At 39.1% G+C, this 72,089-nt stretch overlaps 2 protein-coding genes across 3 annotated transcripts; one reads left to right on the top strand and one right to left on the bottom strand.

Moving 5' to 3' along the window:
* Window positions 1–12,321: 12,321 nt before the first annotated feature.
* LOC131942055 (uncharacterized) lies at window positions 12,322–65,043 on the top strand. Of its 2 annotated transcripts, none has more exons than XM_059301742.1 (12): window positions 12,322–12,504; window positions 14,857–17,017; window positions 53,440–53,596; window positions 58,670–58,765; window positions 58,971–59,218; window positions 59,819–60,023; window positions 60,611–60,666; window positions 60,810–60,960; window positions 61,306–61,457; window positions 61,772–61,954; window positions 62,076–62,173; window positions 62,299–65,043. In XM_059301742.1, the coding sequence occupies exons 2-12, from the start codon at window positions 15,020–15,022 to the stop codon at window positions 63,104–63,106; spliced, it is 4,152 nt and encodes a 1,383-aa protein (XP_059157725.1). In that variant the 5' UTR covers window positions 12,322–12,504; window positions 14,857–15,019; the 3' UTR covers window positions 63,107–65,043. The 2 variants fall into 2 exon arrangements, with proteins under 2 accessions (XP_059157725.1, XP_059157726.1); XM_059301743.1 differs by having other exon boundaries at window positions 12,322–12,630.
* Window positions 65,044–65,234: 191 nt separating this feature from the next.
* On the bottom strand, window positions 65,235–68,258 carry LOC131942056 (ER membrane protein complex subunit 6). Its single transcript, XM_059301744.1, has 5 exons — window positions 68,182–68,258; window positions 66,984–67,147; window positions 66,636–66,728; window positions 66,324–66,343; window positions 65,235–66,036 (listed from the first exon to the last, which is right to left on the bottom strand). The coding sequence occupies exons 1-5, from the start codon at window positions 68,219–68,221 to the stop codon at window positions 66,006–66,008; spliced, it is 348 nt and encodes a 115-aa protein (XP_059157727.1). The 5' UTR covers window positions 68,222–68,258; the 3' UTR covers window positions 65,235–66,005.
* Between the last annotated feature and the right edge of the window lie 3,831 nt (window positions 68,259–72,089).

The following is a 72,089-nucleotide window of genomic DNA, read 5'->3' as shown; positions in this document are numbered from 1 at the left end:
GTATGTGATGTAAAGATCAGTCCCTCTATTCGACATCAGACATTTTTCTCAGTGGAGGGCGGACGGCTCCCCCCCCCCCCACCCTACCCCCACCCCCATACCCCTCCATAACCCCCCCCCCATACCCCCCCCCCCCCCTTGGCTTTTGTATGCTGTTAAAGGATGGATATTTAGTAATTTCTTATTTAAATAGTAAAGGGCAATACATTTCGGTACCGGAACTAGTTAGTTTAAGATTTTTGTTTTGTTTTGATATGCCAGCGATGTTTGCAGCCACTGACTTCCTGAGATGTAAAAAATTCTGGAACCTTCCAACTCAACGAGCGGTCACGTGATTTACCCGACGGCCATCTTGTTTACCTGCTTACAGTCGGGTTATTTGTCACATAAACCACGCTCTCCACCGACATCCGGTGCCTTCTGCGCATGTTTATTAGTGCGAGCTTGGTAGCAAGTTTGTAAACACTCCCGTGGAAGTGAGGAGCTCGGCGTGAATTAAGTCGAATTCCTCTTTGATGATACTAAAGTTAGTTATAGATGGCTTGGCACTTCGCCCTAGTACTTGTCTAGGTCAATTAGTAGCGGAGAGGGGGGGGGGCTGTTGAATAATGTTATTTTTATAAGAATTTTTATACGAAAATACAATTTATACGATAATACTATTTATACGATAATACAATTTGCATAACTGCGACATAATGTTTTTGTTTTTCTTATTCGGATATTAATATTGTTTTCTTGATTAAGTCCTACATAACAGAAAAATGCAAAGACTGGTTATTTATAACAAAGATTTGTTTTATATTTTTACAATATTCTTCTAAAGGGGTCGGCGTGGTCTGGCAGGTAAAGCCCGAGTTGGAACCCCTGACAGATGAGGTTTGATATCAGAGGACAGCCCATCTAGGAGAGACAACTCCAAAATCAAACAACTGCTGCCTTGCAGTTGTTTCTTGGGTGAATAAATCCAGAAAGAAAACAAGCTAAAATCGCATAACATGTTGACGCTGAATACTTAATTGATTTGCAACAAATTGCGCCCAACACTGCCATTAAGAATGAAGGCGAAGAATGGTCTATTCCGTACGGAACGGAGTTCTTGCTCCGTGCTAATACCCGCGTCAGTCCGATGTCAAACATTGCAATCTCTTGGGTAGTTCTTCTTATTCTTCTTCGTTCTTAATTGAGAATATGGTGGAGGATTTAGACAGCAAGTCCAACTTCGTGAATAAACCGGACCGTGGTCTCCACAGTTAAGTTTGCCTGATTCTGTGACCTCTGTATATACAAGGTTAGTGTGGTCAGCGCTATGTCCAGCCGCCTTACTCCCTAACATGTGCCAGGTACCAATCATACCTCTGTGGCAGCCGGCGTTCATATTCTCTTCAACTTTTTGCACTCACACGAGGAAAGCGAGTGGTCTAATTTTATTTAACGAGTACAAATAAAGCACCTTTTCAGACCAGGAAGCAGAAGAAGTAGAGCTTCCTTGTATCTGTTACCTCAGCCTATAAAGCGATAGTGAAATAACTTCTCCCAATCGTAACGCTTCAGATTTTGGTCAGGTACTCATCATAGCTGAGTGAACTCAGGGATGTCATTTTGTTCAACCGACTAGTTTCACCTGCTTCCCTCTTGTCTATCCTTGCCAAATGTGAAAAAACAAAATGTTTATGTCCTGGTTAACTGACTAAAATTTTTTTTTAAAACAAAAATGTACCCTGTGCCCTGCGTTGGGATACACCCGCTGTTTGTAAACAAACGCTAATCTCATTCAGGTAATTCGGCTGTGTATACATGAGTAAGCTGGTGATGATACAATAAAAGACGTAAGCTTATGAATCATATAACCACTTGCTTCTCAGACTACTTCCCATCTGTATTACTTTGCTAAAACATGATTGTAAGATTTTAATTCTATTTAATGTCTGGATTGACGTTGAATCCACGTTAAGTGTACTAAGGTAGTGTTGTAAGGGTCAAGTTAGGGCAAGTCTCGTGGACTAGTGCCAGATGTCTTGAGACGGGATCAAATATTTTCTTGTTTACATGTCATACTTAGCCCCCCCCCCCCACCTACCCCACCTTCACCCTGCTCTATATCCACCAAAAGATGGTTGAGTTAAGGCAACAACAAATTCAGTTTATGTCGGTCAAGTGGTCTTCAACAGTCGAGTTTCTGTTGGGGAATTTTCGATCACTTAAAATGTCGCGGGTTTTTTCAACCCTCAAAATGTATGGTATTTATTAACCCTATTATGCTTCCCATTTTCTTATTATCTTTACTAGTTTCGTACGCCCTTAATCATCTATCTACATATCTCTTACTCAATTTCCCAGAATATATAGTTGAATTTGCTGGAGACTCATGATCCTCAATGTTTTAGATAATCTCTTAATCCCCAATCTCTTAATTGATCACTAAATCCCCTATCAGCTATAAACATCAATAATACCTGATACATTTCTTAACCTCACCCCCCAAATGTGTCACCGTACTTTCATCAACATTTCTACGACTGTTTTCCTCTACTTGTATCAACATTTCTACGAATGTGTAATTATAACTTTACCAACATTTCTAGGAATGTGTTTCTGTACTTTTATCGACATTTCTACGAACGTGTTAATGTACTTTTATCAACATTTTAAGCAGCAGTTCCTATGACGCAAAGTTCGGATTTTGTATCAATGACTTGTACATAAAACTAGCAGTAAGAGGCCCTCGGCATTAAAGGGCGATAACAAGCGTTTAATCGGCATGGACTCTGGATGATGAGTTGTCTGCCCTTGAACACAAAAATAACATATGATTGATGCCCATTGTGAGAGAGAATGGAATCTGCACTTTATTACAAAGTTTATATAATAACACTTTTTAAAAAATTACTTCCCTTGGCAATGACAGGGTGACCACTAAACGCTTGGTCTAATTTTATATTTCCGTCACGTGATTTATATCCGCCATTACGGTGTACACATTAAAGCATGGCCCCGTCAGGCCACATCCGCCGAGGACCGTGTCACATGCACGTGTGTACCACATACTGACATCAAACACTCAGGTAAATTACAGGTACCATGGATGACGTTGTTAGGTTTATTTCGGTTCATAGATTATTTATTTTTTACACTCACTGATTACCAAGACATTTATCCTTCGCCGTGGTTCTACAGCACAAGACAGACTTTTGTCTGCTTGATCTATCAAATTTGTCTGCTGTCTGCTTTTTCGTATATTTCTCAGTTCCGACCTGCCCTAGGTGTGTTACCACTTCGTCATGTCATTAAAGCATAGGCATCACACACACCCCTCACACACCTCTCTCACACATCCCTCTCATTCCCCCACACCCTCACACACCTCTCTCACACATCCCTCCCATACACCCCTCCCACACTCCCCTCCCACACTCCAGTCTCCCACACTACTCCCACATATTCCCCACACACCCCTCCACACACACCCTCACACACGCACGTCCATGTCTTGACACGTAGCTAACAGGTGGTGCTTGACCCTTCGCTTTCGTGTCAGAACAGTAATCAATGACATTGCTGTTATTTGTCTTTGTCATTTCTGACATTGCTGTCATAACTGAAATTACTGTCATTGCCTTCATTGCTGCCATTACTGCTGTTATTGCTGCTGTCACTGCTGTCAATGCTTACATGGTTGTTTTTGCTTTCGTTGCAAACATTGCTGTCATTGCTTTCATCGCATTAAATGTTGCTATCTTTGCCGTTGACATTCTTTAAATTGCCGTCATTGCTGTAACGGCTGCTATTGCTGTCATTTTTCTCATTGCTGATAATGTCGGCATTATTAAAGTTGGCAAAGCCATATGCCATATCTGTCATTTTATCACGGCTGTCATAGTGTCATTATTGTTTTATCACTGCCGTTGTGACATTGCTGTCATTCTGACTAGGCCTTTGCTGTCAATATATCATCACTGTCCTTACTGTCATATCATTGTACTTTTAACATGGCGGTCAATATACCATTGCTGATAATGTTGCCTTTACCTGCGTTCTCTGTGATTGCATGAACACGTATTCATAAAAGCATGGGTAACTATAACATTTTTTTTACAGTTACCCCTATCATCATCATCATCTAATATCGTCAACATTGTTATCTGTCTTACCATCTGTCTCCTTTATATAATTTGCTAATAAACGGCCCTGACAGAAATTTCTCACAAGATAAATTAAAACGACAGAATCTGGCGCCGAAGGGAGGTGACCGCGTCTTTGACTTCCTGCTTCTTATTAACCCTATACCTAATTATAGCCCTGCTATTTTTAGCTTTTTGAAACAATTGCACGGTCACGTGATCTGGGTCTAAATCCCTTCAAGCTTGAAAGAAGACAAAAGCCATTCGTCTTTGTCCGTAACCATTCTGCGTCGAGATTACGGAAACGCTGCGAGTTATTTACATATCCGGTTTCCTACATGCCCGGCTCTGATGGTAAATCTGTAATTTTAAATCTAGGGCGGTGTGGTCAGGTGGAAAAATTGCTGAAAGTGAAATTTTGGAATGGTTGAGGGCGTCAGTATGGGGGGGGGGGGGGGGAGCGAGGGGCGAGAGGGGCATGGATCGTGTAGTTTTTTTTTTTTTTTGTAAGTTTAGAGAAAGGAGGAATTTCAGTTTTTGAAGGGTTGCGTCTAATGGATAAACTACGAAACAAAAGAACGTCCATATTGTGCACTCTTAAAAAAAGAGGGTGTCCATTTAATTCACTTTTGGAAACGGGGGGGGGGGGTCGAGCGGACAGGGAGCGTCCAGTTAATTTATTTTTTTAAGTTTATAGAAAGGTGTATCAGTTTTTGATGGGTTGCGTGATATGGATTCACTAGAAAAATAGAGCGTTCATATTGCGCACTTTTAACAAAAGTGGGGTCCATTCAATGCACATTTGGAAACAGTGGGGGGGGGGGGGCGATCCATTTCTTGCACTATATTCAACTCGATAGACTGCGCATATATGTACTAAATGAAATAATCAGAATAAAAATTTTGACTAGAGTTAGCAAGTTTCGGAGAAGTTTGTTACAAATAAGGTATGTACGCAACATGAAGCAGCTCAGGAAAATAGATCGCGGTATTGGAGGTAATACAGACTAAAGGGAGGTACCGACATGGGAGATAACACATCTATTAAAGCGGGGTAACTACACGGAAAAGGAGGGTGGGAAATACAAACCAACTAATTACTAGCGCCGACGCTGGGTGGGAGGTAGAAACATACCTCTGTCATTAATCACTCTTCAGGTTTTGAAGAGTAGAAGTGCCACTTGCTAGTTTTCAGCACAAAGCTAGTGGGGATGGGGGTGTGTAGGTATCAGTTCGTTTATGAACATTCGATGTTATAGCCTCGTTCGTAATCCCCTTAAACACTATTGTACCTTATCATAAACTAAACGTTCACGACAAACAACCTCCAACTTGGTCTGTGAAATCAGTGTTTGAATAAAATGATGAGTGACACTGTCTTTAATAAGAATGACGAATTATTTTTATAGGGGGGAGGCGGGAATAGAGGGCGGGGGGGGGGGGGGGCTTTTGGCTGGAGGGTAATATCTGTGACAGCGCTGACGTCACACCCCTGTTAAAATTAATAATGATTAAAAATATATCTTTCATCTTTACTTACTCTAATTAATGAAAGCAACTGCACTAAAAATGTAAAAGTGCACATTTTTTACCCTACATTTTGGGCTACGGAAGTAAACGAGCGGGGTAGTGGGACAGGGGGGGGGGGAGGGAGAACTATTTTGCTGATGTTTGTAATTTTACAAGAAAATAACTTCAAGCAGAATTTCCTGCACTAAATCTTCTAAGCGTATCCTTGAAACCATGACAAGGGTAGAAATAGAAGGAAAAATGAAACCATAGAGTACAGCCTTTTAAAACTGTAGAGCGCTTTTTTAAGAACTTAAAAAAATACGAATTTTACTATGAGACTTGGGTGAAAGGAAATTGACATCTTATATGAAATCACTACAGCCATACATTTTCTCAGAGCTCTGTAGTTCCTTTAGACTAGTGGTTCTTTACCTCTTTGTAGGTACCGAACCCCACTAGTTTCATATGTGAATTCACCGAATGCCTCTTATAGTTCTATCGGCCGCACTGACAAACTCCGATCGTGATTTATGTGAGTCGGGTGTGTGGCTTTACCTCCGCCTAACCACAGAGACTGACCAACCGAACCCCTGGAGTTTGATCGAACCCAGGTTAAAAATTACTGCTTTAGACAAGTTGTTTAACATTCAAAACTTAAAGATACCGGTGCTGAAATCGGCTCTTTGGGGGAGGTGCATCGTTTACCACGCGACTGTGAAAGGTGAGTGGATGTACCCCGTGATAGAAAGAGGTGTGTGTGTGTGTGTGTGTGTGTGTGTGCGTGCGTGCGTGCGTGTGTGTGTGTGTGTGTGTGTGTGTGTGTGTGTGTGTGCGTGCGTGCCACGTGTGGCAAAGTGACAACGACTGTTGGTATTTCTGTATGGTGGGTTTTGGAAGTTTTTTTTTTTTTTTTATGGTGGCCTTGGGTGTTATAGTTTTTGCTTGTATGAGCTTTGGTAGTATTTTTTCTATGTATTCGTATTTTTGCTTTAACGGAATTGAGTCGTATTTCTTCTTCTTCGTCGTCTTAACTAAATTTATATCGGAGGAATCAAACTATAAGTCCAACTTCGTGGACACACTGGACAGTGGTCTCCAGAATGTAATCTATTCTGGGCCTTTTACAACGACTATTTTATTTTTATATTGCGAAGTTAATAATAATTTTAATAAGTCGAAGATCTCAGAGTAATTAACATAAAATGCCAACAAAGATGGCTGTAGAAATAAATGTAAACAAATATTGTCGAGCTCGGAATCCCAGCACAAGAGTTTAAGTTTAGCACTGGTGGTTCTAAATTTAGGTTTGAAATTAGCCCTAAGTGTCAAGCTCACAATTTCATCTTAGCATTAAGCGCACGTGATCAAAGATTTCATGTTAGCGTGACATAAGTATCGACGTGAAAACATAAAATGCTAGCGTGATCCTCAAGCTATCGGTTATGATTGATCATTGATAGATGACCAGAGATGACCCTTCGGGCATAGCCTTCTCAGTGACCTCAGTTGACCTCTACCTACGTCGGGACGATAGCCCTGACAGCCGGCCACTTAATGACCTTTCGGACAAACTGACCGACGAATGATATAACTCACCTGCCTGTGACGTCACTGATGTGGCTTATCACAGACGACATATTTCACACGCAGTAAACAATGGATAATTATTGAATCTAATCTGTGGCGTCGCTAGGTCGGGTGTCGCCCAATGCCGTAACTGAGGATGTTCCCTGACCCACCTCCAAAAATTTTTCATTTTCAGTTTGGTGTCACCCCACCCTGTTCTACTTTATTATGTTAACTGGATAAAACATTGATACAACAAGTAATTTTACCATTTTACTGTGTCACACCCCCATTCCCCACTCAAATGGTGTCACCCTGTTCAAACCATACCACCCCCTCCCCCGCCTTGTGACGCCACTGAATCTAATTAACATATTTTATTTTTAAAAAGACATAAAATGATGCGGAGAGAAGGGTATTAAATAATGCGGTAATTAGGTTATACAACTTGTTTTTTTTTTGTTTTACTTTTGCATAATTAGGCGTCTAATGACGTCACAGAGTCAGATATAACTAAACACACGCATTGTAATTATGATGTAACTCAGTTTTATTACTCGTTTATTTATTTTTTAATGTTTGTATAATTAAGAATGAAGTAACCGGTCTGGTGACTGGAATACTAAATCTGGGTCGATTTACTTTTATATCTCGTCCGTTTTTACTTGTATTTAGCATACAGTGACGTCAGTGCTGATGTTTGAACTTGAGAAAATACCAATAAACTATGTAGGAGGTCAGAGTTCAGTGTAGTAAAACGTCCGTATATACCTTTGTTGAATGTTTTTTTTTTTCGTGGTCTGGGGGGTGTGGGAGGGAGGGGGTTTATGAGCCGTAATGTGTGGTATTTCAAGGTTACAGCAGTGATGCTGGGGACAGTGGGGGTTGGATTGTGAAGGGGGGGGGGAGCTTGTGGGATAGGAAATATGTAAACAATGTCGGGACATGATCCCTTGCCCAATTAACGGCTCATTAGTTTTATCTTCTGCTTAGTGACGCCATCTATCTGGGAGGCGATAATGGCATAAGGCAGTTGTGGGGTCGCGCCTACTTCGTGATGGGGTGTGGTGGGGTGTCTATTTGGGGGAGTCTACAATGGCATAAGGCAGTTGTGGGGTCGCGCCTACTTCGTGATGGGGTTTGGTAGGGTGTGGTGGGGTGTCTATTTGGGGGAGTCTACACTGGTATAAGGCAGTTGTGGGGTCGCGCCTACTTCGTGATGGGGTGCGGTTGGGTGTCTATTTAGGGAGTCTACAATGGCATAAGGCAGTTGTGGGGTCGCGCCTACTTCGTGATGGGGTTTGGTGGGGTGTGGTGGGGTGTCTATTAGGGGGAGTCTACAATGGCATAAGGCAGTTGTGGGGTCGCGCCTACTTCGTGATGGGGTGTGGTGGGGTGTCTATTTGGGGGAGTCTACCTTGGCATAAGGCAGTTGTGGGGTCGCGCCTACTTCGTGATGGGGTGTGGTGGGGTGTCTTTTTGGGGATCCTACAATTGTATAAGGCAGTTGTGGGGTCGCGCCTACTTCGTGATGGGGTGTGGTGGGGTGTCTATTAGGGGGAGTCTACAATGGCATAAGGCAGATGTGGGGTCGCACCTACTTCGTGATGGGGTGCGGTGGGTTGCCTATTTGGGGAGCCTACAAAGGAAACCAACTCTTGAGGGGTGGGATGCTTCGATGTGAATCACTGACTTACAGAGGAAAAGTCAGCATTGGTTCAATACCTGGGGTGTCAGGATTCAATACTTGTGAATGTTAGCATTATTTCAATACTTGGATGTCAGCATTCAATACAGGATTCATTACCTGATAATGTTAGTATTTAATACCTGGGCATGTCAGCATTGTTTTAATATTTGGATGTCAGCATTCAATACCTGAGAATGTATGGCTTCAATACCTGGGCATGTCAGCATTGTTTCAATATTTGGATGTCAGCAATCAGTAACTGGGCATGTCAGGATTCAATACCTGAGCATGTCAGCATTGTTTCAATATTTGGATGTCAGCATTCAATACCTGGGCATGTCAGGATTGAATACCTGGAAAAGTCAGCCTTATTTCAACATTTGGGAATGTCAGCATTGTTTTAATATTTGGGTGTCAGCATTCAATACCTGAAAGTTGTTCACCAATTATTTCGACGGTTGATGTTGACCCAGTGGCGAAGTCACCTGACTAATGACTTATTTTACCTGACTAATGACTTAATTAGAGCTATTAATTTCGTCTGCACGTTAATTGATCAACGAGAACTTTCTTGCCTTCCGTGAGATCACGTGATCAAACATACCTCGCATTCATTGAAAGTCAGTAATCACAATTTGGTCGCCCGTTTCTTGACCGCCGGTGACCCCGCGAAACCTGGTATAAGTTTACAGGTTATCTTAAAGATTGCAAACTGTTTTAAAAGAGTTGTATTAGCAGGCTAGCTCGAGTATTTAGACACTGCTGTTTATTCGTAGTTCACATATATAAGCAAGCTGGTAAACTTTGCATAGAGAGTAGCGTGCGTTGAGCGAACAAACTGATAATGTTTATAAATCATGGCAATGAAGTAAAATACGTGTTTGCGTTAAACAAACATAGATCTAGGTGTGTTTAATTATGAAAACATTACTAAGAACCTTCCCTTATTCGTTTACCACGGTTTGGTAAAATGCGTGGGCCTTTGTTTATACAAGGTTTTATAAAACTTACACTCCTAAACTCATTCTAAATTTCTTACTAGTTCTGTTTTAACTATATGAATCAGAAAATACATAATTACGAAATTATTGATACGTATGCTTAAACCATATAACAGAATATAAACACTAACATATAAATTAGTTTCAATAATTACCGTGAACGCATTACTAAGTACTTTGATATTTTGTTTCATGGCCCATTTCTAGATATTGTCGAAATCTTCGTGTGAAGATATCTAAGGCAATTAGTTAATTTACGGAACACAATCCCCTATGTGACTCACCTAAACATCACTGAGCAGTTTGTGAGCATCATTTATTGGTGAACCTTTACATTCATACATTCCAATCTTCATCATTTTCCAATCAAATCAATCAACCTTGACTTTACCGACGCAATTAAAACGGAAATCTTCACTGCTAAAACATGAAATGTTTAAGTAGGCGAGGGGAGTTCCGAGGGGGTGGGGTCCGGGAGTCAGGTCACATCGTTCAATCCACGGGGTGTCGACTGGGACTGTCACCTGACAGGTAGCTGCACGTCCCCGGGGGGCAGGCCGTGACGAGTACACACCTGAGGAGCCTCGTTCTGAGAAGTAGGTGACCGACTACGTCGTAGAAAGTGTTGGCGGTGAGCAGGGGGTGGGGGGGGGGGGGAGATGAAACTTTACCGGTTAGAATTTCCGCTAAATCTGACAATGTGAGCAGGCCGGGGGGGGGGAGGTACGTTTGGGGGTCGTGGTTTCGAATCCCAGAAAGAAAAACTATCCTTTCTTATCATACTGGACCTCTGTGTATTTTTAAAAAATAAATCTAGATGCTTGATAAATTGTTATATAGCTTCTTTTTTTTTGCTTATTTAATATCTCCTTAATCCACCGGACTTAAACTTAAAGTAAATACATTATTAGTAATGCTTATAAAAATGTCATCACTATATGTGAACGATAGTGAGTAAATATCACTCCCTTGCTGGAACATTACTACCAAATGTCTGATGGTATGTCGTTTATGGTGAAATTTTAATTAATAATCATCAAAATGAAGTTTTAAGTGCAGTAAGTTGTAAAGGTCGAGTGACCGTTCCCATGATAATAATGATGTAAGCTGATTCTGGTGTTTTTTTCAGTTGTTAGACTGGCTTAAAATTGGTCGGCCGGGTGACTAAATATTGTAGTTTGAGCACTTAATAAAATATAAGAGACTTTATTTTTTCTCGTTCCTTCAAACAGTTTAATTTTATAATTACCTTAGTGAACCGAGTGACTTCCAATACGAAACATTAAAATTGATTATTTCCCTTTAGCCTTCTCTTAGATCTCTGGCTTCTGTACGTCTTTCTATCACGGTCAGGTTGTATGGACGAGAATTTTTTAGAAAAATGTGAAACCTACGTTTTTAAAATGTGTTATTTTCTCCACAAAGATAAGTATAATCTGACAGTAAAAACAATAGAAGTTTGGGATGGGGGAGGGAAGGAGGGTGAGGGAGCAGAAGAAATTGCGATCAGATAGCTAATCAACAAGTGTGCGTCATTTTTCTTTAAGGCCACTGTTATGGTGGGGGGGGGGGGTAGCAGAAGCATGTATGAAATAAAAAAAAAATATTTAAATTATATATAAATTATACATACTTTAACCAAAGTCCCGGAAGCTTCAAGTCCCCTCTCTCCCAGCTCCGGAGAAAAATGTTTGGAAAAAACCCCTAGTGTGAGTAAACCGATGAGGAACATGGTGCCTTATTGGAGATCTATAAGATTGTGTACACATTACTACTGTCTACTTATAGCATAACGTGCTAGTCAAGCTAAATCCCCCAATGAATACATGTTTTAGATGGCTCTGTATGCTGCCTAGGATGTTATCTTTTAAACTGAAAAAAATAATATGATGCTTTTGTGCTAAAATGATCATCAATATTTGTGACACATATTCTTAGATTTTAAATATAAAATATTTCATATACGCCGTTCACAACCCCCACCACAACCACCACTCCAACCCTAAATATCTACATGACAACAGCGCATGAAGTAATTTATGGATGGCCCCTAAAAATGTTTAATATGTTAATTTTATGCATTCACAAAAGAAGGGGGAGAATAAATCGTGCTCTATCTTGTGCTCATAAAGAATAGAGAGGTGTCACCAGCGCTGGGAATGGCCCTAAACGGTGTTGGAATTCATGCTAAATGGCAGTTCAGTGGACACAATAGCTTTACAACAAGAAGGGGAAGTAACACACGCAAAATGTCTGACCAAGGGAAACAACACACGCAAAACGCCTGTGAACTCGACCGGTTTGCCGCCCCAGATCTATAAATAGCCCCGCGTATCCCAATAACCACGTGACCAGCGGGTTGAAATCTTGTCACGTGATATTATTGTAGTAGCGAGGTCCCCCCTCAGTTTTCGGTGTAGTTGACCGACAAACGCGAAGGCAGTTCCCCACACGGAGAGTGTTGGAGGAATTTCTGTGAAGGGATTCGGCCGTCTGGTCGGCTAAAGGACTTTTTCTACCGGGGACATGTGTCGCCTGCTTAGGATAACGTTGTGATGTGGTTTATTTTCACTGGAATATTACACACCGTTTGAAATGCTGTGCTGGTGAAATGGTAATGAAGGTGGTTGGTTGGATAGTGTGTTCACGTGTGGAGTACAGCAACAAGTGTTTGATTGTCTAAGTACTAGATCTAGCTTTCGATCGTGGCCGAAATCCGGGTCTTCATTTCGCTTTCTATGTGACGTATTTACTATTTAGGATTTTAAAATTAAATTATTCTAGTCAATTACCACTCTATTACAGTACATTAAATTGATAATTTGTGTTTGTAATTAATTGAGTTATCGCGAGTTATCTATTGGAGTCGAGCCTATCTTTAATTTAATTTCAAATTTTTTACTATTTTATTAGTAAAATATAATGTAGTAGTATATTAATAGTACAGTACTATGTATGACTATGTAATGTAGGCCTACTTGATCTATACTATACTGTGTAGTAGACTAGTAGTAGGCGAGGGCTTATCAGATAATTAATATTGGCTTCACAGTACGAAACCAAGTATTGTTTATATTCGGTGAAGCTATCACTATCTTTTTGTTATTTTTACTGATTCAATAGCTATAGATAATAGATCTAGATCTAGTAATCGATCTAATAAGAATAGCACAATACCTTTGTTATAGGCACGGCTTCGGTGTTTATAGCAATAGTACTAGCGCTCAAGAAGAGGTGTTTTTTTTTTCATTGGGTTAAAATATTCATTGAGTGGTTATAGATCTAGTAGAGAAATATGAAAGGGTAAGTGGGGAGGGGGGAGGGATGTCATAAAATTGTGTGTCTGGAACTGCTGGTACCTGTTGATGTCTGACGTCACACGGTTAAAAAACTTGATGGAATGATGAAATCTGGCACTTTTATTAGGAGAGGTGAATGTATTGGGGGGGGGGGGTCTAAAGTGTAACATTAACACAGATGGTCCCGAGATGTGTTTTACTTTAGTTGAGTTACACGAGTAAGGACACGGAAATGTTAAGATTAGGGTGTTTACAGTAACTTTAGGGGATTTCTCTCCACTTGTTTCATTTCCTCTTTTATATTTAAACGTGGGAAATTTATTTTTAGTTCTTGGTCTTTGAAACGTGCTTAAACAAAAACGTTATCAAGGATATTATATAGGCCTATTGTTTATTAAAAGCCCCAATTAAAAATGTTTACTGTAGTAAAAGTTTACCAATAGTTTAAAGTAATACTTTCGTTAAATTGTTTGTTATTTAATATTACTATCAAATTTTAGATAGCGCTTACAATCAAACGGTTGAAGTTCAAGCTAGGTTCGTGGTTTGAGTCCAGTTATAGAATAAGGTTTTTTTTTTAACGAAGTGGGTTATTTTTTGGAGGGGGTGGGGGGGGGGGGTAAAGTCACGACTCTCACCATATAATATATATAAAAGGAATGTTTCGAATTTAAAAAAAAAAAAACTTATAGTGAAACTCCTAACTTTCGTATTCCCAATTGTTTCTATTGGATCTAGATATTTCAGCCGTTTATATTGTTCATTTATTCCGACCCTAGAATAAAAAGTATTTCCTTTTTCGTCGTCATAAATCACAGAACGTGAGGATGGCAATGTCACAGATACACATCCCCACTCCTCCCCCCTCCCCAGCTAAAGACATTAGTATTTCCTCTATTGTTCCTGGTATAGGGCATTAGTATTTTCCCTTTGTCCTTAATTTAAACTATTGCGCAACAGTTTAGAAAATATACCTAGGCAACGTTTTTTTTTTGTCCCTTGTGTAAAGCATTTGTATTTCCATTTTCCTTACATCCTATTTTGGTGGCATTAATTTTTTCTTTTCATTTCTCCTCAATATTAGACATTCAGCTATAGGCTATCATTATTTTAAACACTTGAAATATGTTTGTCCCCAGTTCAAAACATGCGGAATTCTACTTTTTATACCGTATTTTAGTCTAGTATTTCCCCTAAGTCCCCATTATAAAGCATTAATATTTTTTTTGTCTCCAAATCTAAGGCATTCCGCAACAGGCCAGCATTATTTCAGACACGGACATTTTCCATTTGTCCGTGTGACCCGCTCACATATCGATCTCGTCCGTCTGATATTTCTTGTTACGATTTCCCAGAGGGTTATTTTTGTGCCGGTTCATTTTCGGGCAGCTAACATTCGTCGCATTGCTTGAGAGAATCGCCTTTCTCTGTCTCTTTTTGTTTTTCCTTCATCGCGAAGTTTAAAAAAATAATTGTGTTTTAGAATGGTTTTTTATACCAGTATAATTTTTTTTCAATCGGAAATTAATTTTTTTGAGGTTTTTCTTTTTGGAGTATTTATCAGTGAATATTAATTTCTTCATTTATTTAAAATTGGTCAAAATCTTCTGCATCAATAATTATTTTCTGATTTTAAATTTTATTGAATTTTCTAATTTGTGAACTAGGTTTCCTGTTAAATGATACAGTCTTTAATCAGTTTTGAACTCGTTACCGTTTTGCAAGAGATGGTTGTAAATTTTACAAATTACCGGGCGGTGTTGTAGATCGTTGCCCGGGTCGAATATTTAGGAACTGACCTGAAAGTCACATGACAGGTGGCATGGTGTCATGGTGCTAGTGACAAGCTTCAGTGCCATGCCGAACTCCAGACCAGGCATCGTTTTGTCGCAGCAGAGGGGCGGGCACCGCAGGGAGTTCCTGACGTACGGCGTCGACGCCCCGGTGCCAGACCGTGGACGGAATCTGCACGTGCCGGCTCTCTCTGGGTACCAGCCAGCCCTCGACAAATCCCGGAACACGCCCCAGGATTTGTTCCAGAACACGCCCCAGGATTTGTTCCAGGACAAATCCCAGGACGCTGTCCGTAAACTGAGCTCCTCCAGTTTAAAGAGCTCCTCGCTCGTGAACTTCTCTCAGCCCTCCAGCAACATGACGTCACCGCTCTCGTCATCTTCTGCGTCATCGCTGCCCCATTCTGGTAACACCAGGGTCATGGTCAACGGGTTTTTGGTCGATGTCAAACCGCCACTGGACGTCAAACCCGCCATCGACCAACGCACCCGACGCGTGGGACAACATCGACTCAACGGTCACATCGACCGTCCAACGACCGAGTGGACTTCGAGTCTTGGCCGTGTTCCCAAATCTGCTTCTTGTACTCAGATTTCCCACGACCTTTCATCGTTAAATGACATGAACGACTTAACCAGCGGCCGCCATAGACCATTTCCTAACGACCGTCCTAAAAATGAATTCAAGAAATCGGGTATTTTAAGAATCAACGCGACGAAAATACCGGAAGTCGTGCCCAAAAACGGACCGTCAAACGGCCTGGTCAAAAGTCCATCGATCGACCAAGCAAGCGGTCAATTATCTTCCTACCCGGACATTGATAAGTGGAGTCCCAGCTATGTGAAGTTAAGCTTCTTAATGGGAAATGGGAACTCGGATTCTAGGCGAGCCGTCAACTCGGGGAGTAAAGAAACAACGGGTCAGTCTAGTTTGGCCACGCATGCGCAGTTGGATATTGGTGACGATTACAAACAGCGGAGTAATATCGGCAGAGAGAGACTGGATCGTGCGTACAAAAGTAGATCCATGCAGTGTCTTAATGAACAAGGGGATAAGATGCCTGGGAATTATGTTAATCCGGGGACGGTCCGTGTGGTGAGCGCGCACCATAGTGACCAATCCTCGACCGGAAGTAGTGATTTGGTTGACTTTCACAAGAGTTATGGGACGTACTCACGCCGCGGCAGTGACCAACAGCTCCGGCGGACGGTGTCGTACGAGCCGCAGGGTTTCGAACCTGCGCCTGTGATCAACCGGACCTCCAGCGACGGTGAGATAGAATCTGAGTATGTCTTGTTGGACCCCCGCTACGTGCCCTCGCTCCCCGCACGCTTAGGTCGAGTGGACGAGTTCCTGGTCAAACCCTCGGACTTCTGCCTCTATCATTTCTCACCAAACTCCTCCATCTCATCCAACGGTAGCTCCAAAGAGAACCATCACGTGACCCATCATGACGCCCCCGCTAACCTTGACCCCTTGCATGCGCCTGTGTTGATTAGGCCTAGCGCCAGCATGTACTGTGTTAAACCTAACCCTAACCATGTAGACCCCAGAATGCCTCACAAGAAACGACTAAACTTAGTCACCCTAGACACCGTGTCAGAGACTAGCAGCGCCCAGTTCTACTCCCCTAGAAGCTCCACCAGTAGTTCTAGAGAAACCGGAAGTCCCAGATCTACCTCTAGCTTAACCCACACCCCGTTAAACTTTAACCCCGCCCCGTCTAGAAGAAGCGGAAGAGCTCCTTCTAAAACCGCAAGTGACCTCCCGCAGCATATGACCAGAAGCAGGTCACTCCCTGACCTCCAGGCGGAAGCGGAAGCCGACAAGGAGATGTCCAGTAACTATAGCGACGACGAAGATGGGGACGACTTTGGATTTTTGAGTTACCCAATATCCTTCTCTTGCTCACCAGCTATGCACAAGGTCAAGCCCTCGTCGCCAGGAGCGCGCATCTTCCCCAAGCGATGGAGGAGTAAGACTAAAGCCATACCCTCGCTCACCCCCACGGCCATGTGGACGCCCGGACCTCCGGTAAGTCAGTTTTGTAATCCGTTTTGTGTTGGTCATGTTGGAACTCCCTCACCCACGACTGTTACTTCCATAGGATTTGGGGGACACTCTATCATCACCTCTATAACATTCTTGTTGATTGTTTGTGATATTAGGACACACCCCCCACCTATTCACCCACCACCCCGAAGTAAGTCCCGTCATTTTTTGTATGTTTACATTGTGTGTGACTTGTGAGGGCCCCATCTCACGGAGAGTCACTAAATTTTTTCATTTGTCTTTTCAATACGCCCGACAATCCCCCCCCCCCCCACCTCCCCACACTATCTAATATTCCAAGTCTAGTAATCAGTCTATTCCTTATTTAGTAATTTCTTGTTTTTTTTACACTATCTAATATTCTAAGTCTAGTAATCAGTCTATTCCTTATTTAGTAATTTCTTGTTCAAACCGAAACCCAGTATCTGAGTGCCATGTTTAGATTGGGTATTTTCGATCCTATGTTTTAAAACAATACGGCACCCCCAAACCTAAACCCAAGCCCTAAAAAAATATTATTGAATGTCGCATCGCTTCGACGCATTGCTTCGACGGATGCTCAGTCTTCAGTTTGATGTGTTTGTTGTTGTTCAGTTGAAACAACCGATTTGAAATATGTCACACAATGTATCCCTGTTGTCATGTGACTTCTATTCCCAAAACAATGACGTTTTCATAGAAATATCATGTCATCTCTATATTTACTACATCCTAGGCTAGGATAGTGTTACTCTCAATATCGAATTACAAGATTTACACATATACCCCCACCCCGGAATTGCAAGTATTCATACATACACATACCCCCACCCCACCCCTGCATTACAAGCGTTCACACATACACCCCCCCCCCTCGATATGTTTCCTACTAAATAGGTTGTTTACATTCAAATATTTCTGTGGTAGACGCCCTCCCGCCGAGTGTTGTCCTGGTATTGTAGAAGATGTGGCTGATAACAATTGTGTTGTTGATGTTGTTGTCTAGCATGTTTTACGGGCTGCTTTGGGTTGGGACAGTGGGGAGGGTGCGGCTGAATGAAATATGGGTCATTTTGTTTTGGGAGTCTTGTTTTCTTTTCTCCAGACTTTGTGATGGTATGTCTTTGACTTCTTTGTTGTTGCGTGTTTTGTATTGGTGTGTTAGTTTTGTGTTGGTGTGTCTTTTGTTGATGTTTCTTTTGTGTGTGTACCCACTTTACTAAACTCGGTACACGTTTGTCAGATCCGGACATTGAATTTAACATATCACAACACACACTTTGCGGACACATAAAAATAATGTCGACTCGTAGTGTCCATACAACATTACACAAATAGATTGACAACACACTAGTGTTTGTGGTGACACATACACGACCTAAACGCTTGTGACACATCGACACATCGACGGCCAACACGCCAGCAACACACCGCTAGACGGCCAACACGCCAGCAACACATCGCTAGACGGCAAACACGCCAGCAACACATCGCTAAACGGCCAACACGCCAGCAACACACCGCTAGACGGCCAACACGCCAGCAACACATCGCTAGACGGCCAACACGCCAGCAACACATCGCTAGACGGCAAACACGCCAGCAACACATCGCTAAACGGCCAACACGCCAGCAACACATCGCTAGACGGCCACCACAAAGCACACTGCGCGCCTCGTCAGTTTTCCAACACCTCCCGGCCACTGTTACTCTCTAACCAAATATTGACAAGAAACAAGTTTGTCTGGGCCTAGAACACCCCCCACCCCCTCCCCCTCCCGTTTCACCAGATTTTGTCAGATCTTTTTATAAAAATGTGCGGAAGAGTCTCAAACAAATTCGTGGAGTACAAATCTCCCCGGGAACTTGGACTAAAAACAACAAGTCCATTTAGACTAGAAGTTCTATAACTTTTTATGCACATCTCCCACCCTTGCCAATAGAGAAAAAAAAATGTGGGTTTTATTTAATTTAAAGTAAAAAAAAATGGGAGGGGGGGGGTCATAATTATCACGTTGATGATAAAACAGGAAACTTTTTCTCTTTGATAAGGGTTTAAATTTTCTGCTTTTGGCTTGTTGTCGTTATCTTTATACCAATTTAAAATTTCTATTTTTATATTTATTTTAGTTCTTTTAATTTCCTTTTAAGTTCTTTGCTGTTTTTTTTAACTCAACGAAAATTCACAGTACAAATGTATTTACTCCTAAATTTACATATCCACGAAGATCTCATCCTGGACCCCTTGAATGGCCAAGGTTAAGAACCCCTGGTATAGAAGACTTAAGGTAGATAGAACCCACGAGTCTAGAGGTTTGATGTGGGGTGTTAAATGTCGACTTTAAACCCGGCAGGTTCGAGTTTGTTTAACGCCGCAGATAGATCAGTTTGACATCTCACACAGACACCAAGTTGTGGATACCCACACGATGTGGTGACACCACACACAGACACTACGATATCGTGGCAATTTCCACGTGAATGTAAACAGAAGACCTCCCCCCCCCCCCACACACACCCCAGCGTCCACCTCTGCATATATCAACATTACATAACATCTTCTAGTACAGAATCTATCAATGTAAATCCCACTATGGGTCGCCACCTCTACTAAAATCTACCTCTCCAAAATCCTGCTTTTTTTTTACAATATACATCAGCTAATCCCACCTCACCAAAATCACGTGGAATACACCTTTTTCAAAACACACCTCTCTAACCCAACTTCTTAAATTTTCCTTACTACAAAAATTACCATAATACCTGCATCTAAAAATCCCCATATCCAAAACCTACATGTCTAAAACTCACTTCTCCATTACCCAACAATACCCCCCGCCCCCGTACTAGAAACATTCTCCAAATTTCTCTAATTTAAAAAAAATAACCGTTAATTCTACACCTGAAAAAAACCAACATATCCTAAACCCACATTTCTAAACCCAAGTTTCTTAAACCCACATCTCCGTATAAACCCAACTAGAACCCACCTCCACATAATCACCCCCCCCCCTCCCTCTCCGATCCACCCATTCAAATCCAACCCTTCATACCAGGCCTACCGGGTGCTTAATCATTCATGCCCTTGAATAATTAGAATACACTTTGTTTTGTTTTCCCCCAACAATCGCTCTGTTTGTTTCCCTTGTTTAAAAAAAAAACGTACCACCTTCCTAAATTTACGAGCCACTAATGTCACGTTTCCAATAGTTAAAATGCGCATTGATTGAGTCCATATCTAATGGTACGCGGTCTAGATATTCTCTCTAACCAAGGAGGTCTATCTCCCAACTTTCTAGTACCAATCCCCGCGTCCTTTGGGAGTGTTTTCAGCCTTCTAATATGGGAATTCCCTTGCGGTTATGATACATTCCATTGCATTTGTTTGTGTACTTCGAATACACCTCGCGGCTTATTGCATGGTTACACATTGAAAAAAAAAAGTTGTTTATCTGTTTCTTTAAATCGGGTAATAAAACTAAGCGTAATTAGTCCAATTTGGTTTGGTTTTAATTAAGGGGGCCGGGGTTGTCCTCAAATGATATCACGTTAAAAAAAACGGTGACGTCGCTTTATTAATTTTTCTTTTAATTACAAGTCATACTGTTTAATATTTGTTTAAAATGTGATTTGGGGGTAAGGGGGGGGGGGTTGTTATGGCGTCGGTAAAGAGCTTGACGTATGTGGACGACCAAGAAGACAACATTTGTACTTCATGTGTTTACAGAATTATATTACCCATGAGATTAAAACTCTTTACCTATTGTGCCACTTCTACACCGACCCCTCCCCACCACCATTTACTACACAAAATTGTTAGTATTGCGCTCTCAGTCCTGGCTTTTATTGGCGTTAAAGACACTTTTGTCTTGAAGTCTTTGAAGAATAGATCATCGATAAGTTTCCCTTTTAGTGTAACCCCCCCCCCCCCGGCTTTTTACCCCACATACCTCCTAAGTCGCCTCTTGTTGACCCACCTAATCGTACCTGCCTCCCAGTAGGACTCGGGCGATTTAGCGGCCGGTCCAGTCCACGTGGGGGTCGACTGCTGCCATTCTGACCCCCCTGACGACATAGGCGGTCAGCTGACTGTGTCGGCAAATATTGGCCGGCTCCTTGATACGATAATCCGGCTTTAACCCCCCCCCCCCCCCCCAATCCCCCCAGCTCCAATCCTCCCCACCCCTCCCCCACCACACACGACCTGGACTAAACACTGGACTGCCATGTCACATAGAGGTCTGTGTACCCGGGTTAAAGTAGCAAACGGAGAGAAATGGGTCAGCGTGAAGCAAAGAAAAGGGGTGGGTTAGGAGGGTAAGAGGGGGGGGGGGGTGAAGTGGCTGATATTTACGTGCAGGAAGTCACGAGACCAAATAAACTTCCGATGGTACTTGTCCGTTAGCCGGACCTCAGTATTCGTAAAATCAATACCGCCAACTAAGATACTTAAGTTATTCTGTTGACAATACTTGTTTGTCACCGTAACATTATTTTTTAAGCATTAAACAAAATTCTGACAACCTGACTTTATAGTACGTGACTGTCACGCTTTATAAAAAAAAATAATGTAGTTACGTAGGTATGGCTACTGGACAATGATTTTTCTGGTAAATTGTAATCAATTTTCACATTACAGTCCTAATTACATCCTGGTCTCTCACGTCCGTTCTTTCTTCCTCCCCACCCTCCTTACTCAGCCCACCCCTCACCTCACTCACTCCCCCCATCCCTCCCACCACGCCTCCATTCCCTCATTTACATATCTCACCCCCTCACTCCCCTCATCCATCCCTCACACCACTCCTGCATTCCCTCCCACCACAACTCTATTCCCTCATTTACATATCTCACTCCCTCACTTCCCTCATCACCCCCCTCACACCACTCCCCCATCCCTCCTTCATCCCCTCATTTACATCTCCCCCTCACTCCCAGCCCTTCCTCTCTCCCTCCCCTCTTCCCCTCCGTCAATCCCAGCCCCCCCCCCCCCCCCAACTCGCCTTCCTCATCCCCCTCCCTCCTCTCTGAAATGATTCACCTCCCAGGCACAAGGTTGACACCTATAACTACGTGCTAGTCGAGCGACTTAAAACCTAAAAAAAAAAAAAAAAAAACTTCACTTAACACAAGAGGAGGGGGGGAGCTTTGTTCTAAAGCCTGACCTGACCTTACCTGCGGGGAAAAAAAAAACTTGTGACTAGCCCCGGGGGGGGGGGGTGGAGGGAGGGGGCGTTCTTACACGCACGGTTTTGTACTACCGATTTACGCTCCCAACCACTACCACTTCACACAACTGATCTAAGACAACAGTTAATCTGAATACAAATAGATCTATTGTGAAGCCTGACCTGGAGTAAGTGGTCCTTGTTTAATATTTACCTAGTACAACGCAGAGGTACCTAGGATAGTAAGTTCGGGGGGGGGGGGGGGGGTGAGGGAGGGAAGTGGCTGTTTGCCTAGCTTGTACGTTAAAGAAAAACAAAGACTAAGGACTAGAAATTGGTCTTAAAACACTTAAGTCGCGGCGTCAGAAGACTGTTGTGCGAGCAAGACTTTATTTGCCTGTCATGTTTAATGTTATTTCAAAACAACCCCCCTCCTCTTTTTCCACCCCCGCCCCCCTGATTTCTTCTATCTTAATGATTGAACAACCACCTGGTTGTGACACATGTCAACATAAATCATACACCGGCCAGCTGGGAACACACCGTGTTTACAGTTTGTCGTGTTTTGATTGGCTTGAAAAACAACAACACAAAAATCACGTGGTTTGATATGTGCGTGTCTTAGTGCTCGGCGAGAATGAACTCCTAATCCCCCATTGAGTCGTTTTGTTTCATTCCATTTCGCTCTCTTATTTTGGTAATGTTCATCTTAAATTAATTAGACTGATAAGAAAATTATATTTTCGTCTGGATTTTAACCCATAACACATAAAGTCGAGCCAGATTGTTGAGAGATAGACTACTAACTTGACTAAGTGTTGAGTTCATGGGCTCGAGGTAGTCTAACGGTATTAACGAGTCAGTATTACTGTCATAGTGGGGGCGGCGTGGCCTAGCGGTAGAGAGCTAGACTGCTAAACAATCCTGTTCAAATCCAACGTTAGGGAAACAAAGGTGGTTATGTGTCTTAATGAGTAGAAAGCTCATTATTGAGCTCATTATTATTATGTTAGCAGGACACTAATAATTCGTCAGTGGGGTCATGATGATACATCTAAGCATAAATCCCGAACCCTACTTCTGACAAAAACTTTATTATTGCTAGCATAAGGTTTTTTTTTAACAAAAAAAAAAGTAAATAAAAACTCTACTTTGGAGGAGAGCTATATAAGTGCCGAATCAATGCCTTGACTGACAAGGTGGTATCGTTGAAGCCTTAAGACTAACTTTAGCTCTCACACGTAGTAATGTACCAGGGCGCAGTTTAAAAACTCAGTTTAGTACTGAGCTGTTGTAGATCATACAAGTACCGAAACGGTCTTCATCTATTAATGTGTCGATGTTCATCTATTGATGTGTCGATGTTCATCTATTGATTTTTCAATGTTCATCTATTGATGTGTCAATGTTCATCTATTGATGTGTCGATGTTGATCTATTGATGTGTCGATGTTCATCTATTAATGAGATGTGTCGATGTTCATCTATTGATGTGTCGATGTTCATCTATTAATGAGATGTGTCGATGTTCATCTATTGATGTGTCAATGTTCATCTATTGATGTGTCGATGTTCATCTATTGATGTGTCTTGTTCATCTATTGATGTGTTAATGTTCATTTATTGATGTGTCAATGTTCATCTATTGATGTGTCTTGTTCATCTATTGATGTGTCAATGTTCATCTATTGATGTGTCGATGTTCACTATTGATGTGTTAATTTTCATCTATTGATGTGTCTATGTTCATGTAGTGTCAATGTTCATCTAGTGTCAATGTTCATCTAGTGTCAACGTTCATCTAGTGTCAATGTTCATCTATTGTCAATGTTCACCTATGTCAGCACCAATAAAGCTGACACGTCAACACAGGTTCATGTCAATCGGCCGGTGTGTAAGTTATGCACGGCCTTGACCTATATGTTTGAGCGCGCGTACAAACTGAAAGATAAAATATTCACATAAAAAAATTGCCTTGAGATAATATTGATCTAAGGACCAGACGCCGACATTTTTTAAAGTTTTTTTTTTTTGGCTGAAGTCTTGAGATTTCGGAACAACGTTGTACGGCTATATAAGTCCCCATATACATTTGGGATAAACTTGATCGGGATAGAGATGATGAGATTATTTATAAAATAGAAAACATAAACAAAACAAAATGTTAAAACAAAACAGTTGAGTAAGTAATCAAACATTAACTTCATAGAATCTAGATAAAAAAATATTATATCCGTGTATTTTTTAAAGAGTTAAGTACCCTTTCAGTCCAGACGGTCCATGGGATGAACTAAAACTCACCAATTTGCGGTCAGGAGTATACCCAGCCATCAACACTTTCCCCAACTTAAGTCAGGTACTTATTAGACCTGAGTCGACTCGGCGACTTTCGGGTTGTTCGTTGTACATTCTACCTAACGACCATACCATAACTTTCAACCATGTCCAGTATGTGGCCATTAAGCAACAGTTCTTTGGTCACTTACTTCACTAAGTCGTTGACCACTAAAGGAGATGGTGCAGACATATTTCGAGGTGCCATCATAACTACAAGACTGTATGTATCGCGCATATACCCCCACATATGAACTAATTAGTACTAGCATCATTACCGTCCACCAACGGGACTGTCAAAATAAGTCATAAATCACCAACACGCCTGAGAAGCGATGGGAAAACGAGATAGCCCGGGGGGTGGATTTCAGTGCACTCAAGTTCAAGGACTCTGAGCCCGACTCGTATTAGAGAAATGTCGAAATGTTTTGTGAAGGCTTATTTGAGTTGGTAAAAATGTTTAGGTTCTACTTCTTGATACATTCAAAATCGTGTTTTAGGACAAATCTAACTTGTTTTTATTAAATAGCCCCCCCCCTCCCCACCCCCACCACCCCCCCCCCCCCTTTACCGTCTGAAATAGACTGAGATAAAAATGACGTGGTTCAGCTAGTTAAAAATTGAGACGGGGGAAACGTTCGAAAAGTTCACTGTATTGTGTAAAAGACTTAACTTTTTTCGGCATGTATAAAGACTCGGTTTAATCCGAATAAAAATTACAACGAAGCGATTAAGTATATAGGTCCTTAATCTTCTTTTATCCCTTAGATAATTTGGTTAATCCTCTAAACAAATGTCAGTTCTAAACTCGGTAGTAAGCGGGGGATTGACGGAGGGGAAGAGGGGAGGGAGAGAGGAAGAGGGGAGGGAGGAAGGAAGGGCTGGGAGTGAGGGAGAGATGTAAATGAGGGGATGGAGGAGGGATGGGGGAGTGGTGTGAGGGGGGGGGGGATGGGGGAGTGGTGTGAGGGGGGGGATGAGGGAAGTGAGGGAGTGAGATATGTAAATGAGGGAATAGAGTTGTGGTGGGAGGGATGGGGGGAGTGAGGGAGGTGAGGGGTGGGCTGAGTAAGGAGGGTGGGGAGGAAGAAAGAACGGACGTGAGAGACCAGGATGTAATTAGGACTGTAATGTGAAAATTGATTACAATTTACCAGAAAAATCATTGTCCAGTAGCCATACCTACGTAACTGAAGTAGACTCTATTTGAAGAAAGGAATTTGGATGACGTAATCCCACCCCACCCCATTTTGTTCATTTCGGTGTGTATATTTTTCCCGAATATGTAAGTACTGTAACCCTAAACTTGCAAGCAGTTAAGCGTGTGGATAAGTAAGAAAGTCAATGTTATCTCTACCCTAACTACGGGAGTAGTTCAACTTGTGATTAGTTTCATAGGTGCCTCACTCTACTATACCTGTATGTATAGATCTAAGTATACCCGCCTCACTCTACTATACGTATAGGTCTAAGTTTACACACCTCACTCTACTATACGTATATATCTAAGTATACCCGCCTCACTCTACTATACGTATAGACCTAAGTATACCCGCTCCTTAGTGTAGCTCTCTAACTGCTGGCGTCGAAGCGTGGGGTAGCGGTTAACTACACACACTAGCTTTCTATCAGGTTAATAGTTGAGGGGGAGAGGGATTTCTATAACCAGTCAACCGTGACGGTTTTTTGCTTATGAAAGGGTTAATACAATTAAGAGATTTAATTTCAGATTTAAAACTTTTTTTTTCCTTTTCTAAGTTTAATCTGCAATATTCTTCACATTAAAAATCTCAGTTTTAAACTTAAAGTAGAAACAAAAATATAATCGACAACCGAAAGTCGTCTGAGTTTCTACCATTTTGTTTGAACATCCGGGGTATTGCTGTCGTCTGTTCAGTTCTCTCCAAGCAGCGAGTGGGACGTCATGCAATCACCCCTCGACACGCTTGACCTAGCCCGAGAAATTCGTGGGGGCCATTGTCAGCCGAAGCGAATCAAAGGAGCGCCGAGACTTGTAGGTCGAGTATCTAGCAGGGGCGGGGTGGTGGTTGGTGTAACGGTGGTACTGTTGCTTGTGGTTCGGCCTACTTGTTTGAATGGTGGTGTAGGCTCATGTCCTGTAGCCAACCCACTCGAGTTGTGATAGTCAGGACAAGAGAAGGTTTGAGCTGAGTCGATTTAAACATAAATAAATGGTGGTCATAAATTTTAATGAATAACCTTGCGTGTAACTACTGAAGCGGTACAGACTTGAAAACGGGTCAGGTATAAGGTTTTAGGAATTGTGTTGAGGCTACGGTTAGGTTAAATATTGATGTGTCGTCATCAAGCAGCATAGTGGTTAGGGTTAAGGCTAGAGTTAGGGCTTAGCATACACATAAAATTGGAACCGATTTGCTCTGTAAAAAGAAATTATTCGGCTCCCTTTAAAACAATTCCCTAAAATCTTAGCTATTTAAATTAAAACTTCATGACTATGATGGGTCGTAATGCCCGAATGTATATTGTTACTGGTTTAATACTGTATGCCTGTTCACATATATTGTTACTGGTTTAATACTGTATGCCTGTTAACATATATTGATACTTATTCAAAATTGAAGATAACCAATACCCGCACACCACTCATGTAATCGTGGGTGTGGGAAGATCTGTATGTGTGTGTTTATGTACATTGTGTGTGATTTTACACATTGTTGTGTGTGTTTATGTACATTGTTGTGTGTGTTTATGTACATCGCTGTGATTTTACATTGTTGTGTGTGTATTTATGCCTATTATTGTGTGTTTATTTACATTGTATATGTATATATATATATACATTGTTGTTTGTGTTTATTCAGTTCACTTTGCTGTATGTGTTTATGCTTATTGTTGTTGTGATAATGCATATAACGGTGTGTGTTCATACACATTCTTATGTGTGTTTATACACATTGCTGTGTACCGGAGAATGTTAGAATGTGTCTGCGTGTGTGTCTCTGTGTGTATTCGTGTATTTAAAAAAAACTTTGAGTTAAACTGAAGTAGACATGGTCTGGCATTGAATGATGTCGTGGAAGCCCTTGTTGTAATGATGGATGCCTGCTTTTGTTGGGGATGAAAGGTGAGGATGACAGTTTGAGAAATTGAATGTCTTGTGGTTAATTGGGTACGTAATTTGGCTGATGAGAGATGTTTGGTTTAGGGATGTTGTTAGTTGGGAGGTGGGATGTTACATCAGGGATGTTGTTACAGGGAGGTGGGATGTTACATTTGGGAGGTGGGGTGCTGTTGCTTGGAGGTGGGGAGTTACATCAGGGAGGTGGGGCGTTACTTCAGGGAGGTGGGGCGTTACATCAGGGAGGTGGGGCGTTACATCAGGGAGGTGGGGCGTTACATCAAGGAGGTGGGGCGTTACATCAGGGAGGTGGGGCGTTACATCAAGGAGGTGGGGCGTTACATCACAAAGGTGGGGCGTTACATCACAAAGGTGGGGCGTTACATCAGGGAGGTGGGATTTACGTTTGGGAGGTGGGATTCTACATCACATTACCCACCCACCCCTCCACATTACCCACCCACCCCTCCACATTACCCACCCACCCCTCCACATTACCCACCCACCCCTGTGGTACCCATACACCGATCAGATTTCCAATAGGTGACGCGACATGTGCGAGTCACAATTACCCAGGCAACAAAATGGCGATCTTATCTGAAGCCTGCCTGGCAAATCAGGGCGGAAATTGGTATCTTGTCAAATCAAGGCGGAAATTGGTATCTTGTCAAATCTGAAAGCGGAAGTCTTGAGTTGCTTGACAATACAAGTGAAATTTCGCCATTAAAACTTTTCTCGGAATTTGTTGGCTGACAAACAATGAAGTGATCTATACGCTGCACAATCTGTCTGTTGCTGTGTTAAAAGTGTGGACACATACACACATACAAATACAAACATACACACACACTCATATGTATATCTATATGCGTATAGTCGGAGACAAAGATAATGCCATTATGTAGTACAATGTGCTCCCCAACATAAGACGTCCACCCATCTTGCCACACGCCACGGGAAGACATTGACCTCGAGAAATCGATTTTTTTTTTCGTGCGTGGAGGTCAGTCTCAAATGGCAGATGTGTGTATCTGTGTGAGCACCAGTATCAGATGCGTGTATCTGTGTGAGCACCAGTATCAGATGAGTGTATGTGTGTGAGCACCAGTATCGGATGCGTGTATCTGTGTGAGCACCAGTATCAGATGCGTGTATCTGTATGGAGCATTCACGCAGATGCGTGTATCTGTATAGAGCATCCACGCAGATGCGTGTATCTGGATGGAGCATCCACGCAGATGCGTGTATCTGGATGGAGCATCCACGCAGATGCGTGTATCCGAAGGACGGCCGTGAAGGAATGATGGCGAGACACCAACCACAGAGGGCTGGAAACTCGAGGAAACCCAAGTTTCTTGTCTCCCTTCTTTATCTGTCTGCTTGGTTAACAGCTGGTTGTAATTACTCGCTTAATTAAGTACGTGGGGTTAATTAGGTCTCCTGAAATGGATTTTCGCAGTGGTGTGTTTGCTTGATTTTTTCCCCCTTCAGACTATGTAACGGTTTCAATAATGGATGGATATAGTCAGATCCTTTCGTTATCGAGTGATGTGATTTTTTTTTTCTTCATTATTGCTTTCGATGTAGTACTAATTTTTTAAACAACTGAAAAATATCTTTGTTAGGACTGGGCTTTAAACGAGACTAGTAGAATGGGTTCTGTGTGTCTTGGGGACAGACCGAAAAAGTTTATCTTAGAAGGATGAGTATACACAACTATTTTGTTAAACTGGACTTGCGAACCCTTCTTTATCTTAATATTCAGGTGTTTTTTTTCTTTTCTGTTTTTAAATTTGACTTCAAACAAAAATACCGTAGATGGTTTCACATTTCTGTTTGTCAGAACTCGTGACTAAACTTCAGGAGAAAAGGGTTCATATCTCGACCTGTTAACCTAACCTTTAACACTTACAACCTGGACTTGGAATGTTCACACCCCTCCCCCACCCACCTGACAAAAGGTGTTGTACCTAAAGTAAGGGACGCGTGTCATGACGAGGTGGGTTGGTCTTACTGCGGTAACCTGTTGTCCATTTCCGTGTTAAGGTCGATCTGTTTTTTTTTTCTTTCATTTATTTGCTCACTCCGTGCGGTTCGTGGTGGCCTTAAAGGGCAGCTCTGTTCAAAGGACGGGGGGTAGGGGTGGAGCAAATTGTAGGCAGGGAGACGGTATTCAAGGTGGGGGTGGTGGGACTCGAAAGCAGGGACATGTTAAAATGTGGTGGGGGGGGGGGGCATTTCGAGAATAGGAAAACAGTTCAAAAGTAATTCCATGCACTGGATCTGTTGATTGTTACGCCCCCTTCCCCCCCCCCCCCCCCCGTCAGGCGCTAATTGTCCACGCTCTACAAAAAGTTTTTAATTGTCAACGGTTGGCTTAAGAAACGTGTTATTGTTTTCACGTTAACCGTGAATTGTCGTAGAAAGATGTACACAATACAATCACACACAAATGTTAATAACGCCGCACATTGTATAGGTCGAGTGTAGCCTCTAAACACGTAAACTATTTGCTTGTCATTTTCTTCTATTGTTGTGGTGTTTTTTCTTTGACATAAAATCCATTGTCCAGACTAAAATGGGGGGAGGGGAGGGGGTTCTTAAAGAAGTCATGCACATTGTTTCGTTATGTATTCTTTTTTTAAAGCCGACATTTTACTTTTAAAACTGTTTTTATTGTTGTCCCACTACAATAGCTCATAATTTTTTTAAAACTTTTTTTTTTCAACAATTTACTTGACTTGGTGTAAAATAAATGCAACTTCTGTACCTTTTTTTTTTAGATTTTGCATAGATTTTTCTCCTTTCTAAACGAAGTTGTTAGTTTTTGTTTGTTTGAGTTTTTGACTGACCTACATAAAAATTCAACAAAATATTTAAAACTTTGAATTGCATCTATAACAAGTTGAAATGGATTAGAATGGATTATTTGAATATCTTTTAGACACCTAAAATATTTTTGATACATAAAATACATCTCAAGATTTACTATGCATGTGTAATATACCGTGCCCTTCGACATAGATCTAGGGTTCAAATCCTTCGATTAGATGCGACGTCGGCATGCGGCTGGATAGGTTTGCGGAAGGTCGTACGCAAGGAGAAGCTAACGATAGCAGGGCACAAAAAACTTCTATGGGCAGGGTGACATTTAGACAGTGGTTCTAAAATTATCAGCACAAACCTTAGATGTCAAGTTAATGTAAAGACAGTGGTTCTAAAATTATCAGCACAAACCTTAGATGTCAAGTTAATGTAAAGACAGTGGTTCTAAAATTATCAACAAAAACCTTAGATGTCAAGTTAATATACAGACAGTGGTTCTAAAATTATCAGCACACACCTTAGAAATCAAGTTTATATAAAAACAGTGCTTCTAAAATTTTCAGCAAAAAATCTTAGATGAAAAATTCATAGAAAGACACTTTTAAGAATTGTAATAATCAAGTCGAGACTTTTGTAAACTGTTTAGTCTGGTGAGGGTAGGGCAATCAAACAAACCCTCAGTTTAACCACGATCATGGGGACACAGATACATGACACAACCACGGGGGAGGGGGGCTGACACGACACAATTACTTGGGGACCCCCACACACGACACAATTAGTTGGGGACCCCCACACACGACACAATTAGTTGGGGACCCACACACACGACACAATTAGTTGGGGACCCACACACGACACAATTACTTGGGGACCCACACACGACACAATTAGTTGGGGACCCACACACACGACACAATTAGTTGGGGACCCACACACGACACAATTACTTGGGGACCCACACACGACACAATTACTTGGGGACCCACACACGACACAATTACTTGGGGACCCACACACACGACACAATTACTTGGGGACCCACACACGACACAATTACTTGGGGACCCCCACACGACATAATTAATTGGGTCCCACACACGACACAATTATTTGGGTCCCACACACGACAAAATTGGTTCGGGACCCACACACGACAAAATTTGTTTGGGTACCCACAATTACTTAGGGATCCACACACGACATGACTGCAAGGGTAGACTGACACACGAAATCAATTGTGATCGTGTCAAATTTCAATGGGATATTTTTTTAATCTCCCCTGATAACAGCAAGATTAGTTTTTTTGTTCCGAGACATTAGCGTTTATTTTATAGGCCAATTGTACTCCACAACCACACACGGCGTGGAGTGTTTCTCTGTGTGTGTGTATGCCTGTTTTTTTATGCAAGGGGGGGGGGGGGGCTATTTTGTGCTGAGAATTTCGCTAGGGGATGGGGTGTACAGAAATATGCAGCTTACTTCCAAAAAGCAATAGTTTTTTTTTGTTTTTTTTTAATACAGAAACTACAGTTTTCATTTTTCTGAATTGTTTTTGTATAGACACGACATGGGGTGAGATACATGTATTGAGGTTTAAAAACAAACGCTGTTCTATAATACAAGGATTCAGATCTGATTCAAATACGTTTTTGTTCCAGCCTTAGAAATCTAACTACACTATTCTGTCTTGTAATTGTGGCCTAAGTGTTGTTTATCTTTATAACAATGTGTAGGTGATAGTTGATCTGTTGAATAATGTATTGTTGATTTTGAGAACTAAGTATAGCTTACATTCAAATTATATTGATATTTGATTTTGTGATCTAAGTATATTTGATAGTTGATATTGTTAACAAAGTATATTTGATGGTTCATCATACACATCCATCTTGACAGTAAAATGTTTACTCAGGCTTGTATAATGGGTTCTGCGTTAAATTCCTGATGGAATTTGTAATTATCGTAATGATCGTTTGACGGATATTGTTGTTTGTTTCTCGCTGTTTGTTTGTCTTTACGCTTGCTCATTTAGTCATTGGCTTTACATCCCGATTGTATGAGTAATTTACACCTATTCGACTTTAGTAACATATCGAACTGGAGGACATAAAAAAAAAAGAAGGTGAAGTAGAGTTTATGAAAACAAAATTCCTGTTAAAGTCACCTTCAGTCGAAAGTCACGGGCAGTATCCTTTGTCCTCACAGAGACCAAACTGAAACGCATTTTGTTGGCGGCATTCTCGGAGCCGCTCTTTACGAAGATTACGACATTCACGGGGCCCGCTCTTTAGGGAAGATTACGACTAGTCCCTCGCTAGAGTCGAACTTTGCGATAATTCCCTTCTGTCTAAATGTCGATTGTCTGTGAGAAAAGGAGACAGATATTCTCCACGATGCTCCCGATAAGCAGACAGACAAACCGACGCATACAGCTTCCCGCGTCGTATCTGGCCAAAAGTTCGTTCTTCCGACACACGAGCGGTGTGTCTGATACGACACACACACAACCAATCTCGTGTGATAAGCGAGCGGGGGGGGGGGTCTGACGAACGGTGTTGGTCTGGCGTAGGTTTATCAGACGTAAACAATGCCGGACGAAGGACGAGGGTAAACAGACGATTGCGACACAGACATACTGACCGAGAAGACAGATAAAACAGGCAGACAAGAGAATACAAGACAACCAAAACTTGTAAAGAGCAGTTGAAAGACGTCAGATTACACAATCGTCCTTAGGTGCTTCACATTAGTACCGGTAATACGGCAAAGATTAGGGGCGGAATAAGAGTTACCGTTCGTGTTTCTCAACCAGGAAATAAAAGACAATCAGACACCGTTGTGCAGGTGAAGTGGAATGAATCTGTTTGACATCGGGATATTAAGCGATTGCGTAGACTTACATTATAATAACCTGTTGTCTTTTTTTTACCGACGAAATTCAGCATTAAAATATCTGGACTATAGAATAGAACAACCAGCGAGGATAATTATTGATAACAATAACAAGAGTCAGATAACGGGTGTTAATGCATGTTATTTCAACACCAATCAACAGCACACATCATCTGATTGCCACAACTACAGATATTCATTTCTCCTCTCTGTTCAACCGACTACCCACAGGCAGTTACACAGCTACAACCAGCCGTAGCCGGGCAGCTGTATGTGTACCAGCCGTAGCATACAGCTGCATGCGTACCAGCCGTAGCATACAGCTGTATGTGTGCTGCTGTATGCTAACCTATAGAAATCATGAACTTACAGCACTCTCTGTTTTGTAAGCTACAAGAGTAAACACTCGCTGCACTGTTTGCTTAAATCCCATCCCCCCCCCCCTTACATAACAAACGTTGTATACAGACTACCTCCTCCCCCCCACCCTTACATAACAAACTTTGTATACAGACCCCCCCCCCCCCCTCCCCTCCATACACAATACAACAGGCATAAAATTCTATTTCAGACCGCGTCTGCTACAAAAACATTTGACATAAATATTTATCCACACGTATCTGTCTCATAGAGCTCAGGTTTGGTAGGACTGGATATTTATAAATAATATATGGGGGGGGGGGGCAAGCCCACCATGTCCCTTTCGAGATTCATCCTTAGCTGTACAAATATACATTTTCTGATATTAAGAAAAGAGCAAGGTTTTGAAAAAAAAACGTGGACAATTCAAAAAAGCAAAACATTTGTTATTCGCTTTTTTTTTTTCAAAAATTTATTAGACCCGCCTTTTACGTATCTTTACCACCGATATCAGTCAAATATTTGCACATGCGTGTACATGTTTGTACATGTTAGTACATGTTTGTATCACATCTGTATAGATACACAATAGATACACAGTAACAATTATACATCACCAATATGGCTTTTAACATTTAGATCCAAGTATCCCACTATCTCCCATACTCGTGACACCATCACCTCCCCGCCCCTTCACCTGTCTCTCCACTGTAGGTCTCCCCGTACATGAAATATAATAATTCACTCATTAAATTTTCATTAGAGCCTAGCGGTACCCAGTACGGTGTGACACCAGTCTCGACCTTATGCTAGCACCATCAGACACGAACACCAGGCAGTGGGCAATCATATTTTTTAGTTTAGGCGTAATTTACAACACTAGTCAGCTCTTTACAAAAGTAGGGTTCGTGTTCTCTCTCCACAAGATACTACAACGTCCTATGATATATATATATATATATATATATATATATATATATATATATATATATATATATATATATAAACGTATATATATATATATATATATATATATATATATATATATATATATATATATATATATATATATATATATATATATATATATATACGTTTATATATACATATATATATATATATATATATATATATATATATATATATATATATATATATATATATATATATATATACGTTTATATATATATATATATATATATATATATATATATATATATATATATATATAATGTAGTTCATATTATAGTCCACAAAAAATGAATCCAAATAGCAGCGCGTTTTTTATTAAAATATATTTTAACTTACGACTTATTTTGAAATGTGTTTACTTGTTATAATTTGGCTCAACACGGGATGAAAACAAGGTATTAAACAATGTTACATTTAAGTTCTTTGAAGTTATTTTTAGAAGTGGAACTAGTCTTTTTATTTCTGTACCCCCTCCCCTCCTAATAAATATCCAAAACCTTTAAAAAAACAACCCACAGCTATCGTGTTGAAATAAAAAGTTTTGTAAACTATTTCTGGAAATTGTAGACTTGTGAGTAAGGCATCCGCGCCTGACGATATCAAAGTAACCTGTTGCTAGGATCTAAGTACAAAGGTAGATGGGAGTAACCTGGGGCGAAAGGTGCGCCACAGTACACACGGCAGGTGAGGGGATACATTGATAGGTCCTGTATTGATCCCTGCTATAAATATTGATGTTAGGATTATCCCTAGGATGTCGTTTGTACGTGGGTGGTAGGATGGCCTTGGCTCATCACGATGACAGGGAGAGAGTGAGTGGGGGTTGTGGGGGTGGGGGTTACAGAGGGTGACGCAAATAAAAAATATTTGATTGTCATTAGTCTGTTATTTAGTAAATAAGTGTGACTGTTTTGAATAGTTGGAATATTTTTAAGATCATGTTGGGGTCCATTGTCTATTTGTTTTCTTCTAGGAAAAATATTTTGTAAACTTTGAACAAGCAACTCTTTGGGTGTACTCGTTACAACTTTTAACTGCGGGGAGATTGGGCAGTTATTAAACCAATTATGAATCATTATTAATTAAGATAAGGCGAATAATCGGCATTAGTTGTGGGTTGTATTTTTTTTCTAGGCAACATGGCAACAAATATTTTCCTAGATTTTCGTATTTTTTTTTAAATAAAAAAAAAACTTATTTTCTTTTTAAATTATTTTAAAATTAGAAGTGCTTGTGTTTACTTTTCCTAATTCCTGGAACACAAAGCCGACTATCTATTCCAGGTGTCGCCGGTGCTGTGTCATGTCCTAAACCGCAAACCTTCCCTGTCAACTTCACTTGTGGTTAAGCTGTAAATTTCGCGAGATTTTAATTAGTTAAAAAAAAAAAAACACGCCCCAGCCCGAAGCTCCTGCACCCGCTAGATCCACATTCCAACTATCTGACAGCTAACCCGAGTTATTTTTTGTGCTTTAATTCCCGGTGTTTAAATACCCCACGGAAGGGGAGATAAGGACATATGTAAACATTGCATGTGGTAGTCTTGTTGCTGGCTTCATTCATAGACCATGGAGAAGAGTATTCGCCCCTTTTTATATGATTTTAATAGTGTTTAGTTTATTGATATATTTTTATTATTATATCCCCGTAATATTTATTTTTACTGTTTGTTGTCATGTTCAAAGTAGTGTAATGTGTGTCAGTGATATATGTATGTCAACAATATGTGTCGCCAATATGTGTTTATGTTACATATGTCGCAACATGTGACACCAATATGTCACCAATGTCCCATCATTATGTTAACCATCTGTTTATCAACAATGCATTTATATCATTATATGTTACCAATACATTCAACGTAATGTGTTTATTATAAGCAGGACGTATCTAGGTACGAGTGTATTTTCTTTAGAGGCGTGTTTCACGTCAAAATTCTGATCTAAACAGATTATTTTTTCTTATGACGGATTTTTAAACTAACTCCTGTGTTTGTTATTTTTTTTTTAGCCTGGGCGGACAGAAATTGTTCTGGCCAAATATCCTTTATCAGGGTGACTAATGCATGAATGCACATGTGGTTGGGCTGCAATCTTTTGTTTTGACATTCATTAAGCCTCCCCATCGCGGTGCATATTTCGGCACAGCCACGGAAGAACTTCAGCAATAAGGGCACTCCCTTTGTTATTTTGTAATCTGATTCTGCTCACGTTTAAGGTCAAGGCCACAACCAGCTAGCTTCTCAAAGTTGCGATTTTTTTTCTCCTTACCTAGTCAAACTACTTAGATGACAAGTTACCTTTAAAAAAACTGTCCATTTTGTATTACCCTGACCGCAAAATAACAAAGCCCCATTTTATGAATAATACCAATGAAAAAAAAAACAATAAGCTTTCTTGTGACATAATATTCATGGGAAAACAACAGAACACTTATGTAAACGAGATTTCTATTGGGTGAAATATGTTACCGTGTTATTTGTATTTAGGGTATGAGTTTCCGTTGTGTAAATAAAAAAACTGCAAGGCTGGGTGCTACAGAGGATAAATAATCGTGCAATGTTTTTACAGCGCTGATCTAGGATATTATTGTTTGCGGCGGACTGAGAGTTTAGCTCCGTGAGGAGCAGACGGATTGTTGTTTAGCTCCGTGAGCTGCTGACGAGTTGTCTTTGTGAGATCCTGGCGGATATATGTCCAAAACAAATTGTTTGTTGGACGTAAACTTAGAGAAAGCAACTACATTAGGGGGAGGGGCGTCGTTCAATAAGACTTGAGCCTTATGGTTTAAACATTATCCTAGGCCCTACGACTATCATCATATTATCACATTATCATATCATAACATCATCACATAGATAATGTATGCCTTGTTAAGGCTACAGGAAAAAATTTGGAGCCCCTAGAATACGTGGGCACCTAGTATACGCGATCACCCTGAAAACGTGGTCACCTAGAATATGGGGGCCTCTGGCTGCTGCCAAGTTAGCCTACACTTTAATCCTACACTGATAGTAAAACAACTTGACAGAGGTTATGGTTTCAGCAGGTAAACAAATATATAGACTAGTAAAATTTAACCGACGCCTAAAACAGCAACTGTAACCTCTGAAGGCAAAAGTTCTACAGCGAAACCAAAACGAAATGACGTCATCAATAGGTGTGCACATTTGTCTTGGTCCAGTGTAATTAGGATTCTTTACAGTGCTAACCCGCCAAGCTTAGCACTGTTTCATGGTGCGGTTTCTACAAATATGTCATTAATTAAGGAGCTATGCTTGGATTCTGTATGTCAGCTCAAGTATGTTAATTACAAATGTAGGAAGTCGACTTGGAAGAAACTTTATTTTTTAGAATTTTTATTTTTTTTTATATTTTTTTTTAAATTTATTATACACTGATTTTAGCAGCTTTCATTTTTAAGCTCAAGAAAAAATACAACGACCGCCTTTATGATTATTCGAATCGTAATAGCTTGTAACGATTCCAAACCTTAATCCTAGTCTTAATCCTAACGGGACTTTTCAAACCAAACGCTTAACCTCAGCCTAGTTTTTCTGCCTGAAGGCCAACACAAATTGTAAAGGAGAGCACCGAAATACAGGGCACCTTGATTGGATGAACGATTTGAGTTAAGTCTAATTTGCATCTTCCTTGTTATTTTCTATCTCAAGGCTAACAGGATTTTTTTTTTCTCTTTTTAAAACAAAAAAAATGTGACTCAACCTTGAGGCTCAGCAAAATTCTGTGCCGTGCAGTAAAATTGTCAACACCAACTACTCACGAGCATCTATCCTTAACGAGTGACGCTAGAAGTGCATAGAGTCCGCGTAACCCATGTCCCGAAACTGTTGCAGCGGACATCTATTTTTATCTTGTTTAGCCTTGACCCTAATTGCACAACCGGTCTCACCTTATAGATTCCCCAATTTGCTGGCGTGGCGTTAAAATGTACCTTCGACTACATGGCCCCCACGTAAAACTCCCCCTCCCCTCCCCGACCCATTAGGCAGCTGTAAAAAAAGAAAGTGTAGACTTGACAACCTTGCTGTGATGCTCCACTCACCTGCCTTTTGGAGTACCTGAGGTTCAATTACCTATGTCAGCTTTCACGCTCTTGTTTTAATTGCAGACGGGAGTTCGGGTAATAAGATCTCTTGAGGGTTGTTTTCAGGTGGCCGCTGTTTAGGTGGCCCGCTGTTTAAATGGCCTCTTGTTGGCGTGGTGGTTGTATTAAGTGGCCCGCTGTTTAGGTGGCCCGCTGTTTAGGTGGCCTCTTGTTTGCGTGGTGGTTGTATTAGATGGCCCGCTGTTGATGGCCTTTGTTGGCGTGGTAGTTGTTGTATACGATGGCCCGCTGTTTAGGTGGCCTCTTGTTGGCGTGGTGGTTGTATTATATGGCCCAGTGTATTACGTGGCCTACGGTTTAGATGGCTGTTGTTGTTCTGAGATATTAAAGCATTTGGCCTGTTGTTGACGGGGCTTCTTTAAGGTCCAGTGTTTAAACTATTTGGTCAGTTGTTGGCTTGATTGTAGTATCAGATGGCCCATTAGTTAGATGGCCAGTAGGTTACATGGCCCATTAGTTATATGGCCAGTAGGTTACATGGCCCATTAGTTACATGACCAGTAGATTACATGACCCATTAGTTATATGGCCAGTAGGTTATATGGCCCATTAGTTAGGTGGCCAGTAGGTTACATGGCCCATTAGTTAGATGGCCAGTAGGTTATATGCCCCATTAGTTAGATGGCCAGTAGATTACATGGCCCATTAGTTAGATGACCAGTAGGTTATATGGCCCATTAGTTAGATGGCCAGTAGGTTACATGGCCCATTAGTTAGGTGGCCAGTAGGTCACATGGCCCATTAGTTAGATGGCCAGTAGGTTATATGGCCCATTAGTTAGATGGCCAGTAGATTACATGGCCCATTAGTTAGGTGGCCAGTAGGTTACATGGCCCATTAGTTAGATGGCCAGTAGGTTAAATGGCCCATTAGTTAGGTGGCCAGTAGATTACATGGCCCATTAGTTAGGTGGCCAGTAGGTTACATGGCTCATTAGTTAGGTGGCCAGTAGGTTACATGGCTCATTAGTTAGGTGGCCAGTAGGTTACATGGCCCATTAGTTAGGTGGCCAGTAGGTTACATGGCCCATTAGTTAGGTGGCCAGTAGGTTACATGGCCCATTAGTTAGGTGGCCAGTAGGTTACATGGCCCATTAGTTAGGTGGCCAGTAGGTTACATGGCCCATTAGTTATGTGGCCAGTAGGTTACATGGCCCATTAGTTAGGTGGCCAGTAGGTTACATGGCCCATTAGATAGGTGGCCAGTAGGTTACATGGCTCATTAGTCAGGTGGCCAGTAGGTTACATGGCTCATTATTTAGGTGGCCAGTAGGTCACGTGGCTCATTATTTAGGTGACCAGTAGGTTACATGGCTCATTATTTAGATGGCCAGAAGATTACATGGCTCATTATTTAGATGGCCAGAAGGTTACATGGCTCATTATTTAGGTGGCCAGAAGGTTACATGGCCCATTAGGTGGCCCGCTGTTTAAACGGCCTGTTGTTGGCATGGTGGATGTGTTAGTTTGTGGTATTAGATGGCCAATCAGTTAGGTGGCCCGTGGGTTAAATAGCCCGTGGGTTAGATGGCCCACTGTTTAGGTGACCTTCCAGAGCCTCAATGATTGTCATCGCTAACCCGACTTCTCTGACCCAAATTTCCCGTTTATTTTCTGACCTCACCTTAAGCCGCAACGGAAACTGAATCATGTCAATCTTAAGGCAATTATTCGTGATTAATGTCACCACACCTAATTAGCTATGAGGAGTATGGAGGCTCAAACAACCACCTACGCTGTAAAAAATATTTTTTTTAAAAATATCCCCCAGTCCGGAATGACAGATCTTATCCTTTCTATAGGTAATCTCCCTTGATCGATGTGCACGCCATTTTATTTTGTTTGTTGTTCCCTACCATACGTTCTATCTTTTTGTCCTTGATCCGGTTACCTTTTCTTATGGTAACAAGGTAACAACACATGGTAACGTTTTTAATGTTTACCCCATCTTTTTTTTAAAAATGCGGTCTTTTCGTTAAGTTTTACACGAATTTTTTGTTTTCTTGAAAAACATGACTTGTGACCCAGTAATCATTGTTGTTGTTTTGTGGTTTGTTTTTTTCAGGATAAATAAGTTTGTTGGAGGATATAAAAGTAGATGGGTACACAGTATACAATTTGATGGTATCAATAAAAAAAACACATAGAAGACTGAAGTGCATTAGATCAGTTATAATTTAAAATACAGAACAAGACAGTACAAATGTTACTTTCACATAGGTAGCGGATAAAGTTTGTTAGGTTTTTTTAATATGTTCTTGTCGTACAATAAAATGTTTGAAAAATGAAATAGCATCAACGTGAGAGACGGACTTTTAACTAGGCAGACAATGACGACGTGGTTTGCTAATGATGTACTTTCTTCTAGTATTGGTCGCTCTGTTACCTTATCACTCTAATTATATGCCTAATTGTCATTAGGAAAGGTCGAGTTATCCTGTACAATTAGATTAGTCACAAAAAATGGTTTATCTTTATGCATATGTCAGTAAATATTTGCAGTCACTGTATTTACTTACTATTTAGTTATTTAAGTTCTTCTCTGCAAAGATATTGTAAAAGTAAAATTGTTTGTTTAAACGGAATAATTTCTAGCATTGTGGAAAAACCTGATCTGCAATTTTAAGGGATAACGACACAGTGAAAAACACAATCTTTTCAAGGGGAAGTAGTGACACTAGGGGGACATCACTCATTGATTGATTAGAGGATTTGTAAGATAAACCCAGTTTACACCGTCTTAGTTGTTAAGTGTGGGGTTCTTTTTTTTCGTCTATTAGACAAGAATTTGTGTTGAATCAACAATGTCGCTTCCTCTGCTATAAAAAGACTTGTACGAGTTCGTACATAATGACTTAACATATATCGTACAGGGGAGTGAGAGGGGATATTACACTACTAATGATAAGTTATATATGAGATGGTGGGTGTTCAGTAATTTGGTGCGATATATTTTTGCTTTCAAAAATATTTTTAAAATATTATATTAATTGGTGGTAATAAGTTATCAGGGAGATATGTGTAGTTTATTTAAAAGACGTTGGGTCGATGTATGACAATATGTAAGGTCTCTTTTCTTTTTTGCGAGTTGTGCTAAAACGGATAAAAATTGCTCTACGTCGCTTAATATATGATCCCATCGCTTCAACAACTTAATATAGATAGATTGTTTCACCCAATTTTAAATCAATGTAAATAAAAATCCAGTTTTTTCAATATCGCATAGAAACCTGGAGGCGCCACAGGTTTGTCGTATCTTGAGCCCCCTCTCCCCCCCCCCCCTCCCCCACCGTCCATCTCGTCTGCTATGGGGGTGAGAAAATGCGAACAATGTCTTGTTGTTGCCCGTGTGTTGTCAATGTCAGCTGAGCTTTTAAGGCGTTGTCTGGGCCCGAGACGATCACGTGGTATGTTCGGCGCTACCGGAACCTGACACCGGTCGTCACGACACCGGAGGCCGCCATTAACGTCACGGGGGCGCTGTGGTCGGCACCATCCATCAGCTGTTAATACTGGTCTAGCATCCAGCATGTTGTACTACATCTGGCATCCAGCGTGTTGTACTACATCTAGCATCCAACATTCGTATAGCGTCTAGCATCCAACAATCGTACAACATCTAGCATCCAGCTTGCTGTACATCATCTGGCATCCAGCGTTCGTATAGCGTCTAGCATCCAACATTCGTACAGCGTCTAGCATCCAGCATTTGGTACAACACCTAGCATCCAGCATGTTTTACAACATCTGACATCATCATTCGTACAACATCTAGCATCCAGCATCCAACTTTTCTACAATGTAATGTAATGCAATGTAGCTTTCAATTCAATGAACGATGTGATGTTGTTTTCACGTGTATAATTTATAAAAGTAATTTCTGTTTTTTTTCTACATCTATCACACGTTGTATCATACAAAACAATGACTGAATAGCACTGAGCCCACTATAAAAAGTTATCGTTGTATACCTTTACACGTGAATCTATGCTAGCCCAATAATTGTTAACGCTTACACTTATGATTAGTCATGTTTTTAATGCCCCCCCCCCCCCTCACACACACACAAACTTCCATAAAGAGAGTACAACTGAAAACTACTATTTATTGACTTAAAATATTTTGGAGTGTCGCCCCCCCCCCCCCCCCCCCCCCCCCTTGGTGAAAGCTGAGCCCGGGAAAGAATGCCAACAGCTCGGACTTAACGCTGGAATGTCGTCCGTCTCCTGCTAATCACAACCTGGCACGCCGACATAACAATGGCCGCCCCCCGTCCCTCTGGGGCGCCTGAAAGATGGCAGCATTCATCCCCTCCACGACTGTCAGACAGTTTTATTTCGCTCCATCTTCTCATCTGAAGGAAACCAAGTGTTGGCTGATGACGGTGTCGAAGAATTCTTTTAAAAGTTCAAATGTTTGGGAAGCTCGGGCTAAAATAGTGCATGTTGTTTTTTTTATAAATCAACCGATTCCAGTTACACGTACAACATCGAAAGGTACTTTCTGTCTTGTATGTGATCGGACATTGATTTGTTGTAGGGGACAATTTACTAAAGTGAATTACTGTACAAGAACCAGTTGAAGAACGTTCTAAAAACAAAATATAACCAGTGTAAATAAGAAATAAAATAGTTAAAAAATCCAAATAGGTTTTTATTAAGGTACCAAAATAATTGAAATAAGTTCTTTTTAATGTACCAAAAAAAATAAACATTGTAAATAAAAATAAAATATTAAAAATAACTCAAATAGGTTCTTAATAATCTACCAAAATATAAACATTGTAAATAAAAATAAAATATTCAAAACAATTCAAATAGGTTCTTATTAATGTAACAGTGTAATTTCTTTTTTTGATATTCAAAATAATTCAAATAGGTTTTTATGCAGCCTGGATTGGCTAATTTCTTTCTTAGGGACGGCTGAGAGACTAGTAATGACTAGTGATATTCCCAAGTCAAAAAAATACAACATTCAAAGACTAAAACAATCAACTAATTTACTGATCAACACAGTCATATTTTTGTTCACGTTGTCGAGATTTATGTCGTTTTCGTGGCCTGACCTCGACTTGACTTTGTTTGTAGATTCACGTGACAGTCATTTTTTTTTCTGATTGGTTAAAAAAATTCCCCGACGTTTTCTAAAGAAAATCCTAAAACAACTTCGGGCAGGCTAAACCAAACAGCAAATGGTTGCTGAAGAATTTGGCAGGTTAATCAGCGGCGTACACAGCGTGTGGGTGCCGGCCCAGAGGTGGACAGTCTGGTGGGGTATGTGTGCGGTCAACAGTCGTCTGGCTAGCTTGACAGGTCAACTTTATTTTCACAGGTCAACTAGAGCACATTGGCATGACAACTTTAGCACGTAACTCAATTTTCAATATTAGTCCAAGTCAGATTTATTGTAGTTCTATATCATTTGTAAAATAGTAAAAAATTACATCAGTAAATTGTTTTGTTAGTCGTTTTTAAAATAAAGATGCAATGTACTAGAGGAAACAGGGATAGTTGCACTATCATAGACATTTGAATATGTCTTGGGCGCTGACGGATAGGTCCATTCGGTAAAACGGCCTTCGGGCAAACGACAGTCGGACATGTGTCTTTCGGGAAAATGTCCTACTCCCCTTTAATCTATTCCGTAATGTAGAATAAATGATTACAAATACAAATTCTACATTAGCTTGAACTTGCGACATTTCGATCAAATAAATAGCTGGAAGTAGAATGAAATGAAAACGTAATGCGTATTTTTAAAAATACCAAACTTGATATTTTAACTCGTGTTCGAGATATTAATTAGGCGTTAAATTTTTCTTTTCTTCTTCCCAGTCGTCTTCTAACGCCGCAATAAAATTACCGGAGCTCAAACAAAATATAGACTTGACTAGGCCGACTGTTCAGAATAACGTTTAAAAATCTGGAACCCTTCCATTGTGTTCAGCTATTGTTCCTTGTCTTTTGTGGTCGTGGTTCATGAAATTTAACTGCTGTACCGCTGAAGGAGCGTCATGCTCCGTAGAAGACACCGCTGTAATTAGCTGTGATTAGCTCTATGATTGGGTTTTTGTCATTCGGTGGCTAGCACGCTGGCCGGTGACTCATCGGTCATTGACCTCTAGTGTCTAAGGGGGCGATAATACCAGCCACACCGTGCCCGGACATGTGGAATTTGTCACGGGCGGCAACCCGCGGACTTGAGATTGGTCAATTATCTCAACTTAGGAATGGTCAACTCTACTTAGGAATGGTCAACTCTACTTCGGAATGGTGAACTCTACTTAGGAATGGTCAACTCTACTTAGGAATGGTCAATTCAACTTAGGAATGATCAACTCTAACTTAGGAATGATCAACTCTAACTTAGGAATGATCAACTCTAACTTAGGAATGATCAACTCTGAACTTGGAAACGGTCTAACTCAGAACTATAAAGATAAAATCTACGAACTTTACCTACAACGTTAATTTACTCACAAAATTCAGACAGCCTGACTTACGGATCAGGAAGAAATCTCACCCAACATGAACAGATTTCTCGTGCCGGCTCACCCAAACCCCGGCTGAACAGATCCCTTGTCGGGTTCCTGCTATTAGCCGCGTCCACCCAACCCAACCCAACCCAACCCCGGCTGAACAGATCCCTTGTCGGGTTCCTGCTATTAGCCGCGTCCACCCAACCCAACCCCGGCTGAACAGATCCCTTGTCGGGTTCCTGCTATTAGCCGCGTCCACCCAACCCAACCCCGGCTGAACAGAACCCTTGTCGGGTTCCTGCTATTAGCCGCGTCCACCCAACCCCACCCAACCCCGGCTGAACAGATCCCTTGTCGGGTTCCTGCTATTAGCCGTGTCGCGTGCCAGCCGAGTATTGATTTAATTACTCCAGGAGTCTCTAATGGAACAGGAGAAGACAACTGTTGCGGGTATTGATTTTCTGGCACCCCTTGAACCGGAAGTGAGGAGAGCTGGGGTCAAACTTGGGACCAGAATCGTGTCAAGGTTTGAACAGTCTTTCTCTGGAAGATTTTCTTTGTTTGGGGGTGGGTGGGGGGGGTGTAGGGAGGAAGCGTGAGGGATAGAGGCGGAGAGTGATTGATTTTATTTTAGCGTGTTGTCGTTTACAGGCTCTGTCAACAAGTGTTTGAAATAAAGGAAAAAAATTGAAGGAGAATTTTTATGTAACACGGTTTTTTAAACACAATACAACACAGTCCAAGAGAACTGTAAGCTTTTCTGAGTACTGAAAATGCGATATCCGTTATGTTCTTTTGTTGAATGTGAACACATGCCTTCATTTACAAGAGTGGTGCGTTTTTTTTCCTTTGGTACTCCAGCGTCTAACACGTTCGGTCAGTGACACCCAGTCTCCATTAGGTCCTCTGGTCCTCCATTATGTCCTATAGTCCTTAGGTCCTAAAGTCGTCCATTAGCTTCTGTGATTCTCGGTAGAGGATATCTAAGAGGTCGTTTCCATAAGGCCAAATTACATTCCTAATTAGTTTGAACTTTTGACATGCAGTTGGTACTTGGTGTGTGCTCACGACGTGTAAGGCACCGCTGTTTAGGGTGAGTAGCATACATGACTGTATCGCTAATGATGCAAGTACCAACCCCTAGATGGTGTAGTTGTTATTTGACCTCATATCTATAGCTGCAGCTAAATATTAGTTGGATGTTCTACTATGTACCATTGTTTGATGCAAGATTTTATTTAAAAATGTGAATGATAAATGTGTATGAATGTAGGATGCTATTCGATGTACGAATGTTGGATGCAAGACTATTTTCGAATGTTGGATGCTAGACGATGTACGAATATTGGATGAAAGACGATGTGTATTAGCAGTGGAGCTACGCCGCTGAGTTGACCAGAGCCCACCTCTGTTAAACAATGTCACTCGTCCCTTAGTTTAACCTTAGCTTAACGATAGCAGAAATGAAACCCTATATGTTGAAAAGAACTCTGGTATTGTGTCACATGATTCGCCAACAAATCACCGATTGTCACAACATAAGTGTCATATAATTATTGTAGGTCAACATTTTTGTTTATTCTAATGTAACCGCAACTCTCTATAAACACATACCAGAATCTACAAATATTACGTTACAGCACAGAGCCGTCACAATAGACAGAAACAATGAAGCATTATAAAACATAACCAGTTTCAAAACACGGTCGTTGTCGTTTTGGATTGAGATATTAATCAGAATGAAAGACTTTTAAAACCTTTAAACATCCGTATAGATATTTTAAAAGTCTACAGCTTAGAATGTAATTTAAGTAAACGAAGCATATAGATCTAGAAAAATGTAACCATAATAATAGGGTTGTCGATTGTTAATTCTGAAGTACGCTTATAGTTGAATAGTGTTTTGTTGTATTCTATGTGTTAAGGTCTTGTGTTCTTTCTATTCATTAAGGCTTTGTGTTCTATTTCTATAGGTTTTTTTAAACACATTTGTTTTTCATACATCGATTTTACTCTTCAAAACACTCAAGGGTGGTTATTTATAGCTGTCTATTGTTTCAAGTCAGGCTCCGTTGTCTCAAGAGTTCACTCTAGTTCATAACTCATTACGTCACCACAAATATTCACCCCCCCCCTCCCAATGCTCCTCTTCAACACATTGTTCAACTTTTGAGGGAGGAAAAACAGATTTTTGCTCAAGTCAATAGCAGGGTTTTCTTAGCAAGGCGACCGCTGAGGCTAGCCTCGTTCTGAATCTGGGCCTAGCCTCGTCTTGAATCTGGGGGAAATAATTGCCTTCTGTGTCATCATGGACACCTCCCGGCAGGCTGGGACTGGGAGGTGTCGTCGGGTCATCTGGTCAGCAGGGCACACAGGAAAATGCCCCGTCGCTTGGCAAACACGGTCTTAAATGAGAGAGCTGTGAATGGGGCACTTGTCGGTAGTTCCCCTTTGTACAAGTCGGTAGCTCCCCTTAGCACAAGTCGGTAGTTCCCCTTTATATTTTAGGTAGCTCCCATTAGCACCTGTTAATAGCTATCCTTAGCACTTGTTTGTAGCCCTCCTGATCACGTGTTTGTAGCCCTTTTAGCACCTTAGGTTGCTGCCCTTAGCACGTATGTAGCTTCCCTTAGCACCTATCTAGCTTTCCTTAGTACAAAAGTAGCTTCCCTTATATAGCACCTATCTAGCTTCCCTTAGCACATAGGTAGCTTCCCTTAGCACATAGGTAGCTTCCCTTATATAGCACCTATCTAGCTTCCCTTAGCACATAGGTAGCTTCCCTTAGCACATAGGTAGCTTCCCTTATATAGCACCTATCTAGCTTCCCTTAGCACATAGGTAGCTTCCCTTAGCACATAGGTAGCTTCCCTTATATAGCACCTATCTAGCTTCCCTAAACACCTGTAAGTGGCTACATTAAAGTGGGTCGTTGAACAACCGTTAAAATTATTTGAGCCTTTAATAGACCATGTTAAAATTAAGTGGGGCGTTAACTGCCCATGTAAAAATAATGGGTGGCGTTAATTGCCTATGTTAAAATTATTTGAGCCTTTAATGGGACATGTTAAAATTACGTAGGGCGTTAACTGCTCCTGTTAAAAATATGGGAGATGTTAACTGGCCATTTTAAAAATATGGGAAATTCTAACTGGCAATGTTAAAATTACGTGTGGCCGTTTTAAAATTCCAGCACGTAACAGGAAAGAAAAATATTGTCTTTTAAACAGACTAATTAATTACGGCAGGTCAGTGGAGAGCGGAAGTGTTGTCACATGACACTGGCATGTCTATCCTGTGTCATTTAAATGCGGGTCATTTGGGTATCTAGGTCATTGTTCCAAACTCTGAATTCATATGGCTGGGGGTAGGTGTAGGATGACATGGCTATTTTTAGACATGCGTACAACGCTATGATTGGTTGTTTAAATTAAGGGCAGATAAATCTACATGAAAGAGCATTAGTGGTGGCACTGTAGACGAGAAAAGACGAGGATTTCAGTGACATACACGCTTCAACGAGAAGACGAATTTTGAAATGTTTTGTGGTTATAATCCCTGGTATATATTTTGGCGTAATGTGTGCGATTTAAGGTTATTTAAATATTTTAAATGTTGGGCCAAGTTTTTGTTTATGGTGACCTTGCTCGAGAAATTGGACCCAGTGGTCAAGGGGTAGAGTACATGAAAGCAAACGCGGGAAGTATCCAGTTCGGTTCTTGTGTACCACACTCGTTGTGGCGACCCAGGTCGTGGTGGTAAATGTTCTGTCAGTGACACCTCTGTCCGTGACAACTCTGTCAGCGACACCTCTGTCAGTGATACCTCTGTCAGTGGTTCCCTTGTCAGTGACACCTCTGTCAGTGACACCTGTCAGTGACACCTGCCAGTGACACATCTGTCAGTGACACATCTGTCAGTAACACCTCTGTCAGTGACACTGCTCTGTCAGTGTGACTGTCAGTTAGTGACACTGCTCTGTCAGTGTGACTGTCAGTTAGTGACACTGATCTCACAATGTAAAATGTCTATGCTGTTGTTACTGCCTTACTACAGCAACCACCGAATTTTTCTATTTCCTGTCCAAATGATTTGTTTATTTTACCAACGAACTGAGTCCCAACTTCTTTCAATCTTTTTCTATGCTAAAATTAACCAAAGGACGAATTCACAAGGACGTTTGGAATAATCCCCGTAGACAAAAATCGAATAGAACTCTGATGTTCCACCACTTTAGACCTGAAGGTTATCAAGCTGCTCTTTAAATAAACACATATGTCCTAATGCTAGACATCAATTGTGTTTCACTGAACACCGGTGCTAAATTTAGAAACACCCGTTTCGTTCAATGCCCTATGAAAGACAGTGAACCCTCCACCAAAAACGCCCGTCATTAAGGAAAGGGTTATTTACACTATTTGGAGTAGAACTGATCCCCCTCTAAGATTACACCGGCGGTTCTAAATGCGCGAACCTCCGAGACAATTTAGAATAGCGTCTTATAAATGTCGTCTTGTGTGTCCCATTATATTTTTAGTTTGAGAATTAGGATTTACACCATAAGCATTGTACCGTGACGTACTCTCAAACTTGGAATATGATTAGAAAAACTCCTTTAGAAGTCGTTGTGTTAGTTGCATAATAATTCAGCAGACGTATTCGTTTCTTTGACCGTTTCTTTGCATAATATTTCAGCAGACGTATTCGTTTCTTTGACCGTTTCTTTGCATAATATTTCAGCAGACGTATTCGTTTCTTTGACCGTTTCTTTGCATAATATTTCAGCAGACGTATTCGTTTCTTTGACCGTTATTGTTGTGGTGCGTACTTTAGTCCGCCCGAAGAATGGATGGATGTCCTAAAAATAAGTCAGTGTCTTGGGAGGTCAGGTGCCGCCAATGTCGACCAGGGGCAGATGTCTTATCACGTGGCACGACGATTCTGATTGGTTAAAACATAATCGCAAAAAAAAATTGTTTCGAGAAGTATGTTAGAATTATTTTTTTTTTAATAATAAACAATTTAATTTGTGGATCTTTATCAAAGTTTGATTCGTGGTTTAACATCACCTTCTCTGTGAATGTTGTCGTGTTGACCTTAACGTTTCCTGTAAATTTAAGATAGTTGTGTGTGGTGCTTACTTCCTACTTCTGGCTCTCAGTGCCGTTGTAATATCCTGGCGATTTATTGAGTCTACTTTTAAAATCACGGAGTGTTGAAGGTTTACGGTTCTAACCTATTAGCTGTAACCACGAATTCATGAATCTTGGACAAAGTTCTTACTAAAAAACACAATTTTCTGTGTTCAATATAGTTTGTATGCACACTGTGCTTAAATACGCCTTGTACTATATTTTACCATACCAAGATCTTCCTTTGAAGACGTCAGTGTAATGTCCGTAGTATTTCTTCCACCCCCTTCCCTCTCACACACACACCTCTCACAAAACCAAGAACTTATGACGTTTCAAGACTTTCACCAGAATCCTGGGATACCAGAGTGGGTGGCGACTAACTTACTTAACCCACTACTTGATGTATATGACTCTTGTGTCCCATCGCGACGTGGAATCTACCCCACACCATACCTCCATTGCTACGTTTATTTTCCAGCTTCTGTTTACTCCCCCCCCCCCCCCCACGATAGTGCTCACCACCTTGTAAACACGTGCAGTAACTCCTGTTGAGTTATTCATTTTTTGGTTGCATCTGATCGCTAACGACAACGTCAATTCACCCAGATACGTTTATTAGATGACGTTTTGCGCGCTTCTTTAGTTGAGGTAGCTTGGTGCGCATATTTTGATGACGTAATTTCTGAACATGAAAACTTTATCTTCCACAGTTAACTAATTCTAACTTATTTTTATGACCATCGTTTGTTAATTTAATATGAAAGCTTTAAGTAAGTAATATTTTATCGTATAACAATGCCAATAAAACGCAAGATAAAAGTAAGAAAATTTACGATGCCAGTATAACTCATCAATGATAAATTGCACCCAAAATGTATAGCAAAATCAAAAAAAAAAAAATATCGTATTGCAAATTCTGTAAAAAATAAATAAAAAATTATAGCACTGATGCAAAGCTTGACAATTTATAGCAGGTGTAGATATACGTAGACTTGGCAGAAAAAACAAACAAATGTCCTAACAATTGCTACGCAACGTACGCACACAACATTTGCTATAGAGTGCACTGAACTTGGAAATGATGCACTTTGATTTCTGCACCGAACACACAGCTGAACAGTTTGTTTCCAAATGCCAATGTCTGTGTCTTTAAGCTCGGTATATTATTGTGCCCTCATTAAACTTTAATTTTAGGGTTTTGAACGTGTTCGGGGGGGGGGGGGGGGGGGGGGGAATTGTGTAAGCACGTCTGCTGAGAAGTCTATGACTGTCCTATATTGGGGTTATGATTGTACTTCTCTAGTTCCAGTTGTCTTGTATTAGGGTTATGGCTGATCTCCTCTAATTGCACTCGCTTCATTCTCTTGTATTTGGGGTATGCATGTACATACCTTGTTGTACCCAATTGTCTTGTATTAGGGTTATGGCTGCATTCTTGCAATTAATTTTCTTGTTTCTGTTTTATGGCTGCATTCCTCTAGTTATACCGAATTTGTCTTGTCTTAGGTTTATGGCTGTATTTTCCCAGTTGTGGGACAATTCAAAAAGTATAAACATCTACAAATTTTAAATCATTTATTGTATTTGTTTCGTTATATTCGGACTACAAAGTCAGTAATTTAAAGTGAGATTTCAACCGCTAGTTTTCTTGGGACATTTGCTTTATTATTACAATCTTCAATTTACTTTCAAACATCTTTTATGTGACTTGTGAAACGTGATGGGCTCAGGTCAACGTACAAGCTTACACATTATGTATCCACTTACCTGACAGGCTATTTCCGTTTTTTATTGTGTGACCTGTCCTCATTTAGATGACCAGGTACAAGTAACCGTTTGGTGACCTCAATGGGGATTTGCTATTTTAGGTCTGTCGTTATTTTTTTTTTGGTCAAGGGGGTCATGAGGTACACATTATTTATTGCAGTAACACCGGCGTAGCAGGTTTTACTTCTGCGTGATATAGGCCTGTTAGTTGCTACATAGGTATAGGCCTACTCAACAAGACATATTTTGAATTATATGTTATTAGTAAGACAAAATATATAAGACATATACAATGATAAGGGGAAAACATTATTTCATACCTGAGATTTCTTTTTAATGATTTTAATACAAACAGCAAATTAGAGTTTAAAATCATATAAAAGAATAAAAATGACATTTTAAAAAAAAATCAGCAAGAAAGCATGACATTTTAGAACCTCCGCCACATCTAATCCACCCATCCACCTTTCAACCCCCCCCCCCTCCACCTTTCAACCCCCCCCCCCCCTCCCACCCACCTCCCCACTACTTCTCCACCTCCACATTACTCCACGACTGACTATTTTACAGTTAACACTAAAGCTAAGTTACCGCCCCTGGCGTTTAACCTCTCCTGTGTTTTTTTATGACCAAGTTTCACCAATCTTCTTTATCCTGTCGAATCAATCATTTGTTGATGTCACTTTTAGCTTTCGTTGATCACCTTCACTTCGTTTCTTTGTGTTGAACAAAAATAAAAAAGGGAGGTAAATCAACAAGACTTTAGCAGATTATCTTTGAATTAATTACTTGTTCGCCTATGTTCATGGTAATGCGTTTGGGGTGTTTTAAATGGACGGGAGGGGTGTGATTAGGTTGAGGGAAGTGACACACTTACATAGGAAGTAATATACGTTACAAAATATATTTAATGCCCACCATTGTATTATATATATATGTATATATATATATATATATATATATATATATATATATATATATATATATATATATATATATATATATATATATATATATATATATATATATATATATATATATATATATATATATATATATATATATATAATGTATGTATGTATGTATATATGTATGTATATATATATGTATGTATATGTATATATGACTCAGTTGCGGACTTACCCTCCTCCCCAACCCGCATCATGTGCCATGTGAAAGCAAAAATTTAGATCTTTCCTCTTTGTGTTTTGACATGTAATTGTCATTGTATAATTTTTTTATTGAGTAACCTTTTGTTTCCAGGGGTCATGCACGTGGTCCAGCGTGAGTGGCCGAAAAGTGCAGCTCCGGCCGAGCAGCATCCTGAGTCTGTGTGAGGCCGAAAGACAAGTCCTGCAGACCATCGCGCTCTCCAAGCTGCAGGCGATGGAGATCGGCTGCCCCATCACACTACCAAAGGGTAAGATACTGCAAGATACTGCAAGACTTTTTACAACTATACTTTCAGTTGTCTGTAGTTTTTTTTTTTTTTTTTTTAACGACAGCCTACTGAAGATTTGACCGGCCACTTTTGTTTAGGGAAAACAACCTATCAATGCTGATTGACCCATCAGCTTCACCCAAAATACGCCACTTTTTTAGTCAATATTGACTCAACCCCCCATCCCCATAAAAAGATCTGGATCCGCCTCTGCACATAACAAAGATGTGTAGCCGTTGCGAAATCTACAAAACATTTCATGAACAAAACCTGATTCACGAAGCAACATATAAAATCTACATTTGTACCAGTGATTTCAATACCCACGGGCAAACTCGGGCTAGCAATCCTCATCAAAACTCTCAGACAACAGCCGAGATGTTGAAGGATTTGAATTGTCCGGCACGATGTATAAGGGTAAAAGCACATCAAGGTTAAACCCGCATTAACCTATATCTCCCGTGTTCGGAGTTCTCGTCCAAGAATAGCCGAGTTATATTCTCTTCGGGGCTTCTATGAAGTGACAAGTGCAATTCCGTTTCCTATTCCCGGGCTCAACTTTTTAGATTCTGATGATTTAGAAATGATCTAAAGCTAAAACAAAACCCAAACAAAAAAGAACTGCACTTTATGAACTAATTGTATCAGATTTTTTTTTAAAGTGGTCTTTTAAAAAAATTTGATTTATTTACTTTTTTTTTTAAATGTTATTTGAGCTCCAGTTGTTTTACAGTTTGATGATAGTTTAAATTATTACGAACTCATAAAATCAAAGAAGAAAAATGTATTTAGAATCTTTACGGAAAGAATGGAATTCCCACAAAGAATATAAATACCTTTCGTTACTATTTATAGTGCTAGTGTGTGGGGCGAATGGGAGGGGGGTCTAATTTTCCCAACATTTTTGGTCTCATTAGCCTTGTTATCTATATTAAGTTTCAGTGCAATTTTAATTTCAAAAGGGGACATAACTAGGTCGCGCTTGGTTTTTATTTTGGGTTGTCTGACCTAATGAGAGGCAAAGTAATAATTTCTTTGAGAACAATTCTCCACTCTCCATTGACATGATGAGGAAGCTTCTGTAAGGCTGTAGCTCTCAAGTGCTCGTGCTTAGTTTATGTATTAGCTGCCGGGGATGTTTTTTTTTCGCCGGCCAGTAATGTCCCTTGGCCCGCCATGTTTGATTGACGTCACTCAGGTTAAGCAGTTACGTTGAGTGGGTTTGAGCAACACTTTTAGCCTGGCTGACGTCCAAGACCACCTTAAAACGCATTATCTTTCAACGTACTTCAAACAATTTTTTCTAATGCTACTGTTTCATCTGCCTTGTTCTTCTAACGGTGTTTGTTGTTGTTTCTTTTTTTTTTTGCCATTTTTTTTTTGCCATTTTTTTTTTTTGGCTTATTGCTCCACTGCCCTATATTACCCCCGACTTACCTCAAAAATGTATTATCGGCAACATCGAAATTAAAATTATTGAAAAGATGTCAGTGCACGATTGTCTATGCAGAGGAGAGGGGGGTGGGGGGGGGGGGTGGATGATAGGCATTTTCCAAGGATTGCTTCTTTTTTTTTCCTCTTTATTTTTGTATGTAGACTGTGCATGAAGTATGTGAACGAAGGATTCCCAAACTTGGATTAGTTAGAACCAATTCAAAAATTCAAATTTTACCATAACCCTTAAGCCCATAATTTGAACGTATATTAAAGCACAAAAAAAGTAATTTTTGTTTAGCCTGATTGTCATTTATTCATAATGCCAGTATCCAGATAGCTGATAATCAAAGCAGTGGCGTAGCGAGGTCGGGTGTCACCTGGTGCCGCTCTTAATTGTGTACCCCCCAGAGGCGTAGCGACCCTTCCCGGGGATAAACTTTCAATTTTCAATTAGCACCCCCCCCCCCCCCTCTAACTTTCGATTTGCACCCCCACCTCAAACTTTCGATTTGCACCTCTTAAAAGACTATTTAACACTCGAATTAATCACTTAAGTGGAATCATCATTTTTCTCTTCATATTTTGCTATTTTTTGCCTTGGTGTCACCCCCCTAAATGGTGTCATCCGGTGCGGTCCCCCTCGCTACGCCCCTGAATCAAAGCCTGGTAATCCCTTATCCTAATTCTAAAAAAAAATACTTTCCCCTACTTTAGCACTAAGGTGAACGCGAAATTATTTTTAAAAATATAAAAAATAATTTAATTCTTAGATCCCTGCTGGTTTTTGCTACCTACCTTTTAACAGTAATACTTAAGTCCAAATTTTTATTTTCTAATAAATTACAGCCCCTTCCGTCCCTCACATTAACATCACATAAAACACCACCAAATAGCGTTATCTTATGGCTGGTCCCTGACTCTACTGCCAACCTATGTGTTCGTTCCTGTCAGGATTGTTGAGTAATGAGCGAGGTTTTTTAAAAGATGGGCTATTAAATTTATCCCTACCTTGATCTATAGTTACTAGGTTGTTTCATGGATGGATGAAGTTTTTTTTTTTTTTTTTTTTTTTTTTGGAGGGGGGAGGGGGGGGGGGGGTCTGAATAGTAGGCTTTTAATTATAAAGGCAGGATTTTGACATAATGTTCCCAAAAAATGGACTTTCTGAGATCGTATAATTGTGGTTTTATGAAACTCAGTTTTGATATTGTAATCATTGAAAGCGACCACAAGCAAACCGTCGCCACTCCAATAGCTGTGAGACAAATGTCATTTGCAGGGTCAAATAGATGTCAGGGAAGCGCGCCTCTAACGGAGATGACGCGGGAAAGTGCTAGGTGTTGCGCGAGATGTTTCATACAGATTTTAATTAATAAACACACACATAGCTGTAATTACGGTTTAATGATTATTAATTATATTGAGAAAATAGATAATTTGATTAAGGAGACAGCTTAACCCATATTATCCCAAGGTCTCAAATTTTTATAATTTTTTGATATGGTTTAGCTTTTGGGCACTGAATGAAGGAATGACTATGGATTTCTTTTAAAAATCAATACTTTTTTAAATATCGATTTTTTAAAAAACGTCCCATAAATGGGACGCTAGCAACGAACGGCCCCATGTACATTTATTGAAAAATAAAATCATTTTTCACGAAATATGGCTAATCACGCGAAAATTAAGCTGTGTACTGATTTTGTATTGTTAGACCAATGATTTAATTGTTTAGGACAGCTAAAAATACTGATAATGATCAATTGGGTTAGCCATACCATGGTCTAAAATGCAGAAATTATGTTCAAAAGTCTAGTTTTCTTTCAATCTAGCATCCATCAAAGTGAACAACACTTGGAAATAAGTAAAGCTGTGACTAGTACATCTAATTATACACACATGATCACAAATATTGTTATTATTCATCGAAACTGTAACATAATTAAATATAAATAATTGATTTTTTTGGGGGGTGTACTTGAAATTTTCAGGGGTGGGGACTTAAATTTCAGGGGAAGGGTGGACATTGGTAAAAGTATGTTTTGTATATAAATTCCATTTTCTTCTGGGGGCAGAGCCCCCCCCCCCCCCTCCTCCGAAATGATGCCTGAAAGAAACTCTGCCCTTAGTGAATTTGCAAAAGATGTTCCTGTCCAGTCCCAGATGTCATCCAGCCATCTTCTCTTTTGATACCCTCGCTATCCCCCCCCCCCCCCCCACAGGCGTACATTAGGACATCAGACATCTTATTTCTAGGGCACGGATCCGTCTCTGGGGGCTTGTATTGAGTGTTCATGGCTCTCATCCATGTATGCACCTCACTATGCGAACAGCTCCCAATCTAACACCAGGAATCTCCTTAAAAAGTTAACAAAGTAAAGCTGGTATCGGTAACCTTTGGAGGGGGATATTATTGGGGCATGACAACTGTACACAGCTAATTCACATTTCTGCTATATGTAGCTTAAGCCCTCTTATATGAAGAGAGTTAACCAACCCCCATGACTGAATCATTTCACCTAAATCGTGGCCATTGTTATTATTCTGGTTTGTTATAATTTTAATATCACGCGCTAGTAAATTTACAGCAATACTAAATTAGTTTGTATTCAATGGTATTAAATACTTCAGTAAGTGTAATTCTGAAAACTTAAAAATAAAATTTAATGTTTTCAATATTTGCAATTTTCTAATACAATAATATATAAGAAAATATAGCTCAAGGTCATAATTAAATATCTATAAATACTACTTAACACCCCAAAGTCAACAGTTAACAAAGTCAACAATTGTTTTACCATAAATAACCATTTAACATAAACATTTGCATCTGTGTTTCACGCTAGTGTCCAATAAATGTGACGTTTGTGTAACAATCTGCATAAATATAGGTCAAGGTCATAATTAAATATCTATACATACTACTTAACACCCCAAATTCAGCAGTTAACAAAGTCAACAATTGTTTCACCATAAATAACCATTTAACATAAACATTTGCATCTTTGTTTCTCGCTAGTGTCCAATAAATGTGACGTTTGTGTAACAATCTACAAGGGGCCATTCGTTGCTAGCGTCCCACTTATGGGACGCTTGTTGTACACTTGATATAACGAAGTAGTAAAAAAAAATTGTTATTTTTAAATTTTTATCAGATAGAAATATGGTACTGCTACAAGTTTCAAATGTATTTTGCACTTAAAATGTTAATATTTTAGAAGATATGCATTATCCTGTGCGCATGTTTTCTTTTTTCCGCCATTTTGACAAGTCCTGCAAATCCGGAACTATAACATTTTTCTAAATTAATTTTTTTCACAAAACACACACAAATTCAATAGTTTAGCCATTTTCAAATACAATGAAACATAATTTGTGTTTTAACTAGTATTTAATAAATTTTAGCAATTTTTTTACCAAGCGTCCCATAAGTGGGACGCTAGCAGAATATGGGTTAAAGTTCATTTAAAGTGTAGATCAATCATGGCTTGTGCTATACGTTGCTTACTATAAACATTGAGTTAAAACAGAAATAAACATATTCACTGTATCAAATTTAGTAATGAATGTAGCCTACACATTGATTATTGATGTAAGCTTTATGTATATTTGCAGAAAATGATGATTTACGAAAAACGAAAAAGTCATCACTATCTTTAAAAAGACGTTCAAAGTCTGTTAGTGCTCCCGCACTCGATGCCATGTGTAAAGGTAAAAATAGATTTACTTCCATCATTGTCTCCCTTTATGAAGTAATATCTGTTGTCGTTTTTTAATGGGAGGGAACTTATTATTTCGATACTTTACTTTAGGCCTTTAATCATGAAATACCATTACCATTGGTTAATTTAATTGCTTTTTATATTAAGGGAGATCACAACATGTAGGTCATATTTTATTTTTTTCTGCCACTCAGACGGACAAGGTCTGGTGTTTGGCATTCCTTTGAACAGGTGCTTGATGAATGACAGGGAGGTGGAGAAGAGGAGAAGAAAAGCAGCTGCCACTGGGAGCTCTTCTTCCATGAAAATGAGAACAGACAGCGGTGAGAACTTGGCGCTTCCTAGGTCTGCAAGAAAGTCGAGTAGCTCTTCTCAAGGTTCTTTGGAAAACAGCAGTAGTTTAGTTTCCCACCACCATGACCTAGCTGTGCCATCTCATAAGGTTTGTTAACCCAAATGTAAATATTATGAATTGGGAATTATTTGTCTCACAAACACACAGTCCTAGAATAATTTTGTTTTTAGCGAGTAGACTTTAACACAGGAAAAATATTTACGGAAAATGAGATAAGGTCTTTAAAATTTAAATTAAAAATAACTAATGGGCAATTTTTTGCTTTAATTATCCTAGAACTGTATTCTAATAGTTCAGGAAACCTTTCTTGCAGCTCAGTAGGCCATACAGCACTATTTAAATATTTAACTCACAATAATTTTATTCTTTGTGTGTTTGTGAAAGGGTGGGGGGAGCGGGATAGATATATAATAGATTCTATATATATATTTAATGTTTTTTTTTGGGGGGGGGGGGGGGGGTGGTGGGTTAAAACCCACTCATTTTTAAGTGGAAGGGGTGAGACTTAAATCTAGCTAACCCTTAAGGTAGCCATCCTTTAGGTCCACATGAGATTAACACATCCATGTGGTTTCTCGATCAAATAATTTTTAAAGTAATCACTCCCACCACCTTTTTCATTGTTTAAACTTCTAAAAAATAATATAAATTTTCTGCACTCAATAGTCCCTGCTCTATCTATTACAGAGAGCTGCCAGCTCCGATAGCTTGTCAGAATCAGAGTCTAGTCGAAACACAAGTTCTAGTTTGATTGATGCGTTGTCTCTGTCTACCTCCAACCCTGCCTCTCGGCCTGGAAGTCTGGCCATTGATGGCGCTCAGCTAGCCAATCAGGGGGAGCCACAAGTCCCCTATGTTGTGAAAGAATGTTTTAGGCACATTGAAACTTATGGTAAGTTTAGCTTTTGAATTTTGAATCTGTTTCATTTTACATAAATATGACAAACAAGCCGACCCGCGGCGTATTATACGCCGCTATTTAGTTGTTTTTTCTAATTTTCAGTAATTCATAATTTGTGAATTCAACAGTACCAATGCTGCCACTGAAAATATTTGCTTTAAAACACTAAAACCCTCCTTTCCCCCAACACCTACCCCACCCCCACCCCCTCAACCCCACCCCCTCGTGAAAGCAGCCTCCTCTTAGTTACCTCCCCTAAGTTTAAAATCGTTTCAAATTAAATTATCTGCCCCTAATAGCCGTCACTAAACCCATCTCTACGATTGTAAACATTTAGCGTGAACCACAGCTCACCAGACCATGTGGGGGTGGGGGTGGTAGCGATATGCCTAGAGAGGAAGAGAGGGGACTGCTAGGCGCGCTTACAGCTTGGTGTTTTCTAGGGTCTCCAAGAAGAGAATTATTTATATAGATAGAGGAATGACTCCATCAAATTAACAAGTGGTCACATACCAATTTTATTTGTAGTGTTTTACCTAGATAAATTTTACTAAATATTTATTCGTTTCTTTTCCAAGGTTTACAAACACTTGGTATTTTTCGAGTTGGATGCTCGAAAAAGAGGGTCAAACAGGTAGGATGCGTTTTCTTCAGCAAAAAATCACATAGATAATTAGTTGCGTGAAATTTCAGTCTACGTTTTTTATTTATTTATTTTGTTACTGTTTTCAAATGGTTGGTATGATTTTGCTATAAAATTTATGTTTGTATTGCTAGTTACGAGAAGAGTTTGACAGTGGCAGGGAAGTGCACCTGACAGATGAGTACAATCCCCATGATGTTGGTGCTCTGCTGAAAGAATATTTTAGAGACCTACCTGATCCACTTTTGACAAGAGAATTATATTTGCCATTTTTATATGCTAAAAGTAAGATAAACTAACACAATTTTGTTTTAAAGTATATAGGTCTGCATTATCTATGCACATCACATTTTAATCTTTAGACTTTAAATCAATCACATTTATTTATTGATCATATTATGAAAGTGTTAATACAAATATTTTAAAGACGAATTTTGAAAAATTTATTTCCATATTGACCTATTGTTATTCATTAATAAATAAATCAAAGAATAGTTTCTTTGTTATGTACTAATGTTTTTGAGCTGTAATGAAATATGGCTATATTTAAAGAATCATTTTAAAAACAAAAAGATAATCTTTTCACTTAAAACATTCTGTATTTTTAACTGAATTATTATTTTTTTTTAGGATTAAAAGATGAACATAAAAGGCACAATGCCATTAAGCTTCTCATCTCAATGCTGCCTGTTGCTAACAGAGACACACTGTGGGCTTTATTACGGTTCTTGGCTACAGTTAGCCAACATGCTACTGACACAACTGATGAAAAGGGAGAAGTTGTAAGTCACTTGCTGTCCATTGAAATTTTTATTTATATTTTTATAGTTATTTTTGACTTAAAAAAGTAAAAGTAATTTCTGCTGGAAGTAAGTTAATTTTAAAGTTCAATGTAGTCCATTAAGATTTCTATGTGTACATTCAATGAACTTCAAAAGTCATGACAATGGAAACCAAACTTTGATATCTTTTGTTTTAGAAAATGCTGGCTCGACCAGAGTATTCTAAACATTTCTATATTAAAAAGATAATCAATTTTTATCAAAAATTTTAAAATCCTTTTAGAAATGTAAATTTTGTAATTTTAAAATCTCAGATTTCTGGAAACAAAATGGATGCTCACAATCTGGCAACGTTATTTGGGCCTAATATTCTCCATAGAACAAAGGCAGCAACTGATAAGGAGTTAATGTCCGAGTCTGCTGAGCGTGTTGAACAAAGTAAAGAAATTATTGAAGTTGTTAAATATATGATTGACAACAACCATGAATGTTTTGAGGTAAGTTGAAATAATTTTTTAGGTGAATCTGACATTGGAGTTTGAAAACTCTAGACAATTAATATAATTAAAAATTGAGTGGTGTGTATTATTTACATGTTTGTCTTTTATTCTCATACAGATTTCTGGCAATCTGAGAGATGATATTTTAAGGTTATTGATTGAATCCAATCAAGACACTGCTGATAGAATTCTCAAAGGCCTAGCTAATCAAAATCAGTAAGTATGACTTAAATATTTCTTTTTAAAATTCATATTTTAAGTTAATGGTTTTGTTTCCCATGTTAAATTATTTTATTTTAATTTATATTATCATATTAACAAGTACTTTTTTAATTTTTTAGAATTGAAGCAGATCCTGAATCTATGTGCAGTGTGTTTGAGGATGCAATGAATGGCCCTATCTTATATCATTCAATGAACAGTGATGCTGACCTTTTGTCATATGCCCGTAAAACTTCATCCACATCCCACCGTCCACTTCGAGTAACTAAGAGTGCAGACAACAGTCTGGATCAACCAGCCTCAAAAGCAAGATCATCCCATTTATCAGAATCTCAGGCTCTCTCGCCTTCTTCGAAAGACAATCAGACTTTAGTTCCATCCAGCCCTGTTGGCCCCGGCACAACCCGATTTGACCTAGGTCACAACTTTCCCAGCCCTATGGTTGGCTCTCGTGTTCCTATACTAAAAGTATCACACGATACAACAAACACAGAAGTTGTTTTACGCGGCAGATTAGATGTAGCTAATATGGAGCGGCCCTATTCAGAAGGTTACAACCAAAGTTTGAGCATTCCAAGACCGGTATATTATAGAGAAAACAGTGGATCTAGTATTAGCAGTGGTCTTTCATCATCGTTAAATAGCCATGGGGGCTCCGACAACAGCCAGACTGGTCAATGGGTCTTGCCAACCCCACCCACTTCAAGAGGAACATCACCCAAACCTTATTTTAAATATAATCTCTCATCATCGACTTTAATACCATCCTCGTCATCAAAAAGTGTAAATTACACATCTTTACAAAACGATGATGAAAATAACCCTCCTGTAGGTTCGTCTGAATGGGAGCAGGAAAGGTGGAGACACTGGGAAAAAATTGCTGCGGAGAAAAAAAGTTTAGAAACTGAGCAAGAAACATTGGTGTGAGTGGAGAAAAGGTAGCAGGACTCAACTGTGCCAGAATGTGCTTCTATGTTGAAACATTATAATTACCTGTGTTATGTGTTTTCATATGTGCTCAAAGGTATCCCAATTTAAAAATGGATTTGTTTTTTGAACACAAAAAATATAAGTTTTGCTAAAGATCAACAGATAATGCAAATTTTTCTTCTTTATAATGTAGCGTGCATGCTGAAGACAGCTAGCATATAGTGGTGGTAAAGTGTTTCTCCATTTGAAACATAAGGCCTAATTGAAAAAAAAAAGCTGATTACTAATTTTTTTAATTCAGCTCATTCCAACTGTTTTAGCTACAAGTGTATCTTAGATTTGTTAAATCTTAGCTTGAGAAATGTCAAAACACATAACCCTGACTCAAGAGTATTATTAGTTCCCAAAGTAGAGCTCAGAATTAATGGAGGAATCAAAATGTTTGTAGTTTTCAGTATAACAGGGTATTTTTCTTTGTGGCGAAAGAAACTTAGTAGATCACAAAGCTCTGTAAACAATATTTTAAGTACCAATGGCAGTCTTCATTTAAATTAGATTTTGTGTCCTCAGTATTTTATACTGCTTGCTTGAGCAATCATTGATTGGTGCTAACAACTAAGAAATAATTTTAAAATTAAAACTGCATTTTGTTTAACTACCCATTTTAAAAACAAAATTATGAAATTGGCATTGTTCACTTGGATGTTTTTCAAAGTAGTATCATTAAAATAACTTTTTTTTTGTTTAATAGGAGGGTTAGATTAAAAAAGCAGCTGTACTTGGTGTGCTTTATAAATGATAACAGTGCTCAACATGATATGGCATAATTCACTGATTGTGAGGAGGACAATTTTACCTTCAGGGTTTTGAAACATGAATGATTCTGTACAGATAATGTAAATATATATATATATATATATTACTTTGCTTACACATGTTTTTAATGGCAAATCAAGTGTTCTTCCCTGAAAAATATGTACCTCATTATGTAAACCAATGACATGCATGCTAAATCAAAATATATTTAACTGAAACAGTCTTTCCTCTGATGTGCTTCCTACTCTGACATCTTAGTTAAGTATCTAATTATTTTTTTTTCTAAAACCTTATGTGCATGTAATACTCAAAAAACAAAAATTCACATGAACATGTTAGTTCATCAACTGTTGCATTTTTTAAATATAAATAGGCTCAGTGTTGAGGGTGGGGAGAAGTATAATTCTCAGTATGTTTCATCCTGTTCCTATAGTTTTTGACTTGCAAGCTATTGTGTGCACATCAATTCATCACTGTTTGATACTACCAACTTGTCATAATACAATTTGTACTTATATTTAAAAGCCATTAATTATGTTTATGAGATCTACCTGTTGTATTTTGTGTAGATAAAAATTCTGTGCTTATTGAATATATATTACTTATAAGAGGAATAAACTTTTAAATAATAGTTACAAAAAATTAAATTATGAATGCTAAAGATTTTGTAAAGTACCATTGAGAACACTATGTACTAGCAGATGCTAAAACCTTTTTATATGTATGTATATTAATATACAACATTGTTACTTGATATGGCTGTGTAAATTAAAATGTACTTAAATTTCTTTGTAGATATGTATACCAGCAAGATTTTTGCCTAAGAATTATAGACGAATTCATTGTACAATGCAAAATGCTGAGGTATTAATCATAATGACAAGTTAGATGTTGAGGACAACTAAATCAAAACACTTTGAATAATTTTTTTCATGTTTTGTATTTTTTTTAAATGTAAGAAGCCTGCATATCAATTTCTACCAGAATGTTTTTTTTTTTGTAAAACAAATGCAAAATATCCTATGAACATAATTTTTCCTAGCATTCATTTTCAATTGTTGTTGCTGTTTATTTGCCAAGCTGATTAATGCAATAATCATAATAAAGAATATGGACATTTTTAACCATGCTTTTGTTTTTCATAACCTAAAAGATGCATGCCTATAGTCCAGCCAATTTTCATGTCAGAGTCATGTTACTGTTAAGTTTGGCAGTTGATAATGGACTGATTTATACTATCACCAACATCTCAAACATTAACTGAATTTTAATAGATGTTTGAAACAGAGATCAAAACAAACTCAAAGAATCATTTATATATCAATGTTTTATTGCACTGAAGGTTTAGTTAGACACTGTAGAGGTCAGGTGCAGAGATATATATACATTATTGATTGAATTTCAAAACAATAATTGTTAGATTTACATATTTTTAAAATGGCTACAGATTAAACAGAGCTTATATAAATCTGAGTTAACCTAAAATCTCATATACCTAAGCTAGAATGTTTTTCATACATTAGAATAGAAAGAAAATATTTTTTAACAAAAAACATTCAGTAAAGCAACCTGAAAACTAATATATATTTTGAAGGATTTACACAAGGTTGTTATTAATATTAGCATAGTTGTGGAAAAACTGAAGGAGATTTATAAACGTCTTATCCTTCAAGACCAGTAACCCAGATCTCATGACAATTGATTTAAATGTTTTTCAAATATACTTCTACTCATGGTACTATTCACAACTTAAACTCGTAAGATTTGTATTACAATATTAAATTTAAAAATAAAAAGCTTGTATCAATTATACAGTGACCTCTACAGGGTAACAGCTTTAAACTTTATAAATAAATTATTTTTGATAACTTTTCTCTTATTGTGGGGGATACAATCTCACAATCATTCAAAGTTTAAGCTCATTTATCCAATATTTTTTATCCCACAACAAACACACATAACAGCTGACTTTTCATTCAAATAAAAAACCCAGATAAATTAATGGAATAAAACTAAAGCAATAAAACCTTCAGTTATTTTTAAATACAAAAATTATAAGCAAAACAACTGCAGTGATGCTTTAATACACATGAACCATCCCATATAAAAACCTGAAACAAAATTGAAAAATAAATTAAAGCAAGTTTAACTGAAAAATAAATGCCAAGGTATACAGTAATTGAAGATAATTAGTTAACAAAATATTTTAAAATTAATAACATAATAAGAAATGATAGCATAAATAAAAGATAACTACTTCCTGATATTTTTTTAAAAATATGTGTAAAAATATTCTGTATTGCAGTATTTTTTATTACAAATAATATAAGGATAGAAGCAAGTAGTAAGCCATTTGAATAATTAACAAAAAAAATTCAAAGGTTCCAGAAATACTTACGTCCAGAATAAAACATATGTCTGTAAGTTTAAATTTAAGGAAAAGTTATCTAGTTATCTTAATTTGTTTTAATATTAAATTTTATGCACATATGAAAAGAAGAATAAGAAGACCTAGGAATATATACAAATACAACAAAACATTCTTTTAAACAAACCACAAATGAGAAATTGTGAGGTGTTTTAGCCTAATAAATTAATTACCAAACAATTGTACAAAGTAAGTCAACAATCAACATTCCCTTAAATTAACCAAAAATTGTATAATATTAAATGTAATATTATTATTTCCCATAGTTTTGTTAAAGGATACAAAAAGACCCCCAAACAAGCCATTACTGAATAGGACTCTTCGCGTCATAAAAAATGAATTCCACTGGGAACCAGCTTTCAAAAGTAGAAACACCTGAAATGTAAAATTTTAATGTGTTAGATTACTTAGATGGAAGCCAAAAAAGTATTACTTTAAAGTTAAAAATTAACACAATACTCAAGGTAAATTATGATAGCCATTTAACATTCATTACTGACAGGAGTTTTATAGCTACTAAGATTTAATTTTACCCATTTTTTTTCTTCATTAGTTAAAAATGTAACTATAATATGTAATTCTTTTTTAAATGCATTAGTTAAAACTATTTTAAGTAACAGTTTTAGTTACTGAAAGCATTGCTGCTGTAATAAAATAGAAGATGAATCCCCAAAGACTGGTCAATCCCATGATCCCTGCAGTAGCTCCAGACAAAGCAGATATAGACGTTCTGCAGTATTCCAAGATCGAGGCATTCTGACGTAAGGACATTTCACTATAGGCAATTCCATCACCTACAAGCAATAAAAAGCACAGCTAGAAATCGTGTCTATCAAATAAGGAGTTTTAAAACTTTATACACCAATATATACTCGTGTTAAAAAGTGATGATCACAGGAGTGACTATGTTTGGAATTAGCATATTTCTTGACTAACAACATTGTTTTCAACTTTCATTTAGATCAAGGAAAGATTCTTTAAAATGTACGAATCACTTCCACTCCCCCATCCTATAGGTTGATGGAACAAAATAAAATTTGTCAGACTTTCTTGATTGTTAAAATTTCAGAAGTTTTTACTCCCAGGTTGTTGTTTTTAACAAATTTGTAATAATATTGCTAATATCTTACATTTTCAAGAGGCTGCATTTTTATTTTATAGCCTGAATATTACTTTTTTTTTTACTACTGTACGATGTGCATGTTGCTGTGATATGGTCCAACACACAAACATGTTTAAACAGTTAATAATTAAGGGTTTTATTCATCTGTTACCATTCAAATAATTTTAGAAGTGTAGGCCTAACCTTATTTTGAATATTTTCTAAAACTGAGTTATCTAAATTTTTAATTATTTAATGATTAAAAAATAGATCATTTAAAAATTTTAAATGTAGGGCCTAACAAAGCGGTATAGATTTGACTAGGATCTTGATTCTTGATTGATGCGATGGTGAGTCACAGTGAGTGTTGTTCTGACTCAATTAAAATTACAGAACAAATGTGTTGTATGCTAGAGTTCTTACCATTCAAATATACTGCGGACCAAATGAATGTAGATTAATTTAATTTAAAATAATTTTTAATCAATCAATCACCTGCTCAAGACTCAAGTTCAAGAATGCAGACGCCAGACGCAGGCAGTGACTGCGGCAGTCAGAGTTCAAGTTTCAGCAATTCATTTACTTAACTAGATCTAGTCCGAATTAATAGAGACGTTTGACTCAAGACTTTAGGGCAGATTTTAATAAATATTGACATTTAAAAGGTGTAAACGTTTGAATTTCCAAAAAGATGAGAAATAAAAGTTACATTACATTTCTACTTACATTTTCTACTCTTTCGTGTTCTAACTGCTATGGTCGCCATTTTTCACTTTGTGTATAGAGTTATCTCTACTTGGTAATTTAAAATCTTCATAACTTGATCTAGATCTAGATCTAGATCTTAATCCTACGAAAAAAATAATACGACAAAAGTTTATTTTTAAAAAAATGGATTTGTGAAGTCCATTGAGTTAAGTTTTTTTTTTAAGTGTTAGATTTAGAATCTAGATCTAACTTAGGACCTAGATCTAAAAAGAAAAGTTATACGGAGTAATCCCACTTCCCACGGTTAGGCCTAGCTTCAGTGAGTAGCGTACGCAGGGGGGGGGGGGGGGCAGAGGCTTAGCGAGCGGGGTGGACCGGACGGCAGAGGCGTAGCGACCCTTCCCGGCGCCCGGGGCGAACTTTCAATTTGGCGCCCCCCCCCCCGCTTATATATATATATATATATATATATATATATATATATATATATATATATATATATATATATATATATATATATGTGTGTGTGTGTATAATTATGTGTGTGTGATAGTGTGTTTATATATAAGCTTGTGTGTGGGTAAGAGTGTATTTGTGTGTGTAAGCGTGTGTGTAAGCGTGTATGCTACAGTCCGGACAAGGTTTAGTAATTACATTGTATGATTTTCATTCCTTAAAACTTTACGACAATTTAATTCCCATTAAGATGCGTTTAACTTTTTTTGCGAAAGGTTAGTAATGTCAGTAAAAAAAAATAAGCCTGATCTGTGTTAGAGGGTAGTTTGTAGCTAACGCTAATATGTTTAGACCAGCCTTTTATGTTCTAGGTTTGAACGATCTCTGTTGTGATATGGTACATATTGGATTCGAAGTTTGTTAGAGTAAGGACACACAAGTGACATACAAGAAGAAGTTATCAGAAATATTTATTGTTCACATTGGAATACGACATGGGTATTTCGTTGATTGGTTGATGGTATGACAAAACAAGCTAGAGAAAACAAACTGGAATCCAACGGATGTTAACAGCTCGTAGTCTTGGATTTCGCAGATTTGCCCTGCCTTCTCGCACACAGTTTCTTCCAGGCATCTTTTCGGGGGGGCAAAGCCCCCCCGGAAAAATTTTTACGCCCCCCCGAACGAAATGAAATTTATATAATTTATATATAGAAAATATATACTTTTAACAGTGTCCGCCCCCCCCCCCCCCCGAAGAAAGTTTACCGCCTCCCCCCTCCCCCCGAAGATTTCAAGTGCCCCCCCCGGAGAAAAAAGTCTGGAAGAAACACTGATCAAAAGTATCTGATCTCTCACGTTGAAGTTGAGAGAATCGTAAGAATCTTACAAAGAACTAGTCGCGTCTTTTTTTTTAACAAAACTGGCTATTGAAATTGTACATTACGCGTTAATACACTTGGTTTCTTTACTAAGTGTTAAGAGAGTTATCTACTCACCAATCCAGTACAAATACTTGCGATTTTTGTTAGCGAAAAAAGCGCCCCCCCCCCACCCCCACACACACTCATCACAACCATCTTGGACAAAGTTTGTAGAGCGGTTTTTAACGTAACTAACTTTTTTTTTAAAAATGTTACACAATTATACAATGCACAGTACAATTCGTTTCTTTCTGAGAGCTAAAGGTTGTTTACTCAGAATCCTGTGTAATTTTGCTATTTTATTTAGCCTAAAAGCGCCCCCCTGCACCATCTTGATAAAAGTCACTAACGTATTTTACAGTTCAACAATCGTACAATACGTTTTAATACAATTGGTTTCTTTTAATAGTGGTAACGTTTATCGACTCAACAATCTAGTGTAAATTCTTCCGTTTTAAGTCTCGAAAAAGCGCCCCCCCCCCCCCCACCTAGGAAAAGCTTCAAAGCGGTTTTGCCGGTCACTGTTTCTTAAGAGTATATGTTTTACATTAAGAAATCAAGATAGAAAACAGTTAAATCAGTATGTAAATGCGTGTAGCCATTATATTTCTTAACTTAGACAGTTTATAATTCAAAACTGCAGCATAAAATCAGCTTTAAAAAAATTTTCCCACCCCTTTTGGCGCCCCCATAGGGTCGGCGCCCGGGGCGGCGCCCCCCCCGCCCCCCCCCTAGCTACGCCTCTGCCGGACGGGGACATATGGCCGACCTTAGGGGGCGCCAAAATGGGTTGAAAAAACAAATCGAACGTTTGAGGGGGTGCAAATCGAAAGTTTGTCCCCGGGCGCCGGGAAGGGTCGCTACGCCTCTGGGGGGGGGGGGGGGGGGGGGGGGAGGCGGGGAGCACCATGTCCTCCCCCTCCACACTCGTCAACTTTCAACTGTTAAAAAAATAAGTATATTTTAAACGACTTATAAATTAGTCCCTTTATGTTAAGCGCTTGTTTTGAAACTTATGTTTCAATTATTTGAAATGTTTAAAGATAAACTTGAAATACCGTGAAATACTCACACCACCCTCGTGCTTGTAAAAATGTGCAGCTTTTGTTTTTAGTTGGGCGGTATACAGTTTATCTCTAATATTCACCAAATGAACTTTTTTTTTAACACGAGAGCTGCCGATTTAATTCATACATTTTGTATGTATTTTGTTTTTTAAATTTTAGCTGTTAGTATTTTGATGTTAAATTCAACATGTGGATGTCCACATTGACCCGACCCCCCCCCCCCCCCAAACCACGCGCGTCCACAAAAGTCGATTTTTTAACGGACACCCCCGCCCCATCCCTTCACATGTGTACCGTAGAATACGACTTTGCTTCTTTAATATTTCAGTACTAGCAGGAAGTAATATTACAGGTCCCTTGTATGTCAGCTGATCTAGAACATTTTCCTAAGAAATCTTGTACAGATGCACACATTTCTAGGTGGACTGTGTTAAAACAAATCTATGCAAAAAGGCTTATACAAAGGCTTGGGGGGGGGGGGGGGGAGAGGAAGCTGAATAAATTATATAATACACTTTCTCACACAACTTCAAAAACGTTAGTATGAGTCATAATGTTTTGCTTATTATTTTTTGTTTTTAAAAAATTATTGTTCAAGTCATTACTACAATTTTCACTTTTAGCTAGAGTCATTGCTGCTAATTATTTTTATTGCAAATAATTTTTAGTATATTTACCTTTCACTGTTGCTAACCATTGTAACATTGTTCTAGCCATTTTTAGTTAAGTTTACTAATTGTTGCACATTTTCTGCAGGTTGTTTTTATTTCTGTTTCTTTATGTTGAATAATATTAAAACCATTAATCACAAGCCTTTATTATATATCAGTTTTCAAAAAAACAACAGTTTACAGTAACTAATGTTTACAAATCTGCACAAGTATAAGTACTTGTGTATAATTACAGTTTACAGAACATACTTTAAATGGCTTTTCTTGTACATTATAATGATGAATGAGAAAATTATGGTGGGGATGGAGAGAAGGGTTTAAATCTTCTATGTCAAACGCCTCTTGAGTGTATTCTCCTATGCTGATTGTTTTTATCTCAATAGTAGATCTAGATTATTCTTTGCATATTGCTGATCCCTTTGTAAAGCTTGATTGTTGAAACATCTCATATTTTAATTTTCAAAGACATTAATTTAAAAAAAAAGGGATAAAACTTGGTGAAGAGACTAGATGATACAGAAATGTTAACATATTTTGTTGCCTCTATTCTGTTCATGTTGACCATAATACATGTGTACAGCTTGCTCAATATTTTAATGTGGAAGTTCCTAACTTCCAAATGACAAGAGATAGTTGATAAGACATACACCTAGGAAGGTATTATGAAAAAAGACTATATTCAGATGATTCAGAGAAATAACAAATAATCTGTTAGATATGATATGAGCTTACACCCAAGATTTTCTACAATCAAGCCTGATAAGGAATAATATCTTAACAAGGGGTCATCCATTTATGACGTCCACAAA

Source organism: Physella acuta, unplaced genomic scaffold, assembly GCF_028476545.2.
Source record: "Physella acuta isolate Inbredline_101_S28 unplaced genomic scaffold, ASM2847654v3 ptg000386l, whole genome shotgun sequence".
NCBI lineage: Eukaryota > Metazoa > Mollusca > Gastropoda > Physidae > Physella > Physella acuta.
This window is presented reverse-complemented; position numbering and strand designations above follow the sequence as displayed.

Bases quoted from the DNA above. Each gene is read 5' to 3' on its own strand.
- LOC131942055 (XM_059301742.1), top strand. From the start codon at position 15,020: ATGGTGCTAGTGACAAGCTTCAGTGCCATGCCGAACTCCAGACCAGGC. The intron at 17,018-53,439 runs GTAAGTCAGTTT...TTTTGTTTCCAG, and splicing joins TGTGGACGCCCGGACCTCCG to GGGTCATGCACGTGGTCCAG. The intron at 60,961-61,305 runs GTAAGATAAACT...ATTTTTTTTTAG, and splicing joins GCCATTTTTATATGCTAAAA to GATTAAAAGATGAACATAAA.
- LOC131942056 (XM_059301744.1), bottom strand. From the start codon at position 68,221: ATGGCGACCATAGCAGTTAGAACACGAAAGAGTAGAAAAT. The intron at 67,148-68,181 runs GTAAGTAGAAAT...TATTGCTTGTAG, and splicing joins AACACGAAAGAGTAGAAAAT to GTGATGGAATTGCCTATAGT. The intron at 66,729-66,983 runs GTAACTAAAACT...TTTACATTTCAG, and splicing joins TTACAGCAGCAATGCTTTCA to GTGTTTCTACTTTTGAAAGC.